Source organism: Telopea speciosissima, chromosome 10 (assembly GCF_018873765.1).
Source record: "Telopea speciosissima isolate NSW1024214 ecotype Mountain lineage chromosome 10, Tspe_v1, whole genome shotgun sequence".
Classification (NCBI taxonomy): Eukaryota; Viridiplantae; Streptophyta; class Magnoliopsida; order Proteales; family Proteaceae; genus Telopea; species Telopea speciosissima.
In genome coordinates, this window is record NC_057925.1 from 44,883,994 (window position 1) to 44,934,824 (window position 50,831).

Genomic DNA, 50,831 nt, shown 5'->3' on the forward strand with positions numbered 1-50,831 from the left:
TTACCAAAAATAAATAAGACTTGTACTAACTACTTATTGCTCATATGAAAAAGATCAAAACCAGACAACCCATCCAATCTTGCAGCAGGGTACTCTAGGACAGGGCAGGGTCTGCTGAATCATATTTTACAGAGCATCTTGTACAATGATGCATAGGAGAATACAAGTTAGGGGAAGAAAACACACATCAAAGAATTACTCTAAACTCCTCTTCTTTTTTTTAAAAGGGAGATGTTCTCTGAGCAAGCAGGTAGTCTACACCCCCTCGCAGTGATTTTTTTTTAATCATTATTTCTCTTTAAAAGAATTTATATAATAATTCATGTGAGGCGGCGTAGTAGATGCATGTTGCTCAGAGAGAAATTTCCCCTTTTTTACTCCTCTAGATGAACAATAACCACTCTTATTGGTCGATGTAGTGTTCTCAGAGTCCAATCATCCACTAAATAAAGACAAAATAGTTAAATTTTGAAGTATTTAATATATGCAGTATTGAAACACATATTGGGCTGGAGATATTTCTTGAGTAATCAAAATTAGTCTTCCTTACAACCCTCTCACCAAATGATGAAAATAACTGATTCTGTCTTAAAAGTCATAATTCTGATCAGAAAATTGTCATACCTTTCCGACAGCTAGCTTAGAATTTTTGGATGACCACTGAGTTAGCAAGCCCTGCCTGCTCTATTGTCTGGGTCACATTAGTAAGTTGTTTTGGAGGAAATCCCACTGTCTGTAACTGATAAGTTCCTGCCCCTCCTGGTCTTGATGCATCAATGAAGGCACGTATATCACTGATGGTATGGTGATAGTTGAATCGTGTAACCATACGTGTGCCATCAGCCAACCTGAGCTGAATCGAGGTCGATGGCAAATTTTCATCTACAACCAGGCCCATGGATGGGGGTGGAGCGGAGTTGAGAGGAGGAGGTGGCACTGGTGCTGCTGCAGATGTGCTACTACCCAATGTTCTCCCCACACCCTGAAATGAAACTTGGCGCTTCTCTGGTTCCTGAATGAGAATAAGAACAAAGTTAGTAATAAGGTAAAACACAGCCATTCACAAGAAGCAATTGCAATAATTAGTGTATAAGGACGCACAGGGCAATTTTGCTCCCTCCGGATGAGATTAACATGAACTGCAGACGACCTATCTGCTGGCTCAAGCTCTTCTGGACACTCTGAGTTCCTGATACTCTGCACGGTGAAAAGCAACAAAACGTAAGTATACGACATCACATGATCACAATCATACCATCAAACAATGACCTGTCCCAAAATACATACTCTCTTTTGTCCACTCCCCTTCCCCCATCCTTTAATTTTCAGATGACGTTACAATGCGTGCAATTTGTGAGGAGAAAAGGGAGCATGATGGAACAAGGTACCACAAAGAAATGAAAAGGAAAAGCATCTGATCTTTCCCTTTTTTTTTGGGACCAACAACAGGTGAAAAGTTTACACCTCCAGCATATAACCCCCCCCCCCCCCCCACCCCCACCCCAATACTACCTTCAAGAAAGATGCATTCTCCGGATCATCAAACCTCCTCAAAGGGCCATCGTTCACAGTGAACCCATTGGTCCAAAAAACTATGTTGTGAACGATGGCCTCAGGCGGCTGAGGAGCAGTTTCCACTGTTTCCCCAGACAGTAGCCGTCCTGTTCCAGTGAAGCTTCTTGAGCTTGACGATGGATGGTGACTTTCAAGAGGTCCTTCTACAGCTCCCAACTGCCGAGCTTGACTGAATATTGCATCAACATCATTACCCTTAGACGGATCTTGAACCAGCATACCACTGAAAAATACCAATATAGCCAACTATAAGATATTTACAGTGAAAGAAAATCATTTTCATGCTGGTTTCATTTATTTTCATTTGCACCTTGCAAGGAAGATCACATTATCACAGGTCCAAGAACAAATGCTATGGCAAAAAGAACAATTAAATGAACAGCTGAGCATAGTGGAACTATATTGATGATTTATATATTTGATATTCACAGTTCAAACTCCCATCTCATGGGAAGAAAAACACTATGTCCATAGATGCTAGCATGCAACCCTGTCATTCTTTTTTTTTTTTAAATGTCACAAGGGACTTATTATGATGAGATCCCAAACACAAGCTCATACCGAGAGGGACTGTCAATAAAGGGCATTTAACTTCCATAAATACTTGAAGGGAAAAAGCAAAAGAAATATATGAACAGCATTTAATAAGAAGGAAAAAACCAGCCACAGTGAGCTTACACTATCAAAAATGTAGGATGTAAATCAGTTACACAATTTCAATCAATGTCTGCCACACCAGCATTGATATGTTCAGACTTCATTGTTCAGGCTCCAACTTGTGCTTCTATGTACAAATGAGCTCTCCCTGATGCAGTTGCTCTAGCCTGGCTAGACAAACGTGAACCACTTTGGAGGCCTAAACCAAGAACCGGTCTTAAACCAGTTTTCTGGTCTGGCAAAGGTTGGTAGATTACATAGAAGATTTATTTCCATTTAATTAATTCTCATTGTTTTAGAAGGTTGGGTAGACTACGTAGGATTTCCTTGGTAGTTTCTCTGTTTGAGTCATTGCTAACTTTGGTTAATTTGCTCTTTAAGTTGGTTTCCATTCTTGGCTTCTTGCTAGGTTTCTAATTTGATGTAATGGAGTTTTCTTCATATTCATATAATACATAGAGTGAACTCAGATTTGAAGTTTTGAAGAATCGAGTTGAGTTTATGAGGGGCCTTTGGTTTTGTGCAACTCTTCCCCCTCTTTCTTGTGTGAATCTCCCCCTCTTTCTTGTGTGAATCTCTCCCCCCCCCCCCCCCCGCGGATCTTGAACCAGCATACCACTGAAAAATACCAATATAGCCAACTATAAGATATTTACAGTGAAAGAAAATCATTTTCATGCTGGTTTCATTTATTTTCATTTGCACCTTGCAAGGAAGATCACATTATCACAGGTCCAAGAACAAATGCTATGGCAAAAAGAACAATTAAATGAACAGCTGAACATAGTGGAACTATATTGATGATTTATATATTTGATATTCACAGTTCAAACTCCCATCTCATGGGAAGAAAAACACTATGTCCATAGATGCTAGCATGCAACTGTCATTCTTTTTTTTTTTTAAATGTCACAAGGGACTTATTATGATGAGATCCCAAACACAAGCTCATACCGAGAGGGACTGTCAATAAAGGGCATTTAACTTCCATAAATACTTGAAGGGAAAAAGCAAAAGAAATATATGAACAGCATTTAATAAGAAGGAAAAAACCAGCCACAGTGAGCTTACACTATCAAAAATGTAGGATGTAAATCAGTTACACAATTTCAATCAATGTCTGCCACACCAGCATTGATATGTTCAGACTTCATTGTTCAGGCTCCAACTTGTGCTTCTATGTACAGATGAGCTCTCCCTGATGCAGTTGCTCTAGCCTGGCTAGACAAACGTGAACCACTTTGGAGGCCTAAACCAAGAACCGGTCTTAAACCAGTTTTCTGGTCTGGCAAGGGTTGGTAGATTACATAGAAGATTTATTTCCATTTAATTAATTCTCATTGTTTTAGAAGGTTGGGTAGACTACGTAGGATTTCCTTGGTAGTTTCTCTGTTTGAGTCATTGCTAACTTTGGTTAATTTCCTCTTTAAGTTGGTTTCCATTCTTGGCTTCTTGCTAGGTTTCTAATTTGATGTAATGGAGTTTTCTTTATATTCATATAATACGTAGAGTGAACTCAGATTTGAAGTTTTGAAGAATCGAGTTGAGTTTATGAGTGTGCCTTTGGTTTTGTGCAACTCTTCCCCCACTTTCTTGTGTGAATCTCTCCCCTCCCCCCCCCCCCCCCAACTCTGGTTCTCCTAGTTTCCCCTCTTCTTCCTAACTGGCCCTCTACCACTTCCACTAGAGATTTATGCAGCAACAACAACAACAAAAATGATGACAGAGGTGGTCTATACACTATTATAATAATAATTTCGATGCCAGTGGGGGCAGTAACAACTTCTTTATACAAGATCTCGATGAGGGAAGAATTACAAAAGAAAATAATAGTAATAATAATAAAAAGAGAGTTGTCAACGAGAAAACTGAAGAGGTGTGTTAAGACTTAAGAAAGTGTATTGGACCCTTTGCATCGTGGAGGTACATAGGGTTATGGATGCCACGATATTGGAGATATCTCTCCCCTCTTGCGTGTCCTTGTGTGTGTTAGTTTTGGTTATTATTGTTTCCTTATTAGTCTAGGATACTATTTCCTTGTTAGAGTAGTACAAGTCAATTGGTTTCCTTTTCTACAAGTACTTGAGATTATATATATTGATTGGAGGGGGACTGCTAGAGCTCCATTCTGTGGACTCTAGCAGTCTCAGTTCTTCTTCTTCTTCTTTTTCTTCCTTGTGAATGCTGGTTATTAGTATTTGATACTGTTACATGGTATCAGAGCACTAATACCTGGTGATCTCCCTTCTTTTGATCCCTGTTTTGATAGTCCATTACAGGACTGTTCTATTCTCTGGTTGCAGCAACCTGTGCTGCCTATCTGCAAGTTACTGCCCTAGTTTATGATGATATAAAGAAAACTAGGATCTTCTACTACTACTACTACTTTGATCTTCATGAAGGTGTATCTGGAAGTTAGTTTTACACCAATTAATGGCTGCTGTTCCAGATTCTGAGAAGTTTTTCTCCAAGTTTTGAGGTGACACGTACCATGGTTCAAGAACTCGGCGAGATCTCGCTTAGAACTCGTTTTTTTCCAATTAGCGAGACGAGATGGGAGGCAAAATACAGTTACATGGACTCGGTCGAGTTGAAATCTCAGTTCAACCGAGATGTGGACCAAACCCATGGTTAAAAGGGGAAAGATCTTGACCGAGACAGCCTAGATCATAGTTATCAAGGCGGGAAGGCGACCATGGCGTTTTAGAGGGTCAAAAGTCAAGGCGACACCGCCATGGCGGCAAGGCGCCCGCCATGGCGCCCAAGGCGACCAAGGAGCCTGGACGCCATGGCGACGCCTTGATAACTATGGCCTAGATCTCGACAGAAACTCGAATGTCCCAGTGAACTCGACAGGGGAAACCAGTAGTGAGCTGATTTTTGAGCTTTTGCCACCTTGTTTCCATTGAAAACTTGCCGGAGGCATCAATTAGCATCCTACTAGCATCAAAGTTGCAAGATTTGTTACAAATCTATCTCAAATTTGAAGAATTTTGAAGGTAAACTATTTTTTCCAAAAAAATTATTCAAATCTTGGTAAAATCATGTCAATTAAAGGTATATCATATATGTTAAGATTGATGTAAAATACCCTACTTTACATTTCTAATGCTTATTTAAGTTGTTTTACATTAATTGAATGCTTTGATTGCTTTCTATTACTAAATTATGTGTAGAGTAAGGTATTTTAGCACATCGTTGCCTACCAACCTAGGGTCCGAAGTGAAACTTCTATTTGGACTTTAAATCGGCCTAAACTAGGTCTAAAACCCACCAAAACCAGCCTTCCGAGTTCCAAAAAAAAAATGCACCAACTCACCTAGATCTCAGCCCAACTCGGTTTTTTGGTTGGGCAAAACCAGTACCGAAACTGAGTTCTTGAACCATGACATGTACCTCCTACTCTACCAGTTGATGTTACTGATTTTTTTAGGGCTACTTGTACCTGCCTGGAGGGAGACTCTATCCAAATTTCACTCTGATTTGGTGGCCTGATCAATTGCTTCTAGTTTTCTCCACTGCACCTGCAGATGCTCAGAGCTTTTTTCAGACCTACAGTTGGCTTCATAGTTTCTAATCTGGTTACTTGATCAACCTGCTATTTTGGGGTTTCTCCCCCCCCCCCTCCTTAGGTACTAGCTTCGATCACCATAACGGCCTCTTCTACCCAGCTGTTTGTGAGTACTGCAAAATCACCCATACTGCTGCTGCAAGTGCTCTGTTTTGGGTTTTTTCTACTGCAATTTTTTTGGGATTATCTTCTGCCGGCTATTGTCTCTCCTCCAGATCAGTTCTACTAGTTTTTTTATTCGAGACGGCTGAAACTAAGATTCCTTCGGATACTGTGCATATTCAGATTACCACCATTAAACTGAATGGTGGTCTAAGTTAGACTGTCTAACTATCTATTATGGGCCCAAGCTGTAGAGGCCTATATTCAAGCAAATGGGAAGATGAAGTATACTACAGATGATCCTCCCTCTAATGATCCTAAGGATCCTGCTTTTATTACTGCTCATGATGATTGGATGCGTGAGAACTCTACTATTAAAATTTGGTGGTGGAAGTGTTGAACCATCCATTGCTGCCAATGTAATGTTTCACACTCTTGCCAAAGGTGTTTGGGTAGATTTGCACAAGAAATTCTCGTAGGAGAAAAAAATTTCTCGCACTTTTGATTTATACAAGAGGATGGTCAACTTCAAACAGGGAGATAAATCACTGAATGAGTAATTCAGTGTGTATAAAGGTATTCTTGAAGAACTCCAGATACATCAGCCCCTTGCCACTAATCTGGAGCAGTTGAAGCAACAGCGAGCTGAGTTCCATGTGGCTATATTTTTTGCTGGACTTCACCCTGATTATCAGTCCATTATAGGTCAACTCCTTACTGTGGAGAAGGTACCCTCTCTCAATGAGGTCTTCCCCCGTCTTCATACTTGGTTGCACCGTCTAGGGTTGACTCTTCTCCTTCTCCTAAGGATAGTTCAGCCTTCATTGCTGGACATGGTTGTGGTTCATCCTCTTCTGGAAGAGGCCATGGTAATTGGCGTTGTCATGGTCGTGGCCCTAGTGGCCATGGTACTGGTGGACAGCCCACTGACAAGTCCTCAGGTCAGCGCACTTATTGTGGTAAGCTAAATCATACTATTAACACATGATGGGCCAAACATGGTCATCCAGACTAGGTAATGAGTTAGTCAATATTGCCACTACTGAGCCTTCTCCTAAGCATGTTACTTTTGGAGACCACACTTTTGCATCTACATCAGGAGCTTCTTCCACTGATGCTGTGTCACGAGATGACTATAATCAGATCCTTAAGCGCCTTCAACAGCTTGAGTCTGCATCCGCTTCCACTTCTACTACTACTTTAGCCCACACAAGTAACTCCACCTTTCTTACCCCTACTTCGTCTCCTTCGTGGATTATTGATTCTGGTGCTTCCTGCCATATAACTGGTAAGTCAACTTGTTTTCTTCTCTTTCCCAAAATATTGATTCCTCTATTCTTTGATGAGGACATCATACCATCCGAGCAAGGATTCTGCATTTACCAGAGGAGACGTCGTAGATCTCAATCATCCACTGTTTCTCTGTGGATTGACAACTAGTTTCGCAGCTACCGTATAGCTAGAGCGCAGCCTGTGGACCCCAATTGCAGCAGCTTTTATCATTAGCTAGTGTTTCTGGTTTCTGATTTCTATTTTCTATTTATTTATTATTTCTATTTCTGTTTATTTCTATTTCTATTTCGGTTTATGAGTATGTGAGGAGAGGAGGTGTTCTTTTCTATTTTCTTTATTTTTTTATGTTGTAATTGTCCCATATCCTCTTCCCCATGAGTTAGCCTTCTTCCACCATCCCCTCCCCCTGTTTAATTTTATTGTCTTTTAGAGGTAGTTATATAACCACGCACCCCACCATTCCCTTGTTTCCCCTTTATATGCTTTGTTTTTTCTACAGATGTAAAGAAAAAGGACTAGTGAATTATTTTGAAATGGAAAAGCTGGAACTGCATTTCTTTGCTGCGTTAAGTGTCTCTCTCAATTTCTCTTCTCCTTCCTCTCGATCTCAAGGTCTTCTCTGCAACTTGTTCTCCTCTTCTATTTCTCCCTTCTTATTCTTCTTTCCCTCTCTCCCTCCTTTTTTCCTCCTCATGAATTCTGTTCCCTTCCTCTCTATGATATTGTTTTCTTCTTCCCAACATCCCCCCACGTTACCATTTCCTTTGATTTCTTTTATCTTTCCTCTGTACAGTAACTCTAATGGACAGATTTATATCCATATGGAAGCTGGTCATCAAGCAAAGCCTAAATTTGGTTGTTTCTAATTAATTCTACTTCATTTTTTTCTCTCTACTTAATATTCCATATCAATTTTCTGTTTAGTATTTTACATTGAAACTGTTGTTATTCTAGCATGGATTTGGCTGGCCTATAATTATGTTTATGTTTGTAATGTAGTTCTAGATTGGTAGGAGACCAACTAGAAGCCAAATAACCAGCCAGCATCTGATCTGAACAGGTAGTTCGGCTAGGCTAAAATAGGTGAAAGTGTAAAATTAGGGTTAGGTTTGATGGAAGGGTTAGGTAAGTTGACGCAGGGGAGTCTTCCAGTGAAGGTCCTGAGATGTTTTGATGGAGTTAGGTATGTAAACTTGAATGGACAGCAGATTATGTTTAGGTTTTCTGGGTTTTTGAAGAGAGAATAATGGGGGGAATCTAGGGTTTAGGATGGGAGTTTAGGGCAGGGGCTTGGATTGAGTTTCCCTAAGGGTGAGAGGGAGGTTCAGTCCACCTTAGGGCTGTTTCTGATGGTTGGTTTGGTCTGGGCAGAATTTGGGTTATGGGAATGATGCTTAGAGATGGAGGGATGCTAGGGAGTAGTTTAGAGGACTAGAGGAAGGGGGGTTTGGGTTGGGGATGATGCACTTGTTGTCTGAAAGTATTCTTGACCCTTGCAAAGAATTTCCAGCAGCTGAGTATGTATCTTCAAGAGATCGACTAGGGCAGAACTGGAGCTTGAATTGATATTGATGGAATGGGGTTGAGGAAGGCTGTCTCAGCCAGGGCATCTCACTCATCCTATCTCAGGATTTTCACAAAGGCTCAAGCCAATATTTATTAATCAAAATTCGTGCCCAATGCTGGCCTTCCTTACAAACTTATATAGAAGACTCAAAATAGACTTAGACACTAAAAAGGAAAGGCCTAACCCTATCCTTAACTAATAATCACTAATAAGGTAACCTAAATTGACTAAGAAAGTGAAATAGTAAAGAAAACGGAGTCAAAATAGGACTCTAACTAAACTAATGAAGTAAATTTCGTTTTCTTACTTTCTACCCATATTTTAGGCCCATTAAATTGGCCAATTACAAAGTACACCCATGGGATCAAAGTCCCAATACATATATGACCCTACCCAAAGTTTATTTTCAATAAAATAAACCCTTCAGGTGACTTATTTACATCAGTTTACTTAGCAATATTGTTATAGACTTATAGGATTCTGGGTTCCCTGTCACGTCAATAATAGATTAAGATTTTCTTAACTTTGTCAGTTTTGTAGATGACCATTCTTGCTTGACTTGGGTCTATTTGTTAAAGGACCAGTCACAATTTCTCTTTGTGTTTACCAATTTTTATCAGGAAATAAAAACTCAGTTTGATGCTTCTATTAAAATTTTTCGATCAGATAATGCACTTGAATATACTCAGCGAGAAATCTCTGAATTTTGTTTGCCTAATAGAATGATTCATCAAACCAGTTGTACATATACCCCTCCACAAAATCGGGTCGCTGAAAGGAATAACAGACATCGATTGGGGCAGAAAATGATTTTAGGTCAAACTTAGGGTTAGGGTTTGGTTAGGGTTAGGGTTTGAGGTATTGATTATGCTAGGCAAGGGTAGGGGAGTCCATAAGGTCCTGAGATGGTTTGATGAGCGAAAGTGTGTAAACTAGGTAGGCAACAGGTTAGGGTTTCGGGTTTTGGAAAAGAGGAAAAGAGGGGGATCTAGGGTTTAAGATGGGAATTTGAGGCTAGGGTTTGGATCGATTATTCCTAGTGTAGGGAATGAAATTTGATTCAGGTATGGTGTATTTCTGATGGTTGGATTGGTCTGTGAAGAATTTGGGTAATGGGATGATCTCCAGAAATAGGTGGGATGTTGTGGTTTGGATGGGGAATGGGAAAACAGCTTGGTTTGAGTATTCCAATTGGGCAAGAGATTACTTGATTCAATTATGTGACTTGTGTTGTTAGCTGAATGGTTTGTTAAGAAATTTGGGAGATGGGATGGTTTCAAAAGATGGGGGGTAAAATTAGGGTTTAGGGGTGGTTTGGAGGATTAGGAGAAGAATGGGCATCCTCAAGTTTCTCATCTTTGAAAAGAGCATTTCATTCTATATTTCTGCAGTTTCAATCCTTTCCACAATAGTCATGTCACTACGAGCTTTCCCTGGTTGATTAAGAAGGCCTTGGGTATGTAGAGAATTAGGAGAAGAAGATTGGGGATGGGGATGATTCCAACTTACTGTTGTTGCAAGGGTAGCTCAGTTGGTTAGAGGATCTTACATAAATCTTGAATCTTGATCTTGAACTTGAAGAAGATCTTTAAAGAACCACCTGGGCTTCCCACCGCAAGGTGTCAATCAAATCAAACACAAATCCCACCAGCCATGATCAAACAAAAGGCAAAATCTTCAATGGAGAAGAAGAGCAGCAAAAAGCTTTTCATTAATATCAAAATTCGAGTTCAATGCTTTGCCCCCTTACAACCTTATATAAAAGACTCAAAAATAGACACCTACACTAAAAAGGAAAAGCCTAACCCAATCCTCAACCTACTAGGTAACTTAAACTGACTAGGAAACTGAAATAGACTCAAAACAGAGTCCTAATCCAGCCCAACTAAACACTTAAAAGAAAACTATTAAAATCACTTTAAATTGAACCACTGGTTGAACCGGTTCAATTTATGAACAAAAACACCAAAATAAAATCAAGTATGGAATTAAAACAACTAATCCCATATGCAACCTAATTTCCCATATTTTAGGCCCATAAAAGTAGCCTATTACACAAAAAAACCCATGGGATCAAAGGCCCAACATGTATATAACCAACTTATTCCCATCAAAATAAGCCTCTTTTGGTAATGTATCTGCATCAACTCAGCTCCCAAAACCCATCATGAAGGGTGGAAAGTGTCTATGGACACACAAATGGATGCCTTTTCATCTCGTTAACTTGGACTCTTGTGGATTTACCTCCTAGTAGGATCTTGTGCATTGTCGATGGGTGTACACTATTGAATATAATCCTGATGGTTCTGTTGTGTGCCTTAAGGCACGGTTGGCGGCCAAAGGATGATGCAGATTCATCACCCAAATGGGCTTATTTTATTAGGAATAAGTCTAGGGTTGGGTCATATACATGTTGGGCCTTTGATCCCATGGGTTTTCTAGTAATAGGCCACTTTAATGAGCCTAAAATATGGGCACATAAGTTACATACGGAATTAGCCTTATACTTAGTTTTATTTTCATGTTTTTAATGTTTTAAGTTGAACTGGTCCAAAGCTGGTTTGAACCAATGGTTCAATTTAAGTGATTTTATTAGTTTTTTTTTTAATTGTTTAGTTGGGTTGGATTAGGACTCTATTTTGAGTCTATTTCAGTTTCCTAGTAAGTTTAAGTTAGCTAATAGGTTAAGGATTGGGTTAGTAGTTGAGTTGGATTAGGACTTTATTTTGAGTCTATTTCAGTTTCCTAGTAAGTTTAAGTTAGCTAATAAGTTAAGGATTGGGTTAGGCCTTTCCTTTTTAGTGTAGGAGTCTAATTTTCAGTCTTTTATATAAGGTTGTAAGGGGGCCAAGTATGGAATACGAATGTGATTAATGAAAAAGTTTTTGTTTGCTGTCATAGCTGCTGCTCTGCTTTGTTGAGTGAACCTTGTGAGTAATATCAAGGCTACCTTGTGAGTAATATCAAGGTGAAGGGCTGGTGGATTCCAGTGACTCCTTGCATCTGTTCATGATCGGGAGGTTCTTCTTCAAGCTTCTTCAAGTTGCTGCTACTGCAGATCTTCAAGTCCAGTAAGTTTATTTACATTCCTGCAATTCCTTCCTTCCTCTAATCCTCCAACCTAGACCTAACCTATCCCATTGATTCCCCCTAACCCTAACTTCACTTAAACACTATTTAGCCTAATCCCTCCATCAATCATCATTAAACTTCATCCACAGCCTTCATACTTTACTGGACAACAACCCTAATTTCAATTCTCCATTGCAGCCTTGTAATCCCTTAAACCCTAATTAAGCCCTACAGCCCTAACTTCAACCTAGACCTAACCACCCATCAAAATCTGATCTTTTTATTTTCATCTCCCCATACTGTCATTAACACTCAACCAGCTCACTTGCCCCAGATTCCATCTCTAAACCCTAGATTCTAAAAACACCAAATTTTTACAAGGCCTGTAATCCGAAACCCTAGATTTCCAACTTCATCCAAATCAAACCAAACTTACATTAATAGACTCCTAAAAACCTGCACATCATTACCAAATAAAACCCTAGCTCAAAACCCTAACCCTAACCCTAATTCTGCCCTAGTTTATCTATTCTGTCCCATTCGGCCAACGTAGTTAAAAACTCTGATTTACCTAGCTCCTAGTAGGTCTCCTACCTATCTAGGACTACATTAAAGGATATACTCAGACTTATGGTGTGGACAACTTTGAAACCTTCTCTCCAGTGGCTTGGTTAAACTCTGTTCATGTTCTCATCTCCTTGGCTGCCAATTTTGATTGGCCTCTCAACCAAATGGATATCAAAAATGCTTTTTTGCATAGTGATCTTCAGGAGGAAGTGTATATGGAGCAACCTTCAGGGTATGTTGCTCAGGGGGGGAATTCAAATAGAGTTTGCAAACTTCACAAGGCCATCTATGGGTTGAAGCAGTCATCACAAGCGTGGTTTGACAAGTTTAGTTCTATTGTTATTCAGTATGGGTTTTTCACAATGCTACTCAGATCATTTTGTGTTTGTTTGGCACCAAACGTCCAAGATTGTTATTCTTGTTGGTTATGTGGATGATATCATTATCTTTGGCAATGATGCCTCTAGTATTACTGAGGTGAAATCTTACCTTCATCAGCATTTTCAAATGAAAGACTTGGGTTCGCTCTGGTATTTTCTTGGCATTGAAGTTCTTTAGAGAATAAAGGGTTTAGTTTGTCTTGAAGGAAGTATATTCTTGATCTTTTATCTGCGGCTAGTTTATTGGCTTCAAAACCTATTGTTACTCCTATGGATCCGCATCAGAAGTTTGGTTCCACTGATAGTGAAGACTTTGAAGAAAAGCACCGGTATAAGAGACTAGTGAAAAAACTTATCTACCTTACTGTCACTAGACCGGATATATAATTTGTTGTTGGTGTTGTTGGTCAATTTATGCAATCTTTGAAGAAGGACCATGGGAGGCAGCCAATAGTATCTTTAAGTATTTGAAAGGGCCTCCAAGGAAGGGGCTCAGCTTTAGTAAACTTCGCTGATGCTGACAGGAGACCAGCCACCGGATATTACACATTTGTGAATGGTAATCTTGTCACTTGACAAAGCAAGAAACAAACTACAATTGCACGGTCCAGTGCGAAGGCTGAATATCGAGCTATGGCTCATACTGCAGTCGAGTTGATATGGTTAAAGCCATTACTTAATTAGTTGGGTTTTCCGATCACTCTGCCCATGAAGATGTTTTGTGATAATCAGGCAGCTATCCACATTGCAAGCAATCCCATGTTTCATGAGAGCACAAAGCACCTTAAAGTAGACTGTCACTTTGTGCGCGATGCTGTGATGAAGAAGTTAATTGTCACTCCATTTGTTGCTTCCACTAATCAACTTGGAGATATGTTTACTAAGCCCTTGTTTGGTCCTTTGTTCAGAAAAGGATGTTTCAAGCTAGGCATGGGTGATCCATATGCTCCAGCTTGAGGGGGAGTGTTAAGAAAGTGCATTGGACCCGTTGTACCGTGGGGGTACAAAGGGTTATGGATGCCACGATATTGAAACCTTTGTGCCAAGTTAATTTTGGTTATTATTGTTTCCTAATTAGTCTAGAATACTATTTCTTTGTTATAGCAGAACAAGTCAATTGGTTTCCTTTTCTATTGTAAGTACTTGAGATTTTATATATATATATATATATATATATATATTATATATTGATTGATTGATTGATTGGAGAGGAACTGCTAGAGCATGATTCTGTGGACTCTAACAGTCTCGGGTCTTCTTCTTCTTCTTCCTTGTGATTGCTGGTTATTAGTGTTTGATATTGTTACATGGTGCAATCCCATGACATTATTCTAGATATTCTTTCATGTCAAAAGTACTGGGACAAGGTGTGATAACAAGCAACAGCAATCAACAGTAACGGGGGATATACCATGCAGTAAAGGTCAATAAGTAACAGAGCTTTTCTGAGAGGTATTCACAGGTCAAAGGTCCATAATACATTGAAGAAAAAAGAGTGGATGCATTCTTGCACAAAATAAGGCTGAAGTGATATTACAGGTTACTCCACCATTATGGTGCTATTAGATTATACGAGTTATGGAAGTACAAGAAAGAACAAATACATTTCCCAGTTTCGCAGATCCTTAAAATGAAGGAGATGGTTTTATGTTCACAGCAACATATTGAATCCGTGGACCTATAAAAAAATACCTCCAGACCTAAATATTAGCAAGACCTTTAAGAAATGTGTCAAGAATGAATCGTCCCTCAGTGATTTCAAGGGCCAAACTGCAAAGAAAGGAGGCGAATAGGACTAAGGATCCTTGTGATGAGAGAGACAAGCCACTCACGAAAACTGAAATGCTAAATCTGCCATAAACCTTCAAAATCTTCCAATTTTGAGAAGATCAGTGAAATTATTGATATCCATAAAACAAAAGGGTAGGTATCGAACTAATGTCAAAAGGCTCTGATGGAGGGTACGCTAAAGAAATAACTTATCTGGCCAAGGGAAGTACCAAGGAGGCAAGGACAAAGAAATCAATCCCCATTTATTTTAAAGTTGTGTATCCACAAGTTCCAGAGATTGGGTTTGGTCTCTTCTCAGTTGAACTCATTCCATATGGAAGGTTGGACTGTTCAAAACAGAGGGTAAAAGGTAAATAACTAAATAAATAGATAAAGGACATCATGTACAGGGGTGGGAGAGAAAAGCACAAGAATATTCAACAAGGAAGTGGGGTGAACCATGTAAAGCTCTTGCACCTCCAACTATGGCCCAACCAACAGAACAACTTAAAAGAAAACCACACAGAATAACACCACAAAAACTGCAATGCTACGAAATCCCCAGAACTTCAGACAGCACAGTAAATCACATTTCAAATGTTAATTTCAAAATGGAGGCAACCAAACTTAAACAGTAGTCCAAGTAAAAATAAATAGGATGATAAATTTCCCGTCCCATGGTTGTCGAAGTAATAGATCACATGAATCAGCTCGCCACGCAGGAGAATCCAGATGAGCTCCATGCTTAGGACTTGAACCCTTTTTTTTCCCATAAGAAAGATTTGAACCTTTATCAGGCCTTTAAGCCTATCTAATCAAAAGTGCCAACTGGAATTCAAGCTCACAGACCTAGCAAAAAGGATGCCCAGTGAGAGCTGCTTTTACTTTCCTACAAATGCCTATCGAAGCAAAAGCCTTAAACTTCTCAACTTGGAGATCTGGTGATTGAGAAACAAAGGGCAGAATCTCTGGAGATTGAGAAACAAAGGACAGAATCTTACAGAGGAAAGGTATACCAAGAGGAAAAATCACAGCTAAAAAGAGTGAATTACTAATCTTCCCATCGAACATATTTCCAGTCGTAAGTAACAGCAAATGAATTTCAGAGAATAGAAAAAGTTCAGCTTGAGTTCTTAGGGAGGACGATAAAAGAATAAGAAATTCCATCCAGTTTAATGGAAACCAAGAAGTTGGGTAGCGTTTGTGTAGAAGATAGTCCTAACCAACAAAGCACTACTCAGGAAAATGGTCACAGCATTCTTGGTTGGAGGATCCGGCATTGTGAAGGCATATTATTTGACAGAAATATGGAACTCATAAATACAAATAAAGCTCATATGAGGTACCCTCTATTCACAGGACACAGGTATAGCATATGCAAGGCCATAGTGTGGAATTTTGAGAATGTATTCAATATGCACCTCTATTAAGGTCAGAAGCAGTAAGCATATCAAATTCTGGAAAGATTAATGATTACGTGTTGGCAAACTTTGTTCGATTCCATAAGGCTCTTAAGACTGTCCCCATAAAAGTAATCCGTACAGAACAATATTTTTTAAAACTCATCAAAGTGCCCAGACATGGTGTCCTTTGTTCTGAGTAGTTTTCATGATAGGAGTGTTAGTCTCAATTCAAATGTATAATAAAGCTTATAATCACATAGAGATTGTACATAGGAAACATTAGAAAACTGAGTTCAAAGGAATGTTCAACACAAAATATTCTACAAAACTTTCATCGAGAGAGTGGTCAACTTACCTCTCACGAGCTATTTAGATAAGACATGAATCACTTAAAGTTGAGGCACACTGGGTTTTTTTATATTGTCGACAAAGTTTGACCATCTAAAGGCTAAGGGGCTTTTACAAAGTACTTGGATATATTTTTTGGAAGATGATGAGTCTACATCCCATCTTCTCATTCAATGTGAGGAACCTCGGTGGGTTGGATTCATTATGCTTGCTTTCAGAGACTACACACGTTAAACCCATGATTAAATTTTGAGATTTTGGTCCGCTAGACAGCTTTAAGCTATGACACATAGGCAAAAACGTTATGGAGATTTTTTTCTCCTCAATATGATGTTATGGAGAATCGTTCTTTTGGCAGTGTGCTAGGATTACACGAAGAACAGAAGAGAAACATTTTTAATGGAATGTTCAGCCTATCCCAAGGCATTGTGGAGGCATTATGATGCAGATTCATCACCAAATAGGGCTTGTTTCATTGGGAATAAATCTAGGGTTGAGTTACATACATGTTGGGCCTTTGATCCCATGGGTTTCTAATGTAATAGGCCACTTTTATGGGCCTAAAATATGGGCATATAGGTTGCATACGGGATTAGCCCAATACTTAGTTTATTTTTATGTTTTTTAATTGAACCGATTCAAATTGGTTGCATCTAATTGGTTCAATTTAAGTGATCATGTGACTTAGTTAAGTGGTCATGTGACAACTTAAGTGGTCATGTGATGTAAGTTGGGCTGGATTAGGACTCTATAAGTCCAGCCATATTTTGAGTCTATTTCTTTTAGTATTTTAGTTTTCTAGTTGGTTTAAGTTACCTAATAGGTTAGGGATAAGGTTAGGCCATTCCTTTTTAGCGTCTAAGTCTATTTTTGAGTCTTCTATATAAGTTTGTAAGGGAGGCCAGCATTACGTACGAATTTGATTAATAAAAATTAGCTTTATGCTTGCTGCCTTTGTTGCTGTCTTTTTGCTCCATCGTGAGTGTGCCTTGTGAGTAATATCAAGGTTGAAGGGATTGGTGGATCTCCAATCGACTCCTTGCATCGTGAAGATCGAGAGACCCCATTGTTCATCTTCAAAGCTGCTGCCATTGAAGACTTGCAACAAGTAAGAAATTCTGCAACTATTCTTCTTCCTTCTAGAAGGTCACATACAAGGTGATTTTCATGAGAATTCTGCCCAGCCAAATCTAATCATAAGAACCTGCTAAAAATTTGATCGAGTCTTCCTCAAACCCTAAGAGAGACTCGATTCAAATTTCAGCACCATCCACCCAGCCGATTGTCTGAAATTACAGTTTTACCCCTCTCTCCTACTTCTACTAGGAAACCTCCATAACTTCGAATCTGTCCATCAGTTTCAAACCAAACTTTCAGCATACATCCCTTACATCATTGTTGACACTCGATCCAAGTTTCAGCCCCAAACTCCCACTCTAACCCCTCCATTCCTCCACTCCATTAAACCCAAAACCTGCAACTCAATTCTGTCCAGAATTGCAGAATTTCAAAACTCACCCAACCCCTAACCTTTTAATACCATATTGACCCCCTAGACCTGCCCATTAATACCCTATAAACCCCTTTCCCAATATCCAACCCAAACCCTAGGAATTGACCTAAATCCTAGTGGTGTCCATTCGAACCAGCAGCCCCTTTTGTTGTTTGATCTTGTTGTTTGGCTCCTAGTAGGTCTCCTACCTATCTAGGACTACATTAAGTAGTATCAGAGCCATGGCTGAGCATGGCACCCCTGTTGTGGACCCCACACAACCACCCCCATCCGATTCCCTTGCTGCAATTATGACTATGCTGCAGAAGATTTCAACAGACCAGCAAGCCCTTGGTGATCGAATGACAGCAATGGAACAAAGGCCAATTGTGCCTCTTGTAAGCAACATTCCCCTAGAAAAGGACAGATATCAAGTCAATTCGGTAGTACAAAGAGCCCCAAGGAGAGATCAATACAGAGAAGACAGAGCAAGGTACAGAGATCATAGTGAAGATAGGAACAGAGGATACAGAAACTACAGGAGACGCCATAGACCTCCAGAGGCGTATGAATTGAGAGACTTTGATGGCAGACCAGATCCACAGGTATGTTGTGATTGGTTAGCTGCTTTAGATGATTATTTTAATTGGTATAATTTGCCTGAGCATAGGAAAATGAGACTAGCACATACCAAGCTAGTGGGACCAGCACATAATTGGTGGAGAACCCAGATGGATTATCCTGACTACAGTGGTAGAGAACCTGTTACATGGGCAGAGATGAAAGAAGATCTGAGTAAGAAATATTTCCCACGAACGTTTAGAGCTCTACAACAAGGTAACTTAAATTCCCATCGACAACATCACCACCAAAAGGCATTCAAATCTGAAGACAACTTGTTCCATCAATGAGGTTTCGTTTGCAAGTTGAAGAGTGTGGGAAATCTAACTTCACTAGTATTAAAACAGCGGCTGAATACAAATTTCCATTACCAAAGGAAGTTGAGAGAGCACAAGTTAAAGATAAAGCTGAAGTGCCAGTGAATTGTGATGAAAAGAAAGAGACAGCCCCTATAGCTTCAAAGATGGAAAGTCGACATGTAGAAGACCCTACTGAAGTGGTCAATGTCGAAGAAACCAAAGTAGAAAAAGATGAAATAGCAGAAAATGAAGAGGTGGTTGAGAGCACTCCACAAGAAATTATTGGCATTCAAGATGTTATTTTTGAAGAGGTGGAGCTTGTGGCTCAAGTATTAGATGAGAAGGTTGCTAACACTAAAGACTCTATGGACAGGACATTCACAGTTGCTGCTGATTCAGAAAATGAACACATAGAGTTTGTTATGCCACCATGGTTCTTCGAAGAGAAAGCTCCACGCCTTGGAGATTTTATCCCCAATGTTACTGCTTCACCGGAATTCTGTTTGGGGATGGTCAAAGCTGCTGATCACATGTTGATTCCCCCTCATCACTACAAAATTCGAGGACGAATTTTTTCAAGTTGGGGAGAGTTAATGCAGATTCATCACCAAATAGGGCTTGTTTCATTGGGAATAAGTCTAGGGTTGAGTTACATACATGTTGGGCCTTTGATCCCATGGGTTTCTAATGTAATAGGCCACTTTTATGGGCCTAAAATATGGGTATATAAGTTATAGACGGGATTAGCCCAATACTTAGTTTATTTTTATGTTTTTTAATTGAACCGGTTCAAATTGGTTGCATCCAATTGGTTCAATTTAAGTGATCATGTGACTTAGTTAAGTGGTCATGTGATTCATCACATTAATTGCTTGTTGATAGAATGGACAGGTGCATCCTCAGAATTCAAGGACACCAACCAGTAGAGCTTCATAGATGATAGGTTATGGATCACCGAAAGGAAGAAAAATATCAATAGACATGAAGAAACACCTGAATATTACATAGAGGATGATCAACAAATAAAGTTGATAAAATGCATATGTCACTATAGACTGCACAATGTCTATTACTCACGTACCAGGGTAGAATTAATCCAGTATTGTGAGGTTTAGAGGCAAATTTGCACTTACAATAATTGCATACAACCATGGTTTTATAGTTTCGAGCGAGAAACTCAGTTTCAAGCTTGTCCGAGACCAAATCAAGGGTTGAAACTGGTCTGTACCAGGTTTTGACCCTGTTTCGACACTTTTCAACCAGGAGCTAGATGTTTAGCAAATTTCGACACTGCCAAGGGGGGATTTTGCCAAATCAATTGATTTCTTCCTAATTTTTGGCATTCTTCTACTCATTCAACCCTTCTACCGCTTGGATTTGTGTGATTGTAACTTGAAATGTAATGATTTTTCCCCAAATCTAATTTTTTTAAGAATTAATACATAGACATAGTGTTGGGCTCAAAATATGTCATGGGATACATACGTGTTGCATTTTTTCAGTTATATGCGGGTCGTGGATTAGATCCGTCAAGACACTTCATGTATTGAGTGGTGAGTGTTCTATACTTGTATTTCCCTAACCTAAAGTATATTTTGATTGTTTTAATTGCATATTTACATTTTAGTAGCTAAATTATATGTACTCAATGTTTATAATAGGGCTAGTGTACATCAGCATTTAGCGTACACTAGCAAACTTGAGTCCAAACCACAAGTACCGTTTTGGGGGTTTTTTTTTTGGTGAAACTAATTCATTACAGGGGAAGCTTAGTCTCAAGAGCTTTTGGGCATCAAGAAGAATACACATTACAATAGGAGAAAGTTGTTTGGGATGAAGCCCCGCCCTCTCATAAATTACTGTCAAAGAAAATTGTAATCAAACAGAAAGTAAGCACTCCAATGGTTGGCAATTGAAACCATTTCAAATTCACCGTTCACAGATGTCAATGCAGGGATCCACAGAGATAGAGACCCCATTTGTTCATGAAGTGTGGCGGCAAAATGGAAAACCCACGAACAGGATAAGTCACTTGACTGTCAAACTGATCTTGAGAGGATGGGTCGCGGCTACTAGTTTGGCAATAGGTCATCAAAAAATATTGGTACAAATCAAATTATCAAAAAGCACCCGTCCCATGAGATTCACCCATGTCAGGAACTTGTGAATGAGGTATGGAAATTAACGAAAGCGAGTGTTTTGGACGTAAGAAACCATAAAACCTGGAAAAGGAACTTATATAATCAAGGCCGAGACTGCTGTGTTCTTGCTTACCTGAACTATCGGTCCCGAGACAGACCAGAAACGGAATAATTAAACGATAGAAATATAGAACAGACAAGCATGGCGTGCAATTGCGTGTAACAACCAATTAAGTTCCGTAATATGCAGAAGACAAACTATTTCTCAACAAACCAAAAAGAAACATCGGAATTTTTTTGCCTCAAATAGGGGTAAAGGATTAAGGTCGGCAGTACCTCTTTTCGCCACCAGTGTAATACTCCTGAGGACCATCGGAGTCATCGTCAGACCCGGGACCAGAAGCACGGTTCAGATCAGAGAGCGTACGGATGCCTCCGGTGCGACTGGCAGAGGGCTTGGAGGGCTTCTTGTCTCGAGAAGACATGGCCGCCGTGATCGATTGAAATTGCGGAGATGGGATCAACGGAGACGGAGATGAAAGCGGACGAGGAGGATGAGAATCCAAATCGTTGATGTTGTTGTTGTCGTCTTCGTCGTTGAAACTGAGGTTGTTATTTTCAACGAAGGTAGAGAGTGCGGAGTCGAGATTCCAGTTGTGGCTCTCCAAGAAGAAAGAAGCCTCTTCTCTTGTAGACGATGTGAACTCACAAAACCTATCCACCAAGTGTTTGTTGTTATTCTCTCCAATTCCGCTCTCTTCCATATTTTCAACTCTTACCTATTCTACTACAACTGAACTACAGGAAGTCACAAATTTATGTCCTTCACCGGCTCCACTCCTCCCCCTTCTTAACTTGTTGTAGTGCTTATTCTTTTACTGATCCTGATTAAAAGATGTAAGCCGTTTGATATGTAGAATTGATACCTTTTGGATGGCCAATGATTGAATAGAAGCTTTCAAATCAGGTCAAGAATTCTGTTTTAAAAAAAACTCCCTACTAGATCCTTTGCGTGTCATTGTTGCCCGCATCTTTATTTCTTCTCTTTGCTTACTTGGAAAGAAATCTTTTTTTTTTTTTGAAAAGGGAGAATTTAAAGGGTTATAATTATTTACATCCTATCATACTTCCTTCCATTGGAATCACCCCACACAAGAGAGGTGAGATCCTCTGGGAGGCTTTCTGTACAAAATGAATTTCCTCACAAGAGTGTAGAAATCTTGATAGGAAATCAGCATAAGAATTGATCTCTCGGACATGATGCAAGAACACACACTGCTCAAAACCTTGACAAAGGTCATGGATTTCTCCAATCAAAGCAAGAGCGTACCAGGCGGCCTGAAAATGGCTCGTGATCATCTGGACTGCCAATAGAGAATCAAACCGAACTTATATCCAACGCAGCCCCAACGACTTGGCATTCATAAGACCCAGTCTTATCGCTAAAAGTTCCATCTATAACATATTATTATCCACTGTAGCACCAGCAATTGCGAAGACAGGCCAGCCCCTTTCATCACGGCCAAGAGATCCATAACCCCCAATGTTCCCTCTACGATCCATCACAATTAATGGCTACCCAAGCTGTTGGTGGCTTGGGCCACACAAAAGTAGATGCAACTAGGTTGGAGAACATAACATCAATTTTCCACCGGCCAAAGAAATCCCTGTTGATGCTCCAGTCCGAAAGGTAAATCCTCATTGCTTTAAATCGAGTTCTTGTCTCACAAATGACCCGATTGAGGATCTCACTAGTGCTGCACTCCTTCTGCTGGAAAATTCTGTAATTGCGCTCTTGCCACAGCCGATAGATCAGACAAATCATACTAAACCTCCTTACTTGTGAAATGAGTGAGCTACCCTTAAAGTGTCAAGTCACCCAATCCACTTCTTCCTGCCAAGATGATAGAACATCTCGAGAGAATCCACCTAGGAGCAGCACGTCTTTCCATACCACTGAAGTTTATGAACATTGGAAGAGGAGATGATTCGTTGTTTTCAGGTACGGTTTGGTATAGGGGGCATGTGGTGTCAAAGGTCCGACCCCACGAGGCCAACCTACACTTAGTTGTTAGCCTTTGTTTAATAGCGAGCCAGGTGATAAAGGAGAAACAAGGCTGAGCAGTATGGAACCAAATAAGGTTGCGCCAAGTCACTCTCTCTCCCAGAGGAAAGAAATCTTCTTTAGCGCGTCAGACCCTCCAACACGGATCTAATGATTAAATGCGTGGCCAGATGCTCCCGGTCATCAGATGCACGTTAGAGAGGATCTGGGTCCTACTTTCTTACTACATCGATTGGGTGGTGAACAAGATTTTAGTAATCAGTATTGGGTCGATACTGATCCGGATCAATGGTACGACCAATAGAGTAATGACACATGGTATTAAGGTTTTAAAAAATAATAAAAATTGATATTGGATCCATATGGACGTTCAGTTGATACTAATATGAATCAGCTGATATGACTGATTAATACCAATTATTAAAACCATTGTGGTGAATAATCGAGGAAATTATAATTTATGGGAGAATGTTCTCTGTGCCGCAGCGCAGCCTGCGCCCAAGCACATGGGCAGCCTGTGCACGGGGGCAGGGTGGTCATTGTGCCCACCCCCATGTGCCTGGGCTTAGGCTGCGCTACGGCACAGAGAACAGTGCCCCTAAAAAAAGAGAGAATTCTCTGAGCAAGTGTGATGCAGGTACAAGCACTAGGACGAAGAAGAAGCCTGGACTTTGGCTGCTGTTTTGTTTTTTCGTTGGAGCCTTTTCCCATTCTTAGTTGTTTAAGTTGTTTTTTAAGTCATTGTTTAAGTTGTTTTTTAAGTCCCCACCCCTCCACGATTTCTAATAGGAGGGCTGAGTTGTTTTGTAATTAGATTCAGACTTGGGATTTGATTTGAATCCTAATCTGAGTAGGATTGGCATTAGCCTTGATGAATAAATATCATTATCGTGGGAGGCTCCCCCACAGTTCATTATTTAAAATATCTGCTTCTTAGCTTTGCTGCTCTGCTGCTGATTGCTCTCTAAGTGCTTGTATCCTTGTGGATCTCAAGGTGGATAGGGTGGGTGGACTCCTGCAACTCCTAGCATCGTGAAGCTCAGGAGGTTTCTCTCAATTGATCAAGTTGATGCCTTTAGAGTTCCTTCAAACCAGTAAGTTATTTACAATTTCCTGCAACAACCCTTCTTCTCATCCTCCAACCCAAACCTCCATAATCTGTCCAGCCTTCCCGGCACTCGACCTAATTTACAATCTCATCCATCCACTAAACCCTAATCTCCATTAAACCAACAATTTTCCCAGAAAACTCCATTGAAGCAATAGCTTGGTTTTCAAACAACCAAGTTCCAGCCACCTAGTCTCCTCCAAACTTCCATCGAACTCCTTAGCCATCCCCCTCTACACTCGATCTAAGTTTCAGCCTTTCATTCCTTCTCTAACTCCTTCATCACCACACACCATTAAAACCCAAAACCCAGAGATCGATAGAACAATTCTGCCCTAATTTTGCAGAATTTTCCAAACCTATCTAAACCCCAATATTTTTATACCTGAATAACCCCCTAGACCTACCTACTAAAGCCATATAAACCTTAGCACCAAAATCTAACCCTAACACTAGTTTTACCCTAAATTAGCCAATCCTACTCCAATCGGCCAACATTGTTAGAGATCATGATTCACTGGTTTCTAGTGGGAGTTAATCCTATGCAGGACTACATTAAAGTGGCATACAGGGGATGTCCACCAATGGGAATCAATCAAGCCTAATTAGTTCCCACCAATTTAAGGTCATGCATCTTTGTCCATCACTCAGTTAATCAAGCCTCATAGGCTAGGTATGGATATATTTCTATTTCGTTGGCTGGTAATCCATAATCGGGTCCATGTTAATTGGGCTATATCAAACGATAAGCAAACTAATTGGGCTAAAAACGATCCATAAATGGGTTACACAAGCTAATGCAGGTTGGGTAATGAACAAATGATGTCGGTCAGGCACCTACGGGCTACAGCCAAATACCGAGAAAAACTGATCCTTAATCAACCTAGTCTAGTATCAGCCCATTTACTATCTAGTCGGTCCGGTGTTGGGCTTTAACCCCTCGGTCCTAATCGGGCCTACATTTAACACCCCTAGTGATTGGCTAGCTTTTCGAGGCATTTTGGACCCAAGTTCATGAGTTTAAGGATAATTTTGGACATTCGTAACAGGTTATATATGGTGGAAACCCTTCATGGGGTGGAATTTTATTCATTATTAAATGAGCAAAAAGATATTTATAATATGGGAAAAGGCTGGGTATGCTAGCGGTATACTATAAGCTAGCACCCTATGTATCAGTCTCTATCTCTCTTCCTCCCTTTGAGGGGTAAGGGAGTCATTTCAAAGGGAGAAAGAGAGAGATAGACAAATAGAGTGCTAGCTTATGGTATAACACTAGCATACTCATCCCTCTCCCTTATAATATATATGAACACCTTTGGAAAAAAGGAGACCTAAAGACCCGACCTTGGATAACAAAGAGCCCACTTTTCGCCATTATTATTTAATTTACATAAAATAAGTATTTGAATCATCCATTCATATATATTTTGATTGTATGACTATTGTTTTTTTTTTTTTTTGGTAGAAGATTGTATGACTATTTGAATCCTAGATATTTTGAAGAGAGAGAGAGAGAGAGAGAGAGAGAGAGAGATCCAAACATTAAGAATATAGGGTGTTCAAATATTCTAGCATAAATAGGTTTCTTTGGTTTTATTTTTTATTTTTTATTCTAACTTTGAACGAGAGATTTGTTTTTTATTTTGTACCCATAAAATTTATACTTTTTTTTGGGTAAACATAAAATATATACTCGATAGTATAGTATATAGTAAATAATAGCAGTAGTAAACTTTCACATGCAGATGCACGTGAGGTTTCGTTTTTCATTATTGATATATTAAATCTTACATATTGAATAATCATAGTACATTATCTCCCTGAATTTCATTTTTTTCTTTAAAATTTTATAAGTAGTGTGTTGTAACTTAAACACAAGTGTAAATAGAAATAATAATAATGCTTATACAATTAGAAATATTGAAGGTTTGTAACTTGTTACAACTGTTGAATAATATATACAAAATTTAAATAGAAGTACATTATTCAAATGGTGACATTTTTATAAAGAATAGAAATATGTTTTCTTCTTTTCTGCTCTTTGATTTGATTCAGAGGCTAGCAATCATATAAAAATAGAATTTTTTTTCTAATTTTTGCTCTTTATTTTGATTCAGACGCGATAAAGTTTATATCACACTCCCCTTCTTTGATACTCTCAGCAACAATTCTTTTCGGTGATCGGCTTTCAACATTGCTTTTATTCATCTTGAAGAAGAAACGATACTTTCTTGATATACAATAACGTAGATTTTCTGGTTATACTCTTTTTTTTTTAACGATATTTACGGAGTTATCTTAAGTAGTTTGACTGCTTTTGAACTCTTAGATGTGGCTGGAAGGGAATTTCTCTTATCTAATCTCTCATATAGAGAAAATAGCAAACAAAAACTTAGATCGAGGAAAATAAAACCCAATATTCTTTTTCGAATAAGATATAAACAAGAAACAATAATCTGGATTCAAAAAGGATAGAGACATAGTGAGAGAGAGGGCACCTCAAGAATCTGTTTTTGCAATCGCAATGAGAGCTATCTCCAAAGAAAATATCCAAATTGATGTTGGTAATAATTTATGGCATATTATATAAACTCTCTGTAGGGAAAAAATGAGCAACAAAAATAAGTATAATAAAAATTTATTACAATGCAAACAGGGAGGGAGAAAGAAAGAGAGAAAGAGAGAGAGAGATCGGTGAGACAGGAGGGGGATTGGGGTGAGAAAGAGATATTACGCGGGGATAATACTGGTGATCTGCAGAGATGTTGGCAATGCAATTGATTATAGTAGGTTCTGTAGAGATCTTCGCATGTGCTAGAGATTATTGTCGTTGGAGTGAGAGAGAGACTTGAGAGGAAATAAGAGAGAAAATAGGAAGAAGAGGGGTGACTGTTTGTAAAGGAGGCGTGGGTCTTTTTGGCTTCAAAGAAATGCTGTCGTTGAAGAGAGAGAGAGAGAGAGACCTGAGAGAAAATAGGAAAAGGCGTGACTGTTTGAAGAAGTATTTATTTGATCGTTAGGTGGTGATAGGGGTATTTATGTCAACATAAAAATTATACAAAAACAGAAATTTTCGTTGGAGAGAGAGAGACTTGACAGAAAATAGGAGAGAATATAGGAAGAAGGGGCATGACTATTTGAAGATGAGTTTAGTTAGTTGTTAGATGGGGAAAATAGAAGAGAGAGACTTAAGAGAAAATAGGAGAGGATATAGGAAGAAGGGGTGTGATTGTTTGAAGAAGAGTTTAGTTGGTAATTCTTAGTTGGAGAGAAACTTGAGCACGACCTACATTAATTATTGCTAGATGGACATTTATACCCATTCAAATTGACCATAAAGCCCCCACACCCCCCTATTGAATGAATGATGCATGGAATCTACCGTGCACGATCTCCTTGCCCTATATATATATATATATATTGCTCTGGTATCAGAGCAATGGCTCTAATACCATTGCTCTGATACCATATGAAAATTTCAGGAACTGCAGTAAATGTGCTCTGTGTGTGAAGTGAATTTATAAAAAATATTATTTATTTTGGAAATCCATAATACTTGATACATAAATTTGAAATCAAGAATAGACTTAACATAAGACTTGATTACGAAAACTTGAATACCAAGACTTGAATATGAAAACTTACACAGACTTGATGATACTTGTAAAAATAATAAAATAAAGAAAAGCTTGGGTGGACAACTTGGTTGAACTGGAAGTGGTGAGCTGGACAGTCTGGGTTGGGGATGAAGAGCTTCTTCCTTACACAAGACTAACAAACTCAAAATTGAAAAAACTAAAAACTCTGGCTTTGAGAATTTAGATCTAGTTCTCTATCCTCAGAATCTGGTGCCTCCTTTGAAGAAAACTTCTCTTATTTATAAGCAGAAAGAGATCCTATTTGCTTTGTGAAATCTACTGATGGTTTGTACAATTTCTTGATTTGCGAAAGGAATCTTACAGGGTGATGTCAAATCTTCTTCAGGAATCTTGCAGGGCGGTGTCAACTCTTCTTCTTTGCTTCAGCTTTTAGATTTGCTTTCTCTGTTCGTGACAACAGAATTTGTCGGTCCAATAGGTGGTCTTGGATTAGAATCTTCTAGGATTGCTTTGTCGATCCAATAGGTGATCTTGGATTGGTATCTTCTAGGATCACATCGAGGCATTCCACGTGTCAAGGACACTGTTTTCCTCATTGGTTCGATCCAGGGATTTTACCGTATTAGAGTGGGCCCGGTAGTGGCTTGACTAACTAATATCCTGAGTTAGTAACAGTAATGATGAGCACATTTATGTGTGAAATCTTAGGGCATAAAACATATATTTTACCACATTGGACAGAGTTACTCGGTGCTTTCTTGTGCTTTTCAGGGTTTAGGTGAATTCTTGTGAAAATGGAGGAGATGATGCTAAGGAAATATTTTTAAGTTCTTTAGAGGTGTTAATAGTATGGATGCGTAGCCCATCGAGCCAGCTTCGCAATGGTTCAAACGACACTTGATTTCGAGTTGAAACGAAGAAGTTATGGCCATTTCCATAACGATGCGCGAAAATGGTCTACATGGGCTTATTTATAATTATTGACAGTCGGACGGGGACAAAGTAAAGCGAAAGTTCAGATTTGAGGGGCTTTAGCACAATCTAAGAAGTTTTTCTGTTAGCCGAGAGATTTCATTTGGAGGGCTCTGGACAGTCCAACTTCAACTTGAGATATCTTGGGCTCCCCAACTCCAAATTGGACGAATTTTGGGTGATTTTTCACAAGGAACACAATGGTGAGGCCTATGTAACCACCCCATGCTCCACGTTTTTTAAAGAACAGATTTGGCATTTCAATAATTATGAGTGGAATCCTAGTCATCACTCTCTCTCTCTCTTCCAACTTTTCAAGGGCACTCCTGGAACTTTACTTGGGATAGATTTATTTTGAAAGATATTTTCTCATCTATGGAAGGTTGAAAAATCAAAGATGCTTTGATTTTATTGCTTGGAGAAGATATCTATAAAGAAAAGGAAGCACAAGTTAGAATTAGAAATTTACTTTTCTAAAAATAGAAGGTTTATGTAAACAATATTCTCTTCTCTCCCTCTTTCTATTTTTTCTTTTTTTCTTGGGATTCAAGGCATTGTAAAAGAGGAAGGAGAAGAGACTATTCTCTTTCTGAGGGAATATTTCTCCTACACTTCCCTCTTCTCTCTTCTCTTCTCTTTCCCCTATAAATACCCCTACCCTCTCCTTTGTAATGTGGTTCATTCACTTAGTGAAATTTCTTCTCTTCTTTTCCTTCTAAATTGTAATTTTTGGCTTTCTAGTTTTTAGTTTTGATTTCATAAGATTAGTTCTTTCAAGTTCTTAGTTTTGATTTCATAAATCTAGTTTAATGGTTGTAATAGGTTTTGCTTAAATATCTTCAATATGGTTGAAATAGTTTTAGTTTAAAGCTTCCTAGTCTAAGTTCCTATGTTGATGACAAGACTTGGAGATTTAGAAGAGGAAGCCATGGTAAGTTTATTCAAGTATTCATGCAAGCAAGTTCAATCCGGTTCAAGCACATCAAGGTATCTCATTCTCTAAACCCTTAATCTCATTCTCCCTCTCCTCTATCTCTCTCTATCTTCTTCTTCTTCTCCCTCTATTTCTTTTAATTTTTTTATATGGTTGTGGTATGTGAATGCACTTTTATTCCCTTATTTCTTTTTATGTGGTTATGAAGTATGGCTGCGTTTTTGTTATTCCTTCCAATTTACGTTAGTTTGATAGGTCAGATGCTCATATGTTAGGACGCCAACTTAATCCCTTAATTTTGTTAGATGCTTATGAGTTAGGATGCATTAATTTTCATTAGTTTGATTAGTTTAATTTAATACTTTAATTTGGTTTACTTTGCATTACTTGTAAGTTAGTTAAATAGAGTGGCGTATATCTTCTCTTGTTCGACCCATAGCTACGATTGACCCGTACGCTTGCGGTATTATTTTAACTCAAACAAGTAACATTTTTTATTTTTATTTTTAAGTGATTTGCTTACTTTTTGCTACCTTTCATTTGAATGGATTTGCCTTAGGATTTGATCACGAATCTAGCTGTTGAAGAAGTGACCTGCTGCGTAATGAGGTCATTATCTTTGCATGGGTCTTGTGCAAATTGGCCTTGATGAAGGTGGTGGGATATTGATCCCATACTGAATCTTTCTTCTTCGTCTTCATCTTCATCACTTACTGGTCTAAGTTCTTCTAGTTCAGCTTTTAGCTGTCGGTGTTTTACTCTGATTTCTTTTGTAGATCCTTGAGAAGGAGATAGCGTTGGTATCGGTTGTAGTCCTGTTATGATCTTGATGATAGTTTCTTTGCTGCACTTGGTTAGGTAGCATCTGTTCCACCATTTGACATAAAATGACCTGGTAAGGTTACGCAGGGTTGATTCTACTGATTCGAGATAATTGATTTGGTAATCACAATACATTATCCATGCAAGATGGCAATGTAAAAAGAATCGAAAAAGGTCAGATTGTTCTGGGACTTTTGCTGTGGGTTTGCAAAAAATGACAAAGATATCCATGAGTTCCGATGGTAAAATCTCTTTGATTGGGCCATAAGCAGTCCACCATTTTGAGAACCACTTTGGAATTGGGCTGGAAAACTTGTAGTCAAAGCAGATAACCAAGAATGGCGATTTTTTGAATTTTGATAAAGGAAGGCAAATTGCCATGCATCCATATAATCAAGATACTGGTACCCCTACCGTTAGATGAGAACAGTAAAGTGATGATGTCATCACTCAAATATTAACTAAATGCCCATAATACCCTTAATGAAGGTGTTTTTACATATTTACCCTCATTTGTTTGTAACCCTAACCTGTCGGTTTATCTCTCTCCTCTCTCACTCCTTCCTCTTACTGTCGGAGTCCCCTGCTATTTTACCAGAGTAGCCCTCGAAGACCCCTTCCACTGCTGGTCCCTCTATGGTCATAGCTTCTTGGTTGTACGGCTCCCACACTATCGAATGGTTCTGTCGATTTGGTTATCTTAGTTGCTGATTGGAGGTTTCATCTTGAACCGTTTCTGATTTTGAATCTTGTAATTACATCTTTTAGTTATGATCCGTATCTTGGGGTCTTCTTCTTCCTGCAACCCCACCCGCCTCCACCCCTCTTCACCTATGAGTGACCAAATATAGTCGCCTTCAGCCCCGATGTCTTATTCCCCATCCCTCTGCACATCGGAATGACCAAACATTGTCTTCTTCTGCCCTCACCACTGGAACAGCCACGCTCTCTGTGTCTCTCGAGACGATCAAAAGCCCCCACCCCAAAAGACATTATAAACACAAACCCCAACTCCATCTCTACTCTGACTTTGTTTTCCAAGAACTCATCTCATCTCTCCTCTATGTTTGATTCAAAAGCAAAGCTGGATCTGTGGAATCTGAACGGATCAGATCCAATCGGATCTGATCGTAGCTTCGGGTTCAGGTGCGGTACCATGGCTGAACCGGAAAGGAGGGGGACAGCGAACCTCCTGCCAAGAGGCCAAGGTAGCTTGCTAACTCTCAGCCTTGGGATAACAAATTAGTCTACCATGGAAATCTAATGCTGATTTTTTCCTTAACTTCCTGTTTTAATTTAATGTCAAAAGTTGTTCTTACTTGAACTTGCTCAGCCATTTCAAAACCCTCTTCAAATTTAATTTTGACTTTGTCACCAATTTCTTTGGCAACAATGTCTTTGAATTTATCACTCGGAGCACCACCTTCCTGAACTCCTCTTTGGTTTGTATTTGCATAATCCTTGCTCAAAGTATGAGAATTTCTCCCACAACTTGGAGGAAAATCTCGAATAACCAAAGCTCTCCTCTCAGAAATTTTAACAGTCATCATCATCCTTTGCCTAGTCTTCAAGATTCAATTCAATTGTAATGAGTAATTACTAGAGGCCCTTGTAATAAGTAAGGGAAGATGGTGGCTTACTGGAGAAGAGGTAGTGAAGGGAGATGGGGGCTTACCGTAGATGGGAGAGACAGGTTCTCTGCCATTAGGGTTCAAGAGTGGAAATAAGGGAAGAAGAAGAAGAGGAGGACAAGGGTAAAATTGTCATTTTCTTCTAAAACTAATAGAGTTAGTACTCAAGGGTACGAAAGTAATTTTTGAAATTCCAAGGGTGGTAGACGTAAATTGCCCCTTAATCTAAATCAGAGAAATAATATGGTAAGTCACTTTTGCTTTTCTAACTGTTGGAATATTTCATTACTTTCATCTTACCTTCCTAGTTGGCTAATGAAGATTTCTGGTGGTATACTCTTGCCAAAGATGGCCGTTTCTCAACTCGTCGAGCTGCTCTTTATCTAACTCTTAATTGAAATCGTGTTCATTTCAATTCTAAGTGTGCCACCTGGTGGAATTTATTTTGGAAACTTTCCATACACCCTAAATTTAAAATATTTTTTTGGTGTGTTTTACATGCAGGAATTCCAACCAGATGAACTATTTCAAAATGGATTCCAGTCAACCCTAATTGTGTACTGTGTGGACACTCACCGGAATCAATCTGACACATTCTCCTCTCTTGAACCTGGGCCAAGCACATCTGGTGTTGGCCCTTTGGGATTGAGAACATAACTTCTCTCCCACCGATCATTGGATAAATTCTGCAGCTCTTTCCTTTCCCAAAGCCCTCTTGACAAAAAAATCCCTAAAATGATTTTTTTTTGTTTTTATAATTACATGTTATTTCATATGGGATTCTAGAAACAAAGTCATGTTTGGGAAAGCTAAGGCTGACCCTATGAGAACAATGGCTCTCATCAATCGTTGGATCACAAACCTTAAATAATCCTATTCGCACTTCTATCTAAGAATAATACTATTCATTTTACTCCATCATATAACCCGATTTCTATTAGTAGTTTAAATTTACCTCAGCTTGATTATCTGATTTTAATATGTGTACGAATCTTCAAACCAGGTGTAGATTCTAGATTCTACGGCTTGGGCTTTTTGTATTTTGTCTCAAGGATGCATCGTTTTAGCAGCTGCACATTTTTTGACTGCGTACCATGCTTTGGAGCCGGAAGTGACATCAATAGTATCTGGATGGCAACAAGCTTCCAGAATGGGTTTTAGGATTAAGGAGATTTGGGTCTCAAACAAGGAAGTTCTTCAACATCTCCCACATCCCGTTTAGAATCCCTGGTCGTGGCCCGTGGGACATTTTGTCTTTGTTAATGAATCTTAACACTTGTGTACATGTTGATACAATTTTTTTGCTAACCATGATAACTCTTTAATTTTTTGGATGACAAAGTTTGTTTGGAAAGCAATCCAAGGTTATCAACTCCTTTGGTATGATAAGAACAATGTAGATACTTTTTTTATTCCCTATTAATTTAATTTTCTTTTTCATAAAAAAAATGTGAATGAAAGAGTTGGAGAAGGAACAAAGAATGCAAATAAAAAAAAATTTTGAAGAGGCAAAGAGGTACTCTATATGGATTCCTAGTGGCTCTGCCATCCAAATGTGTTTTGCAGAAGTACAATATATAAAAAGATGCCAAATGAACTCCATTTTAAGCTTACATCGTGGACATAAGGGATCCACCTCCATAATATCTACAAGTTTATCTCTAGTTATAATCCCTTCAATTAATACTTTCCTCATGAAAATTTTAAAGTGAGGATGGAGTTTAAATTTCAACAACACTTTCCAAAATCCTTTTTTCACATAATTGCTTTGACATCGCATATTTCTTTTTAAAAGAAACTTGGCCAATCTACCAATATAGGTTAAGGGACATATCGTTCAAAGAGGGAAACCATTTAATTGAGACTTTTGCAATTATTCTAGTAATATAAAGGAGAAAAATGTGAAATAAGAACCCAACGGTCCAATGGTCATTAACTATCAAGTCACTTGAAAAAAAAAAAAAGGGAGTAGGCCAATACATGGATGGAATAAAAAAATTATAATTAACAGTCAGTTAAAAAAATTAAAATCCCTAAATTACCCTTGACCAGTATTGATTTACAATTTTACCCTAACCTACCGATCCCATTGTCATCTTCAAGCTCACAATGAAACATTACGAACACACTCTCTCTCTCCCTCTCGTTCTTTATTTTTCCCAAAATTAAATTTATCTTCTCCACCGACCTTTCTGCAAAGAGAGAGTCGCACGTAGCTAAGGATTGGAGATGCTGGGCTGCCCTAAGCATTGCAGAGCTTCAGTTCTTGGATAAGTCGGAATTTGTATTTAAAGATTCTAATCTTTCCGGGGGAAATTTTGGTTTGAGTCTCCATTTCCGATGGAGCAAACCCTACCACACATCTTGTTCAGTTCCTAAGGTCAAACTCGCAACTGATTCCTGTTTGAGTTTGGGGTTTACGATATGATCGAGACAGGCAGATATCAGAAGAAGAAGAAGAAGATTGGGAGAAGAGAAACAAAATGCTGGAGCGCTGCCTTGGAGCTCGTCGTGTTTGACAAATCCAAAGAGCTTTTAGGCATGGTAAGGTCACGATTCTCTGCCTCTTCATGACTGTTATTGTGCTTCGTAGCTACATAGGCGCTGGCAAATTCGGCACCCCTGAACAAGATTTTGAGGAGATAAGGGACCATCTTAGCTTCCGCAAGAAGGCCCAAATTTCCAATCTCATTGGAAAATGCCCATCGTTGCTCATTGTAAGAACTCAAAATCCTGTTCAAAGATATGGTTGAGGAGATTAAGCAAATGGATTTGGACCTAAAAAAATACATGTTTATGAGTGCTCTATTTGTATTTACATCAATGACAAAATCGATATGGAAGCAGAAATTGGAGGCTTATGGAAGGTGGGTTTTGGTTAGGCTTAGGTTTAGTTTTGCAGGAAAGGAGTGGGGTATTTTGGATCTGACTCCTCTGCTTTTAAATTTTGTACTTCCATGACCTCTCACTGTGCCACCTGGCCTGACAGCCATCCAACGGCTGAGATTAAAAAAATTCAAAATATTTTGAAAAACACATGAGATGGTTTTTTGAATCACCTTGAACCTCAAACCAAACCCACCCGACCGGTTCGGCTCATCAACCCAAACCCAAAATCATGGAAGAACTGTTATCCTGTCAATCTCCAGTCGTCGGACCTCAAAATCTCCGACAGAAAATCAGCCGAGACCCTTGCAGCCGAGGAATTTTCTAGTAGATCCACTCTATGAAGTTGAAGACGAATTCCAAGCCTAAATGGATAGAGATCTCGCTGGCAGGCGATTCGGATAAGGAGAATCATCTGATCACTTGATGCATCTATTGCAGAGGAACTGAGTTCGATCCGACAGAAGCTGGAACGGTTGAGATTAGAGAAGGAAAAGACAGAAGAAATTGAGAGAGAAGGAATCACTCTTTCCCTCAAATGCGCTGCTTGTGGTTGCCATCGCAACTTCCACTGTCGTGAACCTGAAGAAATCACTCTTTCCTTCGATTTCCACCACCACCCTCCATGGATTCTGCTTCGATTTACACGGACTACTTCCAAAACCCTAAAAAAAAAAACAAAAAGGGAAAACTGAAAGAGCACAAGTTCCTGCCTTGATATTCGAGAAACCCACACCTAACTCCAAATCCAACTGTATCTTACCAAGATTTCTTCTTTCATTACTCACAGTAGCAGTAGCAATGGCAGTGGAACTGAAGAGATGAGCGACAAAAGTGACCACGGCACATGCTCTATTACTCTTACACCGGCTAGCCTTTCCCTTACTACCTGAACCTGACTTGCTCTTACCCAAAGGTGACGAAGAAGCGGAGGATGAAGACGACGATGATGGAGAAAAGATCGGTAACAGAGAAGGGATCTCAAAATTAGTCCGAGCCTTAGACCCCCTGAGTCTCCTCTCCGCCGCATCGTAAGCCCTCGCCGCCTCTTCAGCCGTATTGAACGTGCCAAGCCAGTGCCGACACCGCCCTACACGAACACAAATCTCAGCCGACCACCGACCCCACGGCCTCTTCCTCACCCCTTCGTAACCTTCTTCACTGAATCAACCCCGACAATGCTTCCTGCACTTTGGCTGCAGCGGTGGCGGTGGCGGTGGCGGTGGTGGTGGTGGTGGTGGGTTGGTTTGAGTGAGTTTGAACTGGTCGGGTAGGTTTGTTTTTAAGCCTAAGGTGGTTCAAACACGATATGATGAAGTTTTCAAAATATTTTGAATTTTTTTAATCTCACCCATTGGATGGTTGTCAGGCCAGGTAGTGCAGTGAGAGGTCATGGAAATAAGATGGAAGTACAAAATTTGGAAGTAGAGGAGTCGGATCAGAGGTATTTTAGGTTGAAGATGAAGGAAGGGTAATATTATAATGTTTTAGTATAAGAGTAAAATAGTCTTTTCACATCAATAACTAACAGCAGACTAACACTTTTACTGTAGAGGAGGACATTTGAGTATTTTTAAAAATCAAGGGATGATTTGAATTTCATTTGAAAATCAGGGGTGACATATAATTTACCTAAAATAAAGATGAGAACAAAGGAATACCTAGTTTTGAGAACTCGAGCCTAGCCTAACGCAGTAACGCTCATGACGCTGAGATAACAATCTCCACGTAGGTTTGGTAGAAGAGCCTTATTGTGGCGACCCAAATATTCCCAAGAAATCAAGGACCAGCCACGTCTATCATCTTGAATTCCCTTCTAAAATCGAGCACTGATGGAATCTAGCTAACTGGAGACAAACAGTTTTTGACAACAAAAAATAGGACATCTAGAACATAGGAATAGAACTAAGTATAGATTTGATGACAACCGACTTACCAACCTGTGAAAGTAAGGGCACCTGCCAAAGACCTAATTTAAAACGAACTCGGTCAATAACCTTGTTCCAAATTGCTATTTTTTAACACGTAGGAACTACATGATGTCCAGCACCCTCTTCCTATGCTCTTCTGATGTCCCCTTGCTAAAACAGACCCCACTCTTGGAGAAGTTAATTTGCTGGCCGGTTAAATCCTAAATCAGGTTTAAAATTGATTGTAAGATCAATGCATCATTTTCAGAAGCATGACAACACACTAGAGTATCATCAGCAAAAAATAAGTGTGAGATTACAGGTGCATTAGCCACAATTTTAATACTCTTAAAGAAATGTAGTTCCCTATGAATCCTAAAAACTTTGGACAAACCTTCCATGACTAAAATGAAAATATACTTGATTAATGGGCATCCTTGTCGAACACCACAAAAAAGCTAAAAAAACTAAAACCATCACAATGTAATTTAATTGAATAAGCGCAAGTAGAAATAAAATAACTAATCAAGTCATGTTGGAAAAAAAAGTTTAGAATAATAAGACTTATCTATTAATAACCTTGAGATGTTACTGCCTAGTTATAAAACCGAATGATAAAATCAAAGTGTTGATGAAGATGACGCTGCCAAGTTGTAGAAGCACACGAACAAAAATCTGGTTGAGTTGCACCCAAATATACACTCTTCTTAAGGTTTGAAATACCCATGCCCCCTATATAAGTGCAACAAGGGTTTCTTGCGCTCTAGCTCCAAGATAACTCAACCACTAATTGAATGTCTTATGCACAAAGATTTCAACTGATATGGGAGAGCAAAGCTAGGCTCATTAAACACTGTTTTGAAGAATGTTTTAATGCAATTAGAAAACTAGAAATAATAGACATCCAAGAGCAAAATAAAGTGAGATTATTTCCAAAAAAATGTTAGAGAAATAAGCAAAAATCCCTTCTCTATTTATAAGAGAAGAAGATATATCTCCAAGGGTGTCTCCAAAAGACATGCCCATAAACCATATCTTTTTCCAAAAGACTTGATTGTTGACCATTTAAATAAGTTTCCGTTGTACTCACCCCTCTCATCAATAAATTTCCCGTTTACCAAAAAAAAAAAAAGAATCACACCTATTGGCCATTTAGGTACCTATTAATAAATTACATAACCCTCAAAAAATATTTTGAATCTTTAATTTTAAAAACAAATATACATTCCAACAAGTCACACCAATGTTGGTTGAAACCCAGATACTCAAAAACGGCCAAAGGGTATCCTAAGTCAAGTATATCATAGACATTGGACATGTCAAGCTTAATACCCATCCTTGGTCTTATCACATCTAAGAAAATAAAAAAATCCCATGCACAATAATAATATTATCAGTAATTTGATGCCCCTTGACAAAAGTTGCTAATCTTGGTGAATCCTTTTGATATGAGATAGATGCATAATGAGTGGTTAAGAAGAGATTGTAAACTGCTTAAGATATAGGAAATCTCAAAATGGAGTATGTAATGAATTATGGTAGTAACAAATGAAGAAAATTGAGAAGAAACTACAGATAAGTATAAAAAAATAACTAGTAATCATAATTATACAGTAAAGAAAATATAAGGAAAAGAAAGGGAGGGGAAGGAGGAAAAATGTGGAGAAAAAGACATAAGGAGAGAGGGAAAGACTCTACTGTTTCCTGCTACCTAGCCAATAGTTGCACATGTGGTAGGGTTGACACTTGAGAAGAGGATAAAGAATAAGGCATTATCTGAGACTGGCTTTGTTTAATTAGTATTAAGTATTAACATTAATTGGATCACCAATGGGGTTAGTAGTGGAAATAGATTCCAATCGAACGGTTCTCTAACATTCATTTTAATCATAGAGGACACTCCAATTATAAGGGCGTTTCAACGGTTCTCTGTGCTCTTGTACTCTCTAGCTACTTCATTCGTAAAGATCAAAGCGTAAATGGCTGGCTTGGCCGGTCGCACCGAAACGGACCGGAACCATCTTACACACGCTTTTGATGCCGGATTATTGTCCGGTTCGCTGCCGGCCGACACACCCCGTACCGTCGACGCCGATGACGATGACGATGACGATGACGATGACGATGACGAGGAATCCTTCCTTGAACCGTCTCCACTAGACTCTGCGACGGACGATTCAATCGGCGACTCCAAACGGTGGGGTCATCTGGCTGCCAGCGTCCATATCTTAGCCGGAACTCTGTTACGGATGGAGGTGGAGGAGATGGAGATGGTCAAGGCTTGGGAAGCTTCGCGGATGGAAGCCGAGAGGCGTAGAGTGGAATTAGAGTCAGAGATGACCCAGATGCTGTTGAAGGTACAGATCCAGATCGCTTCGTTTATTTCTCAAAAGAATCGGAAACGGAAGAGGAAGCGTGTCGAGGAGGAAGACGATAATTCGACCAGGGAACGGTAAATCTATAAAGCTTAATCTTTTAATATTGTTTTAGATTTATAGTTAGCAATTGCATAGCCAAAGTTACCTGTGTTCCGTCATCAATCTTTATTCTTGAAAAAGGAAAAGGCAAAAGAAAGAGAGTCTCCCGTGTCACGAATCGGCCGAGTTTAAAGAGTTTTGCTGGAATCGATTATTATTTCAGAGCTTTACTTTAAGACAACTATATGACACAGTTTGAGGTTTCTAACTAAACAATCATTTCATCTGTCTTTCCTTCTCAGAAATAGAAACGAGTTGCTTGGTATGAACTTAGTTTTCAGTCTACTTAGACTAATGGCCACAAGTTAAATTGACTGACAAAGGAACTGTTTGGTAGGGTATATATGCCTGGGGAATCAAAAGATTGAAGGACACCAACCATCTATCAACACTAGTCCATGATCTTATTGACCAAACAAGGCGATTGAATTGATGGGATCAATAAGAATTTACTGTTCTACATCTGTACTTTTTACATGAAAAATAATAGAGTAGTTGGCTACTTGTTACAGTTGTTAGTTATGACTTGTGACCATCGGATTTACTGATATCACTTCTTAAGCATCGGTTAATTTGTAGGTGATTCAAGCCCAATCATCTGGTTGCTGAATAATCCAAGAATATGCACCAGAGTTGTTGGTTGGTGTAGTTTAGTTCCTAAAATGGGTCAAATTTCTCTTTATATGAAATGAATTTGTGTTCATCCTCTTCTTTTTTTTTTTTTTTTAAATAGATGAATGGTATGCATTTTTATGATGAATATCCTAATTATTTATTTGGATGTTTTTGAGATTAACTTCGTTTTATTTGGATTCTTCTGATTTTGACTTCTAGTGGGATGCGGTTTTGTGTTAAAATGATTATTAACTTGCTGATCTGGGTTGCCCCTGACTTGATTGAATTAGTTCAGAATATTGTCTATGCAACACTTGGATTAAGATTTCTGTTGATATTGTTTTTGATTTATAGTTAGCACTGGAATAGCAGAAGCTTACCAGTGTATTTCCGTTGGGCCGATCAACTTTATCAGCTCCCTGTGTCCCATAATCCCATCAATTAATTAATTCTTGAAAAGTAAAAAAGAAAGAGTCTCCCATGTCATGAATCAGCCGAATTTAAAGAGTTTTGCAGGAATCGGTTATTCTTTCAGAGCTTTATTTTAAGTCAACGATGACCCAGTTTGGGCCCGTGGCTCTGTCACAAATCGAATTAGGTGATTAGGACCCACTTCCATTTAGGGATGGTCTTGCCGTGATGCTGCGTTGGGGTTCTGGTGGGATTAGCATCTCCGTTCAAACTTCATCAAGTACTCGTTCACGAGTTGTCTGACTCACCAAGCTGCCAAGGCATGTTGAGTTGTCTAACGATTCACACATTCCATCGTCTTTCGTCTTCAGATATTGAAACAAGATGCTTGGTATGAACTTAGTTTTCAGTCTAGCTAGACTAATGGTCACAAGTTAACCGACTAACAAGGGAACTGTTTGGTGGGCCGGCTATGCCTGGGGAAGCAAAACAATTGAATGACCCCAACCATCTAATCAAAACTGGGCCATGATCTTACTAATCATATGAGGTGGTTAAATTGATTGGATCAATAGGAATTTACTGTTCTACATTTGTACATTTTACATGAAAAAGAATATAGAGTAGTTGGTTACTTGTTACAGTTGTTAGTTATGACTTACGACCATCGGAGTTACTGATATCACTTCTTAAGCATCGGTTAATTTGTAGGTGATTCAAGCCCAATGATCTGGTTGCTGAATGATGCAAGAAGATAGCCCAACTCTAGTGATCTAGCTAGACTAATGGTCACTAGAGTTGTTGGTTGGTTTAAGTTAGTTCCTAAAATGGTTCAAATTTATCTTTCTATCGAATGAATTTGTTGTGATCATCTTCTTCTTTCTTCTTTTTTTTTTTTTGGTTTTTATGATCAATATCCTATTGATTTATTTGGATGTTTTTGAGATTAACTTCGTTGTATTTGGATTCTTCTGATTTTGACTTCTAGTGGGATGCAGTTTTGTATTAAAATGATTATCAACTTGTTGATCTGGGTTCAGAGATTTCTATCTCCTTTTACCATGCTTTCTGATTTTCTCGTGACTCCCAAGCTTGTTACCTCACTTGATCTATCTCCCCCACCCACAAAACAGCTTTCTCTCTAATTGGTGCCAATGCGATCCTTTTTTGCTAATCCACATTGTAATATTTGAACTGCTAACACCAATTAGGTCCATTTTCACTTAGAGCCATGTTTTATTGTTAAAAACACAAGATATTAGGTGTTAGACACTGATTAAGACAAACTTGTTGCCCTTACATTGATCCATATTTTATGAGATTTAATTATATATGTAATTTAAGTTAAAATGCATTATCAGTATCAAGAACATACTTACTACTTAGACGAATACTCCATGTTAATATAAGAAGAATATGTTTATCAAATTAATATTTCTATTGATGTTATAGTAATGGTGCTGGCTTTCATTAGTCCTACATCTTCTAATGAGAGGATTCCTAACATGGCAATTTAGAGGAAATGGATTGTCTTCCTTACATATTTGGAGCACAGAGATTTAGATTATCACAACTAGAGGCTTATCTCTTTTTTTCCTTTTTTTTTGTTGGGGGGGGGGGGGCGTTGGGGAGGAATTTGGAACTGAACTGATGGTGACCTCATATCTTGCATGTTAAAGCCAGCTACTGTTACTTTCTTACTGTTTATGGCATTGCAGTGAATATATCTTAGATTTCCTTCATTGATGATTCAGGTTAGAATGGACCTATTGCTTATTTACTGTTTAGCTGCAATAACACTAGAGGGATGACAAGAATAAACCATTGGGGAAGGGAATAGTCTTACAATGTCTGATGGCTCATATGGTTTCAGACTTCCAATCAGAGTGCTGGGTTGAAAGTCTTGAGGTTGACAAATGAATATTTAGAGCATATTATCAACATCAGCTGCTGCTTGGACTGTTGCTTAAAGATTTCTGGATGGGGGACATGATCATTAGGTAGTGCATCCTTGACATTATGGCATGGACAAGGGAGACGTAGAAGCTATTGGAGCCAAAACTTGTTAGATTGAAGACGTTGAACAATTCTTTGTTCCCCCCCCCCCTCCTCTTCCGATAGATGTTCAACTATTCCATTGTTTTGTATTTAGTTTATTTTAATGATGGCTTAGTAATCTATATGAGGTTTCTAGGGATTGGTACTTTCAGGGTTGGCGAGGGGTTTATTAATCTGAGTTAGATCCCATTCAGACCTTCCTGAGCCCCCCTTCCTTTGATGCTATGAAACTCTGCCCGCTAAGGTGAGGGATCTCTTTGAAACATAAGATAAACTCCTGTGGATATCCTACATACGAAAAACTTATCAAAAAGTCGATGATCATAAACATTACCTATCATCATCCTTATGGGCTTGCTACTTGTTGAAAATATTGGTGCATAGCATCACAGTTTATGTACTGGATGTCAATCCCTCCTCGATGGAGGCAATTTTCCTGCTTAGGAAACTCATGGAAAGATATAAGGAGGGCAAGAAGAACCTCCATATGGTCTTTAAAGACCTAGAAAAAGCCTACGACAGAGTCCCTAGAGAGCTAATCTGGAATATTCTAGAGAGGTATTTAAGTGGTAGGTGGGTTAAAATAATGGGTCGAATCCGAGATCCAACCGAGATCCGAGATCTCACCGAGATATTGCACTTTTCAGTTTCGGATGCCATCTCGACTCGGTATTACAAAAAACCGAGAATCTCGGTGAGATCTCGCGAGATTTCGGACTATGCTTCAAAAGGGAAAGGAGAGGGAAACCTGTTTAGAAAACTGATGAAATTATGGCTCTGTTCTGTTTCTATCTGAATCAGTGAAAAATTCTCTCTAAAACATTGCACCTTTTGAACCTTGTCATTGTTATTGATGGCATATTGCTCATATAAAAATAGGAGACACTTCGACCCAAAAGGAGAGAAAAAAAAAAGAGTTGACTATGTGTTAGTCCTATGACATAGATGGGTTGGTGACATTGGTCCATTTCATGGGGGAACCCACGCTCATCTTACTGGCCAGGTTTCAGCACAAACAAGCTGGGGAAGTACCTCAAATGTGATGCCGTGATGCTGCATTGCAGAATGCCCCTAAGATTCCATTACTATCAAGCACAACCGTGTAATTTTATGAAACTTCATAATTGTTTTTAACCACTTCCCTTTCTTGTCTCGGGCAGAAATTTGACCAATAAGATGATTGAAGTTTCTATCACATGGACCACCCATGTCTGCCATGGCAAGGAAGCTAGGTTTTGTGATGATACAAATGTTACTTAGTTGTGGCATGTAGTTTTGTCCAATTAAAAAAAGTTACTGCACTTATTACAGAAAATGCCATATATTAAAACTTTCCCATGCTTATTTGTCATAGAAAAAGGTTTGTTTAAAGTTTAATTATCTACTAAATGGTTAATTCTGGATAAATGATAGGGCAGGCACTGACTAACAACTACTTGATCATAATATTTTTGGTATTCTGCATTAAAAAGAAGTTATAGCCTATTGATATTATAGGTTTCAGGTCTAAGTCTAGCTGACTGGTGCTGCCTAGCATAATGTGAAATGGTATATGGGTCAGCCTGGTGCATCCTGGCCTAATGCTACTGCTAGCAGGATTGGATAAGGTAAGCTTATCCAATTTACTAGACCAGTCTCAATTCCTGGATATTTCAAATGCACTAAGAAGTATTATCTCCTTGATCTGGTTGCTTAAGTTGTCTAATTGAATGAACTGCTATATCAGAGGAGTTACAAGATTTCTTCGGGTTAGATGGTGTAGTGTGAAATTTTGATTATGATAGATGCCACTAATATCTGTGGGTCGTAATATGTGTGTTCTTACATCCTTGCTTTTGATTACCTATAAAAAGCTTTGATTCTTATTGCTGTGTCATATGTGGATGCTCATTAAATCTGGTAGAAGTTCCCATAGATACACTTTGCTTGAGTTCAATATGAGTCATGTATTCTTCAATGAATGGAATTATTTGGTCATGGCTATGTGTAGTTTACCTTTATCTGTGTCATCTATTAGTCTGATATGTATCGCTATGTAATATCTGTTGCATAGGCATGCAGATAAAAAGTGACAGTATATCTGCAATGGATCCTAGAGCCCATTGAGTCTTTGTCTTATCTATTTCTTTGAAACTAAATGTGATTTCAATCACTGCCCCTTACCAATGTAGGTAATTTTTATTGGAATGTTTTGGAATTCAACTATCTTCTTGATTTTGGAGTTTTCTTAATAGTTTGAAACAACTGCTGGTTTGATAGCCCTCATCTAGCTTGGCTCTGATGTGTAGATTCCTCTTGATTCAGGGAGGCAGTTCTGCTGCTTGGGTTGCTTCAATGTGATCGGAGCTTTTGAAGGGAAATGATCACAGGATAAGGCATCATGCATCTGTATAAATTGGATTTGTTGTTTATTATGATGTTATATGGATAAGGGAAAAGTTTTCCTTCACCCACCACTGTGATCTCATAGTTACTCTCTCCCTTATCGACAGAGGTGGGAAATACCATTTCCACTGATTTCCACTATTCCTGGTGTCCCACTGTTAAAACCCATGAATGCAAAGGTGAAGGAAAACTCTCTCTGATGTTTAAACACTGTGTGGGGGGGGGGGAGGGGGCAAAGATTTTTCTTTTTTATTTAATGAGGAATGTGGGCTCAGATTTGATGAAATCAGAATTTGTAGAAGTTCAAATATAATCTGGAAACTTGAGAAGGCAAGGAAGGCAAGGAATCTGAAAATCTAATCCTTATAGCTTCAATTGCGTGACCATTCTAGGACAAGCATGATGCGACAGTCTTATCTCAGCTTACCCTCAGAAAATAGTTGTGAAGGGAAGGATTCCAAATAGATTACACAAAGAATTGAATTTTGATTTGAGTAATATTTTAGAAAGTAAACTTAGGTTTGAGTGTATCAAATCTCATAGTAAAATATGAGTGTTCTATAATATTCATAAGGGGAGGGGTTCAGTTTCCTCGATGCCAGAGTACTACTTTGGACGTATGGAACCCCACCATTATGAATCATCAAATAAAGGGTTTATGGAGGGGAGAGAGTTCGGGATAAAAATATTTGTAAGAATTAATACTTCAGACAATAAGGTCAGATTGGGTATGATTTTTTTTTTTCAATTTTGGATTGATTTCATGAAATAGCCAACAAATAAATTTTTGGTAGTTCAATTTCTGAGGATAGATTCTCTATAGTTCTATGTGAGAGGGAGATGGTGGCAGGGGTGGGGTCGAGAAGAGGTTGGTGGTGGTTGTGGCAGCAGCGGTGTTGGTAGTGGAGGTGGAGGTGGTGGCGGCATGGTGGTGGAGGACCATTAGGAGAAGGGTGATGTTTTATTTTTAATGTGAAGTTATTGCTTTGTCCATCAAATTAACCATGCGTTCATTAAAGATTTTTTAGGTTTTATCTAAAAATCTTGAACTGAACCAAAATGAGCTGTTTACATTGAAACCAATCCGTTTAACACCCTTAGTTGTAGGGGTCTTAGTAGGTTAAGTGATTGACTCTCCAGTCTTCATTGAGCCCATTAAGCGGCTCCCCTCCTCCTCCCTTGACATACTCTCTTCTCTGAATACTGGTATCCACATGGCAGTAAGGGTGTCAAACGGTCAGTTCAGTCCAGTTTCAGTCGGGCCGATAATGGGTGAAACCGAAGCCAGACCAATATTTCGGTTTTCTTTTATTAGGCTATGAACCGATGTGGTTTTGATTTCCTTTTGTTGGTCTATCATCGATTTGATATCGGGCTTGATACGGTTTGATTTCGGTTTACCATTTGTATAATTAAACAATTATGAAAAAAAATAAATGGTTTTCAGTTTCCTTTTTTTATTGATTTTGGTCTGGTTTTGTATTGGTTACAATCTGATTTTCAGTTTCTAATCGGATTCGATCGTTTGAGCGGTATCGATTCGGTCATGGATTACACTGCAAAGGTATAAAAAAAAGGATCGAGTTTCCCTCCACCCATGGTGAATGGAATCACCAAGGAGCGAGAGAGGGCGGGAATTGGCATCGGGAGGGTATTTTAGTACATACTAAAACCCTAGGAGAGATTTGTGAACCCTTGGATGGTGTGTAAACCGTCCTCTTTGGGTGGAGGAAAACTTTATCCTAAAAATATCCCCTATGTGTATCAGGGTTTATGACTACAGTGGTATCTAGATACCAACCTCACACCAATCCATCACAATTACCATTCCTTGTGGTAGGAAAGGAACAGATGAAGACAATTCCCCATCAATCGAAGGTCATAATCTCTACCCAAATTGTGCCAATTCTCAAAACTGTCCTTGATTGTCCAAAGAGTTTCTCTCCCCAAATTGCACAAAGTCCTGAAACTGTCCTTGAATGTCCTAAGAGTTTCATCCAAAACCACAATAAATGTGGTGGCCCGTGGGGGCAACAAAAACTCGGTAGAGAAGAGGAGGTGGTAAGAGACAACCCAATCCCTCTGCTTTGTGGGTAACCATGTTTTTTCATTCTATAGTGGTCCCAAAATCCTCCCTCTGCAGCTTCTCTTCACAAAATTTTCTGAGTGACTTTTATTTTAAGCTTCTCCATTATTGTGGATGATGATCACTCACTAGTGATGTGGGTGATATTTCGAGTTAATTTAAAAAATTGTGAGATCGTCAATTGTGTACTGAGGATGTCTTTACTCTTTAGGGGTGTAAATGAATAGTCGAAATTCATTTTTGTATCCGTGTTCGAATCCGTTTAGGATCACTCACTAGTGATGTGGGTGATATCTCCAATTAATTTAAAAAATTGTGAGATCGTCAATAGTGTACCGAGGATGTCTTTACTCTTTAGAGGTGTAAATGAATAGCCGAAATTCGTTTTTGTATCCGTGTTCGAATCCGTTCGAAAGCTAAACGGATGCGGATACGGATAGGCTATAGCTATCCGAAAAGCTATATTTACATGTAAACGGATAAAATATCTGATCCGTATCCGTTTAGCACTATCCGAATCCGTCCGAAAGCTAATCGGATGCGGATATAGCACTATCCGAGCCGAATCCGATCTGTTTACATCCCTAGGTGTCTTTAGAGTATGTCAAATCGGTATATATAGCTATCCTTCTTCTAACATAGCAACACAATTTCAATTAGTATCAAAAAGTACATAATTCTTTTCTTGCTTTCTTATTGCTTATCGATGCATAACCATGTCCCATTCAATATTCAATAGAAAATTCCTAAAATTTGTTTCGAATAGTGTAGGAATTTTTTTATATTACTGTCTTCGTATTAGAAACTAAAGATCTGGTAAAGTATGAGTTCGACGAGCTGGGTTCTAATAATTCATAAAAGATATTATCATATTCTCACAATACATTTTAATTAGACGCAAAATATAGAAATCCCTTCTCGTGATTATACAAAAGAAAAGGTTTTTTGTTTGAATCCTTCATTGCAAGGAATTGGTTGGTCGTACAGTAAGAAATAAAAAGACAGTATTTAATGAAAGTAAAAGACCAATCAATAATTGGAATAATCAATATTCGTGATGCAACCATTGTTGCATTATATCCAAAGGTTCCTTTTTAACCTAACTACAAGGATGGATCAAATTCCATAATATGGAAAAGGAAAGGCATACCTAGTGCAAGAGGCTCCCATCATTGCGGGGTTTAGGGAGTGGCATAATGTACACAACCTTATCCTTACTTTCGCAGAGAAGCTTTATTTGAATATTAACCAAATATACATGAAAACAAGTAGGGATAGGGTGTTGCTTACAAGAAAGAAGAGTTTAATTGCTTGCTTCAATTAAGTAATTCAAGTGATTTGTGATCCGAGTTTTCTAAATTTTCCATTGAAATATCTCAATTCCTATAAGAAATCGAATTTTTTTTAGTGATTTTCAGTAGGCCCGGTCCAATGTGAGCCGAATTGGCTATCTGCACTGTGGGGTGTCCTCCTAGGGATGACGATGAAGAAGAGCAAGAACAAGGATGAGTGAAAGTGACACGAACCCAAGTCTAGAGACAAAGTAGAACCCTGGCTCAGCACTTACACTGATACACCTACACCTAGAGGACACTATAGCAAAGGAGGAAAAAGGGCCACCTGGAGAAAATGGTTTTGGAACAATAAGAGAAGAGGAGCCAGCAAATGGAGAGGGGTAGGGGACAGTTTGTCAATAGTGTAGGAACTAATTTATAATTATTGTGTGTCCTACATGACCATAATTTGGTGTTTTAAAAATATCTCAATATAGAGTTGGATTTAATTAAGAAAACCTAATTATCATGCTAATTAAAAAAATAAAGTCCTACTCTATTTAGTATACCTTGATGGGAGGGTACATTGCGTTTTATAAATAAGACCCCAAGTCCTTCCTCTATTTCAACGGTTTTATATCGACATTATCACTAAGAAACATTGACCTAAAATAAGAGGGAGAAATCTAGAAACTTCTTTCATCGTTGCAGTGACTCAGAGGCAATGATGAGTTTATGAATTCTTCCTATATGATGGTGAACTATATGCATCGTTTCTCTTATGTTTGTGATCCTTGGATTCAAAGGCAAGATCCTAATAAATGTTTATATGTATTAGGATTTAGAATTCTACAAATAGAGCCCGATTAGGGATTTAGTTCATGGTATACTAGTATCCATATCCGAATCAAAACCGGCATTCACATATTGGTATTGATCACCAGCAAAACCAATATTAATATGGATCAACCATATGGATTCATAATGGTTCCATACCAAATCAAAACACATGCCCATACTAATATCGATACCAATACCAATTCTTCATACCTTGACCCGGATGAGAGAGAGAGAGTGAGTAGTAGCCTACATTGTTGGTGAAGAGACTTTTTCCCTAATAAGAGAGGAAAGAAGAAGAGACATGTGGGAGGAGGGCCCAAAGTCGAAAAGAGCTATCAAGATTGAAGCGTCACTATTATCATATGCAAATGCAAGTGCTTCTTCTCTAATTCCTCATCATTCTTAATGGGATAAGGGAATGTGACATATGGTGGAATATTCCCACTAACCAAACATAATTCCTCAATCACAGAGTCACAGTTGCAGCAATTGAGAGATTGAGATCTTAAATAAGGGTAAAAGAGACCCCTTACCTCACCTCTCTCCATAATAATAGTCACCGTTGGCAATTATGTCCTCCCACTTGTGACTTGTGACTTGACTGCTACTACTATTACCCCTCTTGGCTCTCTTGCTTTGCTTCAACGATGGTGATGTTGTTGTTGTTAATTACTACTTTTATATACATTTAGATCGTCAACGATTGTATGATCCTATCCTATCCTATCCTATCCTATGAATCCTCTATCCAATCTCCATCGCTTCTCTTCTCTTCTCTTCTCTTCTCTTGCTTGCGCTGTTGCGCAGAGTTGTTAAATAGTAGTGTTGACGTATACATGTACCACCACCGCCCATTGTTTTGGTTTCCATCCTCCAACATTCCTTTAAATGGTAACTTTGTATCAACACAACCAGTTTCCTTTTCTGTTAATAATAACTGTATATCAAACATCAAGGAATTCTGAAAATAAGTCTTTATTAGAATGGGAATGAATGACCACACACTCTGGTCTTAAAATAAATTTTTTTTTTTAAATTTTATGGTTCCTTCTGAGATGAAGAGATTAAACAAAGTAACTAACTTTACAACAACCTTCTTAATGTTAGTTAATAATAATAATAATAATACTTAATTACATGACACCAAACAAAGAACCTTCCTTACTTCCTTTCCATCTAAGCAAGCATCACCCATTCAGAGATTTTAATTTAATTCTTTTTTTTTTTTTTTAATTTTAATTTAATTACACACGTTATAACATAAGTAGTGAAAGCTTCAAATTACAATTAAAATAAACCCCAAATACCTGTTCAGTACACTTTCTTCGAGAATATTGTTCGCAGGTTCAATAGGCTACCTCCACTACCACTATTACCAGCGGCGCCGCCGCTACTTCCACCACCACCACCGGTGCTCTGACCGCTACTACTAATACTACTACTACTACTACCAGCAGCAGCGGTGCTGTTCACGTCGCTTCTACAGCTTAAATGGTGGCGATACCCAATGCACATCGGAACATTTAAATTTAAAACCCTGGCCCTAGTTCCGCCTGCACCGCCATTGTTTTTGTTCCGACGAGGATCTATGGCTTCTTTCTTTCCACTCTTATCGGCATTTCGGACCATCGGCGTTCCTGTCCGGTCGGAGTTTTTTAGGCCGGAGCCACCGCGGCGAACTTGCCAAACGGGACTACTCCTTCCCAAATGGACCCCACCACCTCTGCCAGGACTACTCGGCCATTTCCTGGACTTGGACTCGCCCGCCGAGTTGCTGCGTGAACAGGGAGCGCTACTTACCTTCCTGGTTGCGGCAGCCGCAGCGGCCAACTTAGGCTTATTGCCACTGTTCCCAGCGGAGTGACTCCGCGAGAATGGCCATATATTGATGTTGAGC

The 50,831-nt window shown here is 38.9% G+C and overlaps 3 protein-coding genes across 3 annotated transcripts in view; 1 reads left to right on the forward strand and 2 right to left on the reverse strand.

Moving 5' to 3' along the window:
- Positions 1 to 383: 383 nt before the first annotated feature.
- LOC122642600 (plant UBX domain-containing protein 4-like) lies at positions 384 to 21,669 on the reverse strand. The gene is made up of 4 exons (XM_043836117.1): positions 21,195 to 21,669; positions 1,513 to 1,798; positions 1,102 to 1,197; positions 384 to 1,012 (listed from the first exon to the last, which is right to left on the reverse strand). Exons 1-4 carry the CDS (start codon positions 21,620 to 21,622, stop codon positions 641 to 643), a joined length of 1,182 nt encoding a protein of 393 aa, XP_043692052.1. The 5' UTR covers positions 21,623 to 21,669; the 3' UTR covers positions 384 to 640.
- A 17,047-nt stretch (positions 21,670 to 38,716) lies between these two features.
- On the forward strand, positions 38,717 to 44,832 carry LOC122641538 (uncharacterized protein At4g22160). Its single transcript, XM_043834802.1, has 2 exons — positions 38,717 to 39,240; positions 44,654 to 44,832. Exons 1-2 carry the CDS (start codon positions 38,768 to 38,770, stop codon positions 44,700 to 44,702), a joined length of 522 nt encoding a protein of 173 aa, XP_043690737.1. The 5' UTR covers positions 38,717 to 38,767; the 3' UTR covers positions 44,703 to 44,832.
- A 5,341-nt stretch (positions 44,833 to 50,173) lies between these two features.
- The window catches only part of LOC122642002, a 1,326-nt gene continuing 668 nt past the window's right edge, over positions 50,174 to 50,831 (reverse strand). Inside the window, exons 1-2 of the mRNA XM_043835374.1 lie at positions 50,381 to 50,831; positions 50,174 to 50,344 (exon numbers count right to left, since the gene is read on the reverse strand). The exon at positions 50,381 to 50,831 is cut by the window's right edge and continues 668 nt beyond it. Coding sequence (XP_043691309.1) covers positions 50,246 to 50,344; positions 50,381 to 50,831 — 550 coding nt within the window. The 3' untranslated portion in view covers positions 50,174 to 50,245. The remainder of the gene's footprint in view (positions 50,345 to 50,380) is intronic.

Coding starts and splice junctions, on each gene's coding strand:
- LOC122641538 (XM_043834802.1), top strand. CDS start 38,768: ATGGCTGGCTTGGCCGGTCGCACCGAAACGGACCGGAACCATCTTACA. Junction 39,241..44,653: donor GATAATTCGACCAGGGAACG/GTAAATCTATAA, acceptor CTCTTGATTCAG/GGAGGCAGTTCTGCTGCTTG.
- LOC122642600 (XM_043836117.1), bottom strand. CDS start 21,622: ATGGAAGAGAGCGGAATTGGAGAGAATAACAACAAACACTTGGTGGAT. Junction 1,799..21,194: donor TACACTGGTGGCGAAAAGAG/GTACTGCCGACC, acceptor GGTATTTTTCAG/TGGTATGCTGGTTCAAGATC. Junction 1,013..1,101: donor GGAGGGAGCAAAATTGCCCT/GTGCGTCCTTAT, acceptor ATTCTCATTCAG/GAACCAGAGAAGCGCCAAGT.